Source organism: Furipterus horrens, unplaced genomic scaffold (assembly GCF_987537825.1).
Source record: "Furipterus horrens unplaced genomic scaffold, mFurHor1.1.pri manual_scaffold_6, whole genome shotgun sequence".
Classification (NCBI taxonomy): Eukaryota; Metazoa; Chordata; class Mammalia; order Chiroptera; family Furipteridae; genus Furipterus; species Furipterus horrens.
The window spans coordinates 102,243,476-102,315,564 of record NW_028327176.1 but is presented as its reverse complement, the minus strand read 5'-3'; the positions used below and the strand labels follow the sequence as shown (position 1 = coordinate 102,315,564).

At 38.3% G+C, this 72,089-nt stretch overlaps 2 protein-coding genes and 1 pseudogene across 2 annotated transcripts; 1 reads left to right on the top strand and 2 right to left on the bottom strand.

Annotated features, from left to right (window-relative positions):
• Positions 1-5,321: 5,321 nt before the first annotated feature.
• Positions 5,322-6,575, top strand: PGK2 (phosphoglycerate kinase 2). The gene has a single exon (XM_090280468.1). It carries the CDS (start codon positions 5,322-5,324, stop codon positions 6,573-6,575), a length of 1,254 nt encoding a protein of 417 aa, XP_090136594.1.
• Positions 6,576-24,921: 18,346 nt separating this feature from the next.
• On the bottom strand, positions 24,922-25,698 carry LOC150007130 (solute carrier family 35 member E1 pseudogene; annotated as a pseudogene).
• A 2,983-nt stretch (positions 25,699-28,681) lies between these two features.
• Positions 28,682-53,538, bottom strand: RHAG (Rh associated glycoprotein). Its single transcript, XM_090282568.1, has 10 exons — positions 53,282-53,538; positions 40,974-41,157; positions 40,246-40,396; positions 38,552-38,699; positions 36,843-37,009; positions 34,750-34,887; positions 34,068-34,189; positions 30,085-30,158; positions 29,755-29,828; positions 28,682-29,058 (listed from the first exon to the last, which is right to left on the bottom strand). The coding sequence occupies exons 1-10, from the start codon at positions 53,436-53,438 to the stop codon at positions 28,984-28,986; spliced, it is 1,290 nt and encodes a 429-aa protein (XP_090138694.1). The 5' UTR covers positions 53,439-53,538; the 3' UTR covers positions 28,682-28,983.
• Positions 53,539-72,089: the final 18,551 nt, after the last annotated feature.

Genomic DNA, 72,089 nt, shown 5'->3' with positions numbered 1-72,089 from the left:
ACCTAGGTTTCAAGTTTGACCCCCAGTCAGGGCGTGGTGCATACTGAAGGCAATTAGTTGATATTTCTCTCTCTCTCTTTCTCTTCCTCCCTTCTTCACTCTCTAAAAATATCATCAGGTGAGGATTAAAAAAGAAGGAAGGAAGGAAGGAAGGAAGGAAGGAAGGAAGGAAGGAAGGAAGAGGGAGGGAGAACAAAGAAAGAATGATTAATTAACAATTTTCTGGTAAAAGGGAAAAGTAGCCAGAATCCCATATAATACATTCTTCAGCTAATCACCTACTGTCCAAAAAGAAATTGCTACCTTACATAACATTGTCAAGAAAAAAACTATTTCATCAGTAAGCAACATGCTGAAAATGGTAAGATTAATTAAGCAGCAACAACATTGATGAAAATAATAGCAATGATATTCACTGAATTTTGACTAAGTTCCATTCACTTTCAATATACTAAAAATTTGGTCTTCATATGCAAACCTATGGCATAGCAGCGGAAGAAGTAAAAGCCCAGAGGAGGTAAGAAAATTTCCCAAACTCAAGCAATTAGTAAATGACACAGCAACAACAGCTCCAACTCAGACAGGCTGACTTCATTCACAGTGGGCCCAGGACAGTGCTTCTGAAGCCTGAGTGTATTTAAGAATCACCTGAAGAACTGGATGTAGCACAGATTTCTGGAGCCCACTCTCTGAGATCTTGATTTGGAAAGTCTGGGATGAAGACCAAGCCAAGCTCCTGCTGATGTTGATGCGGCCAGTCAGCATCCTCAGTATAGCAAACTGTTTAACAAGTTATTGAGGTGTTTTATAGCCATATTCATTGGGTAACAGCCCAGAGGCTGAGACATTCTTCTGAGAATAAAGATGTCCAGATTCTAAGCCAGGAAAACAAATACTGACAAATCTATTTTCCAATTCTCTTATATCCCATAAAAGGGGAGAGAAATTGTCTTTCCATTATAAACCTGGTGTGTGAACAGACTAGTTTCTGTAAAAGAAAGTGCTAAGATGCAAATGTGTGAGAAACAAGATGACAGAATAAGTGTACTGGTAAAGTAAGTAACATTTCAGGGGGATATGGGAGCTGGGCTCTCTCCTAAAGAAGTGCACAGGACATGTGTGAGAAGCAACTGACAGTATGAACAGTAACACATTTAAGGAACAGGAATAGGACTGAAGAGACACGTAACTGCCAGGCAAAGGATTCCTCCAAAAAAAAACCTGATGAAAGAAAATCATTTGTTCAAGCCAGAATTCATAGGTTTGATGCAAAACCTTTGAATAATTATTTGTGATTTTTATCAGGGATGAACCACAAAACGTAGGAGTGTCTCTTCAACATTAGTCAGGGATAATGTCCTAGAGATCCTCCTCAAAGGGGCCTGAACTGCAAACTGAATATGAGAGTTGCAGGTAGATAAGCAGACTCAGAGATGGAGATTCCCATGTATGACGGTTATTGGAGTAAATCTCCAGATTTACACCAACCTGTGGAGACAGGGAAAGAAGCAGAAGTGGGCTCATGCAGAAGTTGGGTTGTAATGTAGTCACAACAGAGGCCCCAGCTAAACCAATGGAAGCTATCAAATTGGGATGGTTATTCTAAGTTGTCAAGGTGGAGAGAAGTAGCCTGGCATTTACGGTTCCTACCTCCGTTTACCAGTTCTTGTATGCAGGCTGCCACAGAGAAGGGAGTGTTCTCTTGGACAAGGGCACCTTTTAGAGAGTGCTGCTAGCAGAGCTGTCCACGAGAGGACTTTGGCTGCAGAGGAAGGTTTACAGTGCAGAAAAAGACCACATCACATCATCTACTGCAAGCAACTGTCTGTGAGTGAGGAAATCAAGTCCCAGTCCTAATCATTTGGTAACCTGGTCACAATAGGCAAGATTTCTTTCCTAATGAGTGCAATGATATTCTCACATCTGGCAGATCTTATACCCTGACATAATGTGTTCTGTAATATCTATCCATCCAATTAGAAGAAGTCATAAAAATCGTGCCTTTACTTGTATAAATAAATGAAATTCCGGAAATCATGTTCATACCTGTTGCCAGGCTAATGAGGTAACTAATCCCTTGGTTCAGTAAATTTATGAACATGAAAGGTAATTCTAGGAACCAACCAAAAGATGGCAGCATATACACATGGTGTTGTATTTCTTTTGCTGCCAGAGAAAACACAAAATCTAAGCTAGTTTGTATTCCAAATATTATTCTAAAGAACAGCTAAATGATTCTTCATAAAAGCCTATCTTAAAAACAAATTTCACTTCTTGTTGGCAACGTGTTGCACACAGATACAGTGGCAGTTAGTTCTTCAAGTGAATGAACACAATGAGTGCATGAAAGCCTGTTTGGGGGGTTATTTGGTAAAGAGGCTCAGCCTTTCATCTTACTTGTAAGACAGCTGTTGCTGTCATCGTCCTGATAACATATCTGTGCCTCAGTTTTCCCATTTGCAAGTGAAGATAATTATAGTACCTCCCTCATAGGGTTTCCAAGAGCATAAAATAAAAACATAGGCACAATTTGTAACAGTTCCTGGTATAGATTGAGTTTGCTATTAATTTTTATTGTTCACCATTTTCAATTGAGATGCCTGGCACTATACTTGCTTCTAATCAAAGCTGTCACATAATTGTACACTTAATACAAGACTTAGCATTCAAAGTTGTATTGCATGGGGTATCCCATTAAATCTTTAGACAAACTTGGGGTATAAATAATAGGTCACACTTATAAATGCAGAAACAGAGATACAAAAAGATTAAATAATATGTCCTAGATAAAACTGCTAATAAATGGCTGGGATGGACTTCTAACCCTGATCTTATTTACTGCCAGCATTTCATTAGAACTCATTACAACATCTGAAAGAGCAGCCACATCTGGATGTTTTTACAAAATTTTGGTTTCTTGTTCTATTTTTTTCCTCTTCCAATGAGAATATTTAAGAATCACCTCATCATTTTAGTTTTTAGCCCAAACAATTGAGAATATTGCTAACCTTGGAGTTAAAAAAAATAAACTAGCCCTGGCTGCTGTGGCTCAGTGGATTGAGCATCTGCCTGCGAGCCAAGTGTCTCTGGTTTGATTGCCAGTCAGGGCACATGACTAGGTTGCACATCAGGTTCCCACTTGGGGGCATGAGTGAGAGGTAACCACACAGTGTTGTTTCTCTCCCTCTCTTTCTCCTTTCCCTTCTCTCTAAAAATAAATAAATAAGTAAACAAACAAATAACTAAATAAATTTAAAAAATAAATAAATAAACTAGAATTTTATCATGGAAACTTTATCATGTGCTGGGTTTTTGCTCTTTCACTGCAGAATTGAAGGCGCTACACAGAATGCCAGAATGTTGTCAAAGAAGTATGAACTCACAGGAGACAATGCAAAGGAGTAGCAAATTACAAGTAGGTGTATGTCTATGTGGTGCAACTTTGGGCTCAACGCTAGGGAAAATACTGAACCATTTATTTCAAGCTTGGTAAGCACTCAACCATCAAAATTCGCAAAATACTGTAAACTACTTTCAACTGCTACCCTATTAACCCATCCTGATTGCATCCAAGACCCTGATCTCTGCAAAACACATGGGGGAGAGAAAAAGATCAGCAAACATCCTGTACAGCAACCTAGCCTTTCTCCTGGGACTCTGGACTTCTACTAAAGGCCACTTATTTCTGCTGCCCAGAAGATGCAAGAACTTATTTATATTAAGGTCATATAAATATCATACAGGCCTTAGTAGTTACTAAAAGGACCTCTACTTCTCTGTCTCACTGCTGGCATCTCCAGAGCTAGATGATGACAGAGAATTGGCATCTATTGCTTAGGACTCCTCCATATTAAAAAAAAAACCAGTGATATCTCACCATTTGTAAGAGATTATATATATACCCTTAAAGGATATTCGTATTAAGCTTATCAGAATTAAATATCCTTGTCTTCTGTAATGAATTCATGTAATAACTCTCTTCAATTTCCCTAGTTAATTCTGCAAGTACGAAGTCATATATCCTCACTCTTTGCTTTTCCTTTCCCTAGACCTAATATAGATTACAACCCTCTCCCCTCCCCTACCTGTACCCTTTCTGTATGGCAGTGTTATCTTCAACATGCTGTAATAGATTAAACCACATGATATGTTTTCTAAAGGGGCTGCACCATTTGACATTCCTGCCATCAATAAAAGAGGGTTCCATTTTCTCCACATCCTTGTCAACACTAGCTATTGTCTGTCTTTTTTATTATTATCATAGCTATCCTAGTAAGTAAGTTCTTCAAATAATTTTTGACAATGTCTTTATGCTACATATTTAGTTCATTCAACATAAGGAAACTGCCATTTTAATTAATAGCAAAGCCAGTTTCCATTACTAAATCAGTCAGCCTTAAGTACTCTCTCCAAAAGTAAAATCTCTCACTCTTTTCCAGTTCAACAGACATATTCAACCTCATGAAAAGCATTCCTCTTTTCTGCTCAATTTCTAAATATACAGATAGTAAAACAAAGAGGAGGGAAAAAGTCAAGGGCTTCATTATAACTTTGCAGCCTGAAAAAATGTTCTCATCATCCTTGGTGCTTCACAGTCACTCTCTTTGCTGTGATCTTATGGGCTTTTCCTGAAGAAGCCACCAAGCATTCTCTCACTGTAGCCTGAGAATGGAAGCAGCAAGACAATGAAAATATATTCCCAACACCCTCCCTATAATGTACCTAAAGCCAAAGACTAACACCAACTTATGCTCTTAACAGAAATATTTATCAAGACAAGGAAAAACACAAGCGTACTATGTTACCTTGAATAAACAAGATTTCATAGACTCATTATTTTAAACATTCTTTATTTAGGTTCTGTATAATTTTTTATACCTCAATGTAATTAGTATTAAAAATTGGTCAGGAATATGTTTTTGTTTTTGTTTTAAATAAGCACAATTATAAAAGGGGGATGTGGAAAAGAGAACCAGCGGGAGGCCTGCACTTCAAGACCTTCCTTATCCCAGGATTTCTTCCCTTCCTCAACGGTCTGTGTCACCCAAGCCAGGGACCAATACTCCAGACTCACCCTCAGCTGTGACGGTTGAGCGGCTCGAGTCTGCGCCAAGCAACATACTCTAAATCCAGATTGACAGGACCATTGACCAATCACAGAACGAGGTTTCCTTTCCCCAGTCCAATGATAACTGCTGTTTGGGAGACTTAGTGCTGTGAATAAAGAGGCGGGCCAAGGGGAAGGGCATTAGAAACATCACGGACTCACGCCTTCCCGCAGCAGTGAAGTGGTTCTTCAGCATCGTGTTTGTATTGTCAAGATGTCTCTTTCGAAGAAGTTAACTTTGGACAAACTGGATGTTAAAAATAAACGAGTCATTATGAGAGTAGACTTCAATGTTCCCATGAAGAACAACCATATTACAAACAACCAGAGAATCAAGGCTTCAATCCCAAGCATCAAGTTCTGCTTGGATAACGGAGCCAAGTCGGTCGTTCTTATGAGTCATCTGGGTCGACCTGACGGTGTTCCCATGCCTGATAAATACTCCTTGGAGCCTGTTGCTACTGAGCTCAAATCCTTGCTGGGTAAGGATGTTCTGTTCCTGAAGGACTGTGTGGGCCCAGAAGTAGAAAAAGCCTGTGCAAACCCAGCAATTGGTTCAGTCATCTTGCTGGAGAATTTACGCTTTCATGTGGAGGAAGAAGGGAAGGGCCAAGATCCTTCTGGAAATAAGCTTAAAGCTGAGCCACAAAAAATAAAAGACTTCCAAGAATCACTGTCAAAGCTAGGGGATGTCTATGTCAATGACGCCTTTGGCACTGCTCACCGGGCCCACAGTTCCATGGTGGGAGTGAATCTGCCTCAGAAGGCATCTGGATTCCTGATGAAGAAGGAACTGGATTACTTTGCCAAAGCCTTGGAAAACCCAGAGAGACCCTTTCTGGCTATACTTGGCGGAGCCAAAGTGGCAGACAAGATCCAACTCATCAAAAATATGCTGGACAAGGTCAATCAGATGATTATTGGTGGTGGAATGGCTTATACCTTCCTTAAGGTACTCAACAACATGGAGATTGGTGCTTCCCTGTTTGATAAAGAGGGAGCCAAGATCGTGAAGGAGATCATGGCCAAAGCTGATAAGAATGGTGTGAACATTACCTTTCCTATTGACTTTGTCACTGCTGACAAGTTTGAGGAGAATGCTAACGTTGGCAAGGCCACAATAGCATCAGGCATACCCACTGGCTGGATGGCTTTGGACTGTGGTCCTGAGACCAACAAGAAGTATGCTCAAGTTGTGGCTCAAGCCAAGCTAATTGTGTGGAATGGACCTGTAGGGGTATTTGAATGGGATGCCTTTGCTAAGGGAACTAAAGCCCTTATGGATGAAATTGTGAAAGCCACTTCCAGGGGATGTATCACCATTATAGGAGGTGGAGACACTGCTACTTGCTGTGTCAAATGGAACACTGAAGATAAAGTCAGCCATATGAGCACTGGAGGAGGGGCCAGTCTAGAGCTTCTGGAGGGTAAAGTTCTCCCTGGAGTGGATGCCCTCAGCAACCTGTAGTTGACCAAGTGTGCCTTCCTACTGCTTCCTGTCCACAACCCTTAAGTCGACTTAGTGCTTTTACTTCTCAATTGGTGTTAAAATATACCCTTGTATCAAGACCCAGGCAATGAACCATCAGCAACTCTTAACATCAGCACAACAATGCAATTCACTTTACTTCTGTCCTGAGTTTACCTACTTTCTTTAAGATCTCATTTGAACTTCACCATTGTGATTTGTAGGAAGTGGGTTGCTATTAAAGTGAGGTAAATAAGTTGAATGTCTCCTCCTTTTATTTTAGTCCAGCTTTATTATTGTTCCACCACCTGAAACATAGAAATAAGACAAACCCCTAAGTTTTGTGGAAGGGTGGGTTAGAAATTGACAAACTATTAAACAATAAAAATGTGGAAATAAACTGAGAAAGAAAATTACATTTAAGAACTCATGAGGACCATTGAAGTTCTGCTAAGAGGAAATATCTTACTAAATAAGGAAGATGAGAAATAAAAGATTCTTAATAAACCCGTGAAGTAAAAAAGAAAAAAGGCATTAAACCCAAGGAAGGTATGTCTGTGTATATAGATGCACAAGAGTACACACATGTCTGTCAGAATGAGAGCTACAAATCAAAGCCAGGTCTAATTTTTTTTTCTTTTTAATTCAGATATTGTTTAATAAATAGATAATGTAACTGCTAAATCTAAAAACTGTATTTTTAAGATGTGTAGGAAATATATATAAAGGTAGTTTGGGAAAATAGAGATACAAAAACTTCTCTATATTAGAAAACAGAATAAGATAATACTACAAAATCTAAACAAAGTGAAAAATACCTACTGGAGAATATTTTGCCCAGTCATGTAGACAGAGTTGGTTGAGAGCAATGTTGGAATCAAATTAAGAGTAAAAATGCAGAGTAAATTCTCCCAGCAATCATGACTTTTGTCTCATAGGTCCAGATCAATTCTATATATTCAACATCCTGGATAATTGAAGTTAATATATAATCTTAAAATACCTAAAACTTCAACTTATTTCTAAGAATAATATTAATAATATCATTGTAATCACAAAGAAGATGTAAGAGTTAAGATACAGACCTAAAAACAAATTTAAAAAAAGTCAATATTACAGTAGCTGAAACAACATTATAGCATATTATTGCCTTGAGTATAAGACTAGCGCACATAGATGGGCTCTTCATCATGAAGTCACCTAGAAAACCAAACTAGTGGCACAAACCTGTCACTCTCAGTAAGTGAGTTCCATCTCTCTGTCTGAGGTGTCTGAGCTTTTACTACTTGATAACGAGCCCAAAGGTGGAGTTAAAGAAAAGCAATACATTTTTAAAAAAATACGTGACCCAAAAAGTTCAGAGATTTTTTTTTTCACTTACTCTATTGGCTGTTAGTTGTATGATAAGGCCCATTTTGGAAGGGAGGCTTGGGAATGTATTCTCTTTAGTTGCGTACCTCGTATTCAACTAAAAAGTAATAGATTCTATTACTAAAATAAAGTAGAGGTGAATAAATACTGGAGTAAAATTCATGGTTTCTTTTTAAATCAGACTGTCAAAGACATTAAAAAAAAAAAAAAAATCACCCAGAGACACCCAATATGGGAAACTAGAAAGTATAGTCATTTATTTTTTTTATAACTCCAACAACTCTCTCTATACACACCCAATATAGAAGGGCAGAAAAGAAATAGGAAAGTGCAATAAAAATCTTCACATAAAAAGACATTGGTTCATTATAATTATAAATAAGTTATGCTGGATCAAAGTTTCAAGAACTTGAGCTGGTAGTGGAAGCATTTCCTTGGTTAGACTCTGGCTTTGTTCTCTGGAAGGACGTCTCCTACTCATTTTACTTTTTAGCCCCAAATTTTGTCATGTGGGAAATTTTCCTTTTTTCCTAATCTTTCTAAAGGCAATGTCGGAGACATGGACCATGATAGGCAACAGCAAAGCTTTTCCAGCTTTCTCCTTGTTGGTGCAGTTTCAAGAAAGCAATGATTTCTTATTCTGGCACACAACTTCTCAAGAATCAAGATTCCTGGTCTATATAATTACATGTGAAAGAACCTCACTCCAAAATTTCTTCCAGTTATAGTTCTTGCTTTTAACTAATTGGTCTATTTGCTGGATCTACTGTCTTGTTCTTCATCTTAAGAGTAGTTAACTTGTGGCCCTCTGAAAAAGTAAACAGGGATGGGAAAGATGCACCTATAATTTGACTTTTGCCCATGGTATCCTTATATTTTTGGCTGAAATGCCCCAAAATTTGAGAAAATGGTATCATTCTTTTTATTGCTGTTTGTGGTATTGGGACAGATTGTTCAACTCAGAACTCACTTTCCTGATCTATTAGCCAATTTAGGTTGCAGGCAATAAGCAGATTGTCCAATATTTCCTGGCTGTGCTCATTTTTTAAAAAATATTTGTCATTTTTAGAGAGAGGGAAAGGGAAGGAGAAAAAAGGGAGAGAAACATTGATGTCAAAGAGAAATATCAATCAGTTGCTTCTCGTTCACACCCCAGCCAGGGACTGAACCCGCAACCCAGGCGTGTGCCCGGACTGGGAATCAAACTGGTAACCTTTCGCTTGGCAGGATGACATCCAACTGACTGAGCCACCCGAGTCAGGGCTTTAATCTTTATTTCATTTAGTGTTAGTATTACTGTATTTCACTGATGAAATAGTAATATATTTAGTTTTAAAGTTCCACCCCTCCTGGAATGGGTAATATAGGACATACACAATAAAATATCATTCTAAAATATAAAAGGGTTAGGGATTACATAACATCTCTGGCTGCAAGGGTTTTGAATAAGAATAAGGGATTGTGAAGCCATATATCTTCTTACCTTCTTATGTGCACATGTGGACACACACACAAACATACACATAGGTGAAGGGGATTTAAGAAGTACAAGCTTCCAGTTGTAAAATAAATAAGCTCATTTTTGTTTTATATTGCTTAAAACAGCATTTAACAACAAAAACAGATATTCTGGCTTTTACTAAATACTTTCCCTGTAACTTTGGGCCCTAGAGGCACATGTTATTCCTATTCTGATACCATAGGCAACAAATGCCACAGCAGGAAGTAATCACCACCTTCCCACCTTCTATTTCTCTTCCTGACCCCTAATGAATGCCATATTTTATCCATTTATTAAGGCAGTATCTCACTTACCAGTAGCAATTGCTACTTTAGTCTGTAGTCTAGTGTTTCTCAACCAGGGACAGTTTTTCCTTGTAGGGCACATTTGCCAAATGGGCAGTTTTGTTTGTCACAAATGGGACAGAGGGGAGGGGCTGTAGTCATCTAGCATTTGCCACCAAAGCTATTACTAAATGCCCTACAGTAAACAAGACAGCTCTCACAACAAAGAACTATACAGCCCAAGATGTCAGCATAGAAATTTATTTCATTCTCATATGACACTTCAGGGTGGTTATGAGTAAGTAGACACTCTTGTTGAGCTCGTCCAAGGACCCAGGCAAGCAAAATGTCTTTACTATCACCTGTGGCTTCCATCTCTACGAGCATGAAGATCAATTGAATTTTGAAATTTTCCAGCCAACTGGGCAGGGAAAGAGTTCAGAGCAAGCATCCTATTATTAAGGAAGAAAATTGGGAGTCACAAATATTAATTTTGCTTGCATTCTTTTGGCCAGAACTTAGTAATATGATCACATCTAGATAATAGGAAACAGAGCGATGTGTTTTCTGGCTGGGTGATCATGGGCTCCATTAAAACTATTACTAAATGTAAGAATAATAAAAGGTGAATTTAAGACATCTAGCTTGCGTGTGGCGACGGTGGCGGAGCGTAGGCACCAGTGGTGAGGGCGCTGGTCCCGGACACCGAGGAGCGGAAGTTCGCAACTGTGGCCCTAAAAACCCCAGCGTGGTGTGATCCCAGATAAGTTCCGAAAGTAAAAGCAGAGCAGGGTGCCCTCCATGTACCCCGGGATCCAACCCACAACCTAGAAAATAACACTGCGTGCTTGCCTGGTTAAGAATGGGCCGTCTTCCCTTTTAATACGCAATCATATATTTGGTAGTGGCCATTATGACATTTCACATTCAGTGTTAAGAAAATGAAAGATCTGGCTGGTGTGGCTCAGTGGATTGAATGTGGGCCTGCGAACCAAGTGTTGCTGGTTCGCTTCCCTATCAGGGCACATAACTGGGATGCATGTCAGGTCCCCAGCTGGAGGCGCGAGTGAGAGGCAACCACACAGTGATGTTTCTTTCCCTCTCTTTCTCCTTTCTCCTCTCTCTAAAAATAAATAAACAAACAAATAAATAAATAATTTAAAGAAAAAGAACATGAAAGAATAATAAATTAGTTCTAAATACAGAATCGAAATTATGCCCTTTGGTCGACCTATGAAAGGAAACTGGTTTAGCTCTTTTCTTCCTTCATTAAACAGGAATTTAGCATATAATTTTATATTAAAAGACTTAAAGCATACCTTAAATGGTTTTTTTATTTTGTAAGTTAAAAAAGAACTCGTATCTTACTGCAGGACAAGTTTACCCTGATATGACTTCTGATAATTCAATAAGGCACATTTGGAACTAAGAAATTCGCTATGTAAAATCTCATCAACCTGTCAGAAACTGTAAACGACCCGTTGAACTACGCGAGGTAAGTGTGGAGCAGGGTTGACCTCCTACACCAGCAGCAGGAAGGCCATGGGACAGACGCCCACCAAGAAAACATTCCGCAGTAATTTTGCCAGCAATGGAAAATAAACATCTTTAGGTAAAATTGAATTTCGTCTGGAAAGCAGGTGTTCTAAGGAAGTCTGCAAAACTGACATTGTGACATCATGAAGAAGAACCAATTACCAGAAGACTTAAACATGACAATTCGGTTTTTAAAAATCACCACCAGAACTCATAAAAAATGATCATCAGCAAAGATCCGTCTCTATAAACTGTCCATTCACAAACTCATGGGAAAAAAATACCACATTGAAACTGTTGTACATTATTCATGAATAAGTAGATATTTATCAATGAAAAAAAAAGACATCGAAAAGAGAACTGTATTAAAACTTATATAATACACTGGAACCATGAAGATCATGCTTTTCTATGTAATTAACCCTAAGATAAAAATGAACAAGTACAATTCATGGAAAAAATTATGAAAACAGTTTATATGAGTTAAGAAGACAGTAATATAAGATTAAAAATAGGCTAGAAAAAGGTATAAAAAGATACAACAAATTCCAGTGTTTCTAGTATAAAATATTAAATGAGGTTACAGCAAGTAAGTGAAAGAATTGAAACTACAAAAAATCAGTGACTTGAATTAGAATATGGGGGGAAAATAGAATTTCAGGTAGACATAGAAAGTGAAGTATATATAGTATTGTTACATATAAATATAGCCCTGGCTGGTTTAGCTCAGTGGATTGAGCGTCGGCCTGCGAGCTAAGTGTCGCTGGTTCGATCTTCCAGTCAGGGTACATCAGAGAAGGAAAACTCTGACTCCAAAAAACCTCCGCTGCCTTGCAGCATACCTCTTCAGGGGAAAGGCTAAGGGAGTAAACCCCGACAGAAAATCCGGAGCCGGAGTCCCTAAGGCGGTTTGACATTGTAGTCAACACCAGCAACTCCTGCGGCGCACCTGAAGCCAAGCTGTATTGACTCCGTCTTTCCCTTGGATCCTTCAGCTGCGAAGAGAGGGGGGGTCTGCTGCATGGGCAACAGCAGACCCTCCATATCACCCTGCCCAGGCTCTGTAGCTTCAGCTTCACTGGAGAGGACACTCCAGCGTCATCGCAAGATGTCGATTCAACACGGGAGGAGACAGATACCGTGTCACTCCCGAGTCGGACTGCACAGCCATTCTCGGCGGTGCAGATAGACTCTTAAGAAGCTACACCATCGTCTCTCGAGACGGACGGCTGCCGACGACGACATATAAATATATATCACACATACATATACATGTATATGTTTATAATATTTTATATAGTCATAACTAAAATTTTAGTTACATGTTATAATTGAATACATAAAAATTGCTTCATTTTCTTCTTGTAAAAAACATTTAAAAGGTAAACCTTAAACTTAGAGTGTTAACATAAGATGGTAGGATTGCCTTGGGCTTTGATATAAGCAAAAACAGTGGGGCTTATTTGTTCGTCCAAGGTTGCAATTTCAGTTATTTACTCACATACTTAGACATTACTATTCATTTATTTTCTGTGCATTTTTGACCCAAAATATTCTGTATTAAAATAACTTATTTATTAATATTAGTTGATAAATCTATGATAAAATAATTTTTAAAAGTAGGTGCATCAGGTCCCCAGTTGGGAGCGTGAGTGAGAGGCAACCACACAGTGATGTTTCTCTCTCTCTCTTTCTCCTTTCCCCTCTCTCTAAAAATAAATAAATAAAAGTAAACAAATAAATTATTTTTAAAAAATAAGTAATGACAGAACCCCCCCCCCAAAAAAAGAAGAGACATCACTGGTCTCTCATTTATACAAATGTACTATGTATATAATAACAAAGCACAAAGAGTAACAGTTTTCCCCCTAAAGATTAAAAACTATTGATGTATTGAGTTAAATGCATCCTATAAATAATAACCTTATCCTGAAGGTGGGTTAATGTACTCACTTGTACATTCAAGTATTCATTCCACATCATTTCTAGACCCAGTTGCTACTCCCTGCTATTAAAACATGATAGTTAATTCTCCCGAGTTCACAGACCTATAAGTAAGAGAGAAAATAAGCAAATGCTTTTATTTCATTATGGTAAGTACTACATGATATAGATGAAGTGTATCATTTGAGGTGCCAAGTAATGTGCTGATGATGTATGACCCTCCCTTCTTTATGGGAAAGTGTGTATAATATGATTTCCAAGAGAGCTTGTTAGGTTTTATGTTAACAGACTCACACTTTGCTATTTTAATCTCCCAAGATTTATGTAAGTTTTCTAATAGAGGAAATTTCCATAATCAAGGTACTTCTTACTCATGTCATATGTATTGTTTACAAAGTATTTTATTTAACAACAGGTATAAAGACATGCTCCAAACATACATAAACTGTTTACTTCTGCATAGTTTCTGCTCTGAATCCTCAGACTCTTTCCCACTGCAGATAAACTGAGCTTGTAACCCAGATGGAAAGCTGAAGGCAGGGTCGGGTTCCTGGCCCCGTGATTTGTGCGGTCAGTTGCACAGACTCCCTCTCAGTGGAGCCCTGTTTGTTTTAATGCTCTACCACCTTGTCATTCCTAATAATGTTGAATACAGGTCCCAGAATTATTTTTTTTTTTTTGTATTTGACTGCACATAAATTAGGTAGCCAAACCTGCTGAAGACTGCTCCACTGAGCCCAAAGATGAGAAGAAAGAAGTAGAGTCTTCATTTTTCTCTCTTTAGATGTCCCCAGTGTCAGAACATGAGGGTAGCTGGACTGCCCACCTGGACTTTTGACGTATGCAAATGAACCATATGCAAATTAACCTGGACCTAACCCCTCCCATAGGAAATGAAAATGGACTTTGCTCGTTCCCAGAAGAAATATTGATGGACCTCGCCCAATGTGTTGACTGGTCTGGTAGGGGGAAAGCAGGGAAATGTAAATGACCTGCTGAATGTGTTAATGGGTAAATTCACCCTAACAGAAATGTGTGTTTGGCAAAGTGTGGAGACAGCACCTACAGACACACAAGCAGGTGATTTCTATGTGTCCAAGTGAGGGACTGGGAATTTTCACTTCCCCTTTTCCCATTTCCTCTCCTCCCTCCACCTTCCACTTCCCCCTTGTTCCAATGTGCCCGCAAGGTGGATTGGTAGTCATCTTTTCCCTCGCTTTTCACGGGCCCTTGAGTTGGTCCAGAAGTTTCCTCTTCCCACCCACTCTTCCTTCAATAAACCCATTTTTTAGTCCTAGAACCGTCTCTGGGTCATTTCTGAGAGCAAGGCTACCTGACACCTAGGTGTTTTTAACTCTTCAGAATCACGTAGAAGACTTTCTGAGGATCTAAGGCTCATGAAATGCTTGAGAAGATGAACCCTCCCTCTGCTTCCCCCAAATAAACCTCATTTAGAAACAAATCTCTTCTGTTCTAAAATGGCTTTTTGTGGTTCTTCTCTATCTTTACCAGACAAGGAAGAAAAGAGAGATTAAAGAGAACATGATGCTCTTTGATGCCAAATGCTAATACTGAGATAAGGTACTATACTGTCTCATAATTCCTCATTTTCTATGAGTAACCTCTAGTCTCTGTGTAGGGGAGCAAAACAGATAGTTGAGAATATTTCTGTCAACAACCCTAGTTAAATTCTGTCTAAATGTTAGGGTTTTTTAAAATCTGAAAACATACATAATTGCTTTTATAGAAAACAATTGACATAAGTTAATGTGTTATTTATAGTGGTTGATCAGAAAATCGCAGTTTTAGAAAAACAAAATGACCTAATGATGTTTAAAAAAATTTTTTTTAAATAAGACACTTAACATTTATTCCAAGCATTTAATTTTTGTTTTCTTATTATATTCATAAAACCTTGGAATTAAACACTATGATTTCTTTAGAAGATGAATGATTTTAGTCAGTTTGTGTCTGTGAAATAGGAGAAAAAAAAAGTATGATCATTGCGGGTTAGAGTATACTTCTGGTAGGACAACCTGAACTCCAGGACTGAAAGAGGGAAGGAAAGGAAGATGGACAAGATTAGAAATTGTGACAATAATTTACAGACCTTGTCTAGTTGCAAAGAGATGCTTAAGTAAGCATGAAAGGTGATGGAGAATAATTTGATGATAAAGGGTGATATGATAAATGTATTTTAGTATTCACTGCTTTAAGTGGCATGCATGCATTAACTCAAGATTTAAATTACATTAATAACTAATTGATCAGAAAATCTTTAGGTCTCAGACCAATTCATTAGCAAATAAAGCCTTTAGGTGCACTGCAGAGAGATGTGTCTTGCCAGGAAGAAAAGGTAATATAGACTTGCCCCGGGAGAAATGCCTAGTAGTAAATTTTCAGAAGCTTGGAATTAAGAAGATTTAACACCCAACACCTCAAAGTGATGCTGCAGAACGAAGCTCTCAATGTGTTCTTTCCAGGCCAGCAACACCTAGAAACTCATTAATGCAGATTATTGGGCTATGCAGGAGACCTACTGAATCACAGTTCTGGGAGTGGATCCAGGAATCTGTATTTTAACCAGCTCTCAAAGGTTTCTTTATCTTTTTTTTTTTTTCTCTCAATCCCTCACCACCCCCTCCCCACGTCCCAGTGTTTCTATTTCAGCTAAATTTAATAATCACTTGTATAGAATAACCACTTTTAAAGGAAATAGGAATTAGTTCTAGCAACAGTCATGTCAATATCTAGTTTTTTTAACTGATGCAAATTATTTCACTCTGGCCTCTTTTATCTGAAAAATGATATATTATCTACATATTTTCTGGGGTTCCTTTTGTTTGTGAATTATATGGGTCTGAAACCCTGACTGGTATACTTGAGACCATTGGCTACCCTTTTTACCTACTCTTGAAAAATAAGAAAAAATGGCCCAGGAGCTAATAGACACGTGACATGGAGGTCTAAATTTTAGAGACATTAAAAAAAAATCATAACTTTGGCTCTCCAACTATAAATTCTTTTGCAATTTGACTCTTAATTCCTATATATGAAAGCAAATTCTCCCAAAACTATAAAGTCTGAGAACTTAAAAAATAGAATATAATATAGTGAAATGGATTCAATTATTCTTTACCTTATAAAAAGTAGGTGAGTCCAAAGTTCATGTCTAAAGAAGAAATTCATAGTTCATAAAAATACCTGTACATTTAAGTGTTTGTTTTGTTTTTGTTTGCTTGTTTATTTGTTTTTGGTTGTTTAAAGCCTTGATTTGGTTGCTTATGCAGATAGCAAAAAATTCTCATGAGAAAGAGGCTTATTTTTCACTGTACACTCTCTTATAGAGTTTAAATTGGTGCTCTGATTGTCTTTTCAGTTAGGAAAAAAATATCTACAATCAAAAAGAAAATGGACTGAACTGGATAGGCTCAGATATTACCCATGAAAGAAGCCTTGCCTCCACTTTCCCTTGTCCAACACACACATTCAGATAAATGAATCAGACCTCTGGGGTATTTTCTTCTTTATGCAAGCCTCTTATTTTACTCTTTAACATTACTGGAATTTTCATTTGTTTGCATACCCATCTCCTCCAGCTACTGAAGGTCAAAGATTACTTCTTTTCTATGTTCCAGGAGGGCATAGCACAGTATTTAGTACATGCTGATATACATGATGATGGGGTGCTGCTGTGTTTTATACATTGAGAGTATAAGGTACAGGATACTCAAAGACAAGTGGTAAAACAGAAGCTGCACACTCAGAGCAGAAATATAGCAATATCAACTGGGATACTTAACAAGAACTGCATCCTCATAATCAGGAAGTTTCTTTGGTGTTAGTTGCACCCTGGGAGCAGAAAGGTAAAAATGTCCAGGAGGCTACAAAAGAGGAACTTCATTCTCACAATCAATTACGTTTCTTTTCTTGGCAAAAGAAATAGAATATTCCATTTAATATAGTATGCTTCAGAAAAGAAAGCCAGCCAGCCAAGATACAGGATAATCAATTATTAGAGAAAAAAGGAATGTGGAATTCCTATTTAATCAGTAAGAAGTCATTATTGAAAGTCACAAGATACTGATAATAAATATTTTTCATATTTTACCAGATGGAAGACATATAAGTTCTTAATGTCTTGTGTAAAAAGTGGAAATGCTATGAAGATATATTAGGGTTGTGTGTGAAAACTTATGAGACAGTCTTTCAAACGAACGTGTTCACCACAGTGGCAGAAAGTTCTAACTATGTAAGCACTTACATTATCAATAGTAGGAGAATGGTTTACGTACACTACCACTCTTAGGATTACGAACATTTTCACAAGAATAGAATTCCTTGGAGAAAAAGAAGTATTTTAGGAAACCACATATATTAAACAAATTCAGGTGGGTGCCATAGAATGGATGAAGTCTTCTGTTCACCTGCAGTAACTTTGCAACACCCTTAGCAATATTTGAGTTGGATCTGTTCTGAAATACACTGAAGCATACTCTCTTGAGCTCTGGTCATTCTCTCAGTGTTTAAAACCTGCTTGGATTATTAAAATTTTACTGCATTCTGTTTCTTAGTCATGAAACAGACCAAAGTATCACTACTGATGTTTTGGCATACACATTTTTTCTATCGTCTTTTACATGGTGTGCCAGGCCTCCTCATTCCCAGGTGCCCAACGTGGAAGCCCTCCCCCCAACACCTCGGTGTTGCCTAGCAACAGGTCCTGCATACGATGCTTTAGCCCCGCCCACGCAGCAATTCCTGGACAGCTGGCACTATTGCCCACCGTCACTTCACGTTTTTGGCAGAGTGCACCAGGTCAGTCCTATGAACCCAGAGATGGCCTCCTGATTTGGTGGCCTTGGTTCTGGCTTGCGGCAAGTGTGCAGCAATGTGGCTTCCTTCACAGTACACATCTCCCACTTCACAAAAGAGCTGCTGATGAAGGAGTCTGAAAAAGAAGAAGAGATGCCTGACTTGGAGAGGAAGGAGGTGGAAGCCACTCTGGCAATATTGAGAGCAGAGAATGAGACTTAAAACTCTTTGTAGTGATCTAAACAGAAGTATGAAACATCAGTTTCAAATGAAGCAGCAAATTGCTGCTTACTGACACCAGCTAAAATAGACTTAGAAATCAAATTCTTAAAAAAAAAGACTGCTAAACAATAAGTTGCAAAAGCAGCAAAATGACTTTTACATTTTAAAAAATGCTTAATGAGAGAAATGGCAGAATTTAAGTAAAGTTTGTTCATATTACTTTTTCTGTTTTTTTTTTTTTTTTTTTTTTTCTATTCCATTTCGCTACTGGATGCTCTTGCCATAAGTTTCACAGAGCTTTCTTTTAAAACTATCTCCAAATCCAATTCCTCTAATTTTCTTTGGCTGCGTAACTGATCCAGGTGCACTTTCATTCCCATTTTCCAGAGAGGGGAAAGATAAGGCAGACCAGTCCAAACAGTTCCTGAAAGAATAATTCGTTTTTGAAGAATGACACTTGGCATCTTAAATATCTTGATACTCCCCTTTCAAAGTGTTTACATATTATACCACCTAATAAAAAATGGTGAATAAAAGTAATAAATTAAATGATGAGTACTAACATATCCAAAGAGTAAGACGCATTTTATACTGATTTTTAAAAAATATTGCCTAAATAAAACAATAACAATATATTTGTTTTTAATTACTAAAATGCTAAGAAATCCAGGAAATCATTATACAGGGTCCTTATAACACATCAGATTTATAACTTTGGACAAAGATGACATGGAAAGTGAGAATGAAGCATTAAAGAGACAAAGTTAATCATTTTTAAAAGTTGGATGATTCCATCTGACCAAAATTAGGGTGAATTTCCAAATGTAAAACCAGGTAATATTAGCACATTTTTATTTAACTCATGGATGAAGTAACCTAAGTCTAAATTTGCAGCAATCATGGAAATTTTAAATTATAATGATAAAATTTATTTTTAAAAGTTGAACATTATCTGGGTAAGAGAGTTGTTTCAACGTTCCTGTTCAGTAGCAAATGTTCTTATTTAGAGAACTCAGTGAATCTGTGAATAACCCTATGGAGAAGTGTGTAGGTTATTTTTTCAGGTCATTAATAGATTCTTCAGATCTTAATAGATTCTCTTAGGGCCTTATAATCTATAAAAATTAAGTTATTGAGTATATAATCTAAGAAAATTCCAGAAACATTTCAGTATGAGGGTGAGGAATGAGAGAAAAAATACATAATATCAGTTCCTTGAATTGAGAGTCCGATGAAGTTTAACAGTAAGAATAACACGGAGTAATAAATAGTAACAGCTCTCCCAGGGGCCGAAGTGGCAGCGCAGGCTCGGGGTGCCTGGGCGGCTCCCGCTGAGGTCGCTGCAGCCCCAGGCCCGCGCAGAGCAGTGGGTGCGGGTCCGCTGTGTGGGTCCCCGGCCGCACACCGCGGCACTGCCGCTGGAGTGGTCATTTGAGACCGATGACAACACACACTTCTGGAAGGGGGCTCGCTGCTCCGGGAAAAGTAGGGCAACACGTGTCCTTGTCATAGCGGCAGCTCAGTGACGAGGAGCTGGGTTGACTTGGGGATGTGGCCGCCCCGAATGGCCTGTCCTGTGTCCGAGTCCATGGAGGCCTGGGGCCCCTGATGGCCCCGAAGCTACTGGGGGCTAAGTCTCCTAGTCCCAGTACGACCCTGTCCCAGTACTGCCATGGTACACAGTACAAGACGGACACCACCTCATCATTTTTTTGATTCCCACCCTCCCCACCCTGACCTCTTTGGCAACCATCAGCTCTTCATTTAGATTTGAGTTCAAACGTCACCTCCTCAGAGAGCATTCCCTGATTTGGCAGCCACCATTTACTAACCCAAGTTCACCCTGTCTTCTTTGTTGCCAAAAATCTAAATTAGACCACATATAATGATTTTGCATCAACTGTGGCCACTTCTCTGGTCACAGAATTAGATGTAGACAAGTGACCTTTTGTGTTCAACGAGTTTTAAAGAGAAGTTGGCTGAGAAAACACTGAGCTTGTAGGAAGGATTTTTTCCTGATAAAATGAGGAGAGACGCTAGGAAAAAGGTTATCTTGCCCCATCTTCCCTACCTCTTTCTCCCTTCCAGCTTTCAAACCTGGAAGTGAAGGTAATGTCTGTGGCTATGGCAACAGTCTTGCCACCATGGAGCAACAAGCCTGAGAAAATGCCGAAATGTTGCGGGGGTGGGGAAGAGAAGGATGGAAAAGGCCTGGTCCTTGATCAAGCCACTAAACCCACTCTGGGATCAATAACCTCTGGGCTTTCAGAATAAAAATGAATGCTCCTAAGACTTGTGCCACTGTTAGGTCTTTTACTACTGTGGCCAAAGTAGCTTCATTGATACTCCTAACACCCTGTCTAAAGCAGCACCCCAATTATTCTCTCTCATAGTCCACTTATTTTTATCAATGTAACTCATCAAAATGACCATGCTTGGGCATGTTATTTGTATTTTTATTTCCCAAGGATTATGGAAGGAAGAATCTAGTCAATTTTATTAGTGCTATATTTCCAGTACTTAGAACAGGGCCGGACACTTTGTTCCTACAGATACGTGCTACACAAGTGCTGAGAGGAATGAATGTCTCTGGTGACAACTCTCTGTTTCTTGTCTGTCTCATTACAGATTGTGAGCTCCTGTAGGTCAGAGACCCTGGTTTTATTTTTATTTCTCCCAACCTAACAGACTGCCTGGCTTGGCATATAGTAGTAGGTAAATAATATTTTATGAATGGATACATATGCTCTCTGGATCCTTTCTTCAGTAATCACCTCTCTCCTTAAGATACTATTTCTTAGCATCCAATATTGGATGCCTTCACAAAGGAATTCTGAACTGTTGTTTCACAAGAGATGAACTTACAAGAAAATATGACAGATTCTTAAACTGGCAAAAGATCTTAGAGACTAGCCTTGTAGACCAAAGTCCCAGATGAAACACTTCCAGTAATGTAGAGCTGATCATCTCAGGAGACAGGGCTTATAATGAGGCAATGGGCTCAAATAGGCCTCTTTGTGATAGATAGCTACTGTCAAGATGCTATCTATTCATCTTGTCTTGCCTTAGCTCTGACTAAGTACATTCCCTGAGGCAAGTGGGCAGCAGTGTGACTTCCTTCACAGGGTATGTCTCCAACTTCACAAAAGAGACACTGATGAAGAAATCTAAAAAATAGAAATAGACATCTGACTTCGAGAGGAAGGAGGTGTAATCCACTCAGGCAATTTTAAGATCAGAGAATGAAAGACTTGAAACTCTTTTTAGTGATCTAGGATAAAAGTATGAAATGTCAGAGCTTCATATGAAGCAGCAAACTGCTGCTTACTAACATCCAGTAAAACAAAAGACTGAGAAATGAAACTTCTGAAAGGAAGGTACATCATGCTAAAGCATAAGTGGCAAAAGCTGTAGTCAGCCACTCAGGAAATTCTGGAGCTGGCTTTGTACCATCAACCCCTGTATCACCTTCACTGGGTTATGACATGAACCCTGACACTTTTGGGCTCACAACATCAACTACAACAGAAAGAAGTCAGATTTCTGAAAGGGAGACAGATAGTGCTAAAGCGTAAGGTGCAGAAGCTGCAGTCAGCCACTCAGTCAGGAAATTCTAGAGCTTGCCTTGTACAAAGTATAGCTGCGAAAGAAGCAATGAGAGTTCAACAAGCACTGTCTGATGCTGAAAATAAAATAATGAGAGGGAGAAGCTTATAGCATGATAAGCTATTTCTTTGACAACAATCAGAATTTGGGGAAGGAATCAGCACAAATTCAACTTAGCATAGGACAGCTTTGCAAGGCCAATAATGCTCTTCTAGGTCACTTTGAGCTATGTCACCACAGCCCTCCACTGGATCAATGACCTCAGAATGCACAGTCTCTCTGAAGGTAATGAAATCTGATGAACTCAATGAGTCTTCTAAATTGTTCCAAGAAGAGCTCCAAGAGCTGAGAAAAATCAATGCATGGAAAAAAGGCAACAATTGGAACCCTTGAGAAAGATCACCAGAGAACGCCAGATTAAATTGCTGCCACCTCTGAACCAGAAGGAAAACAACATGAACAAACACATACAGAAATCAGGCAACTAAAGGAGAAACAAGATATTTTACAGAACCTACTTAAGGAAAAAGAGCTCTTAATCAAAGCAAAAAGTGATGAGTCCCTTTCTTTAAGTGAAAGCTTCACTTATAAAGTGAGTGAAATGGACTTCTGAGGCAGGCAGTAACCAACCTGAAAGAGAGAGTATTGAATTTTGAAGCTGACACATGGAAACTAAAACAGGAAAATGACAAATTCATAGAAACATTGAGGGAAGAGGAGACAAAATATCAAGCACTACTAGAGACAAATCTGTGACTTTCTATGATGAGGAAAGAGAAAGAAATACAATTTCCAGTGACAAAAAGAGCGCTTGCTGTACAGCAACTATTAAAAAATAATAAAAGTAACTGTGCAAGATGGGGGGGGATTAAATATAGAGTCCTATCCTATAAAAATTCTGTAGAAGATTCCAGGCATCAGTATATTTTTTAGACAGCCAGGATTAAAAACAATTATGCTAAGCTACCTTTCTAGCTTAGTTTCTCAAGATTCGTCCAAGGTGCCTATAGCCATTTCCTGAATATGTTATGGTTTCTCTCATTTTTTTCATACTCTCTTTCTGTGAAATGACTTTTGCTTTTCTAATCAACACATTCTGTTCATTTTCTAAGTCTCTGAATAATACCAGGTTATTATTATGCATATTAGCTATTCATTTGGTAACTGTCAAAATATAATTTTGAAAAACAAAAAATACATAATCTTCCTAATAACTAGCAGAAGCCAGTTGTCTGATATATACATAGTGATTAATTGTATGTTGTTGCATGTTTAACATTTGGTTAAGTGTGTTTCTGGTGTCATTATAAATGAAGGATATAGTTTACTAATTTTTAAGAGGTCAAAATTATCTTTAGATTCAAACTGGAATGGAATATTACAAATATCAAAATGTTCTTTGTAGAACATTAAAGATATTTTTTCCTTTTTGGTAAGCACATTAATATAAAATTCAATAAAGTCCTGCTACATCTCTTATCTCAGGTCCTAATTTGTTATTCACGAGTGAGAAAAACTCATTGTAGTTTTGTCTGCCTCTGTTGAGGGCACTCAGCCTGCTCCTGTCACTCATGACACCCTTCAGGTTAGCCATTTCAGCTTTCACACAGCAATCTTGAAACTTGGGGCCAAAGTAATCAGAGGGCAAGAGAACAACAGATGACAAACAGGGACTCCTGAGGCTGGTGGTTTGTATACTGACAGGCTGGAAGGCATCTGAGACCTCTCCATGTGCATCCCTCCCAGAGCTGTGCTCTTGGTTGGAGAGGACTCCCTTCCCCACTAGAGTAGAGGACGACTTTCAATCAAGGGTATACGAGTAGCTGTGCTCCCCTGCCAGAACTGCCAAACAAGCTCTCAAGGTCCAATATGAAAACCACAAGAACAGGCCATGGCATCAAAGCACTGTGCTCTTGTCTGGCATAAACCACGGAGATGATATTCTTGATTCATTCCACTTTTCGTGATTGTGGTTTTGGGGAAGGTGCTTTTCAATCCATTCTTTCCTACCAAATGCTGAAATGTGATAAGACAGGCATCACCAGCAGGAACATTTCTTGTTTTGAAATATTGAAAAACAAAATGGCTTTTAGTCTATAAGCCAGTTTTCATGCATTCGCTCCTGGAGACCAATGCATAAATACACACAACTACAAAATATTTCCTTAAAAAATGAGAGAGCCTCATAAAATCAACAGCTCTCTAAGTCATCCCAGCAGTGAAGACTCACCAGAAAAGATAAAAAAGGACAGAAATACAACTTGAAACACTGAAATTTCCTAATGATCCCTCTCCCTGCCCTGCAGTCACCTCCTACTTACTGCTCCCAGAGGAGCACAGACCCGCTCCTCCCTGCCCTCTGAATCTGCACACAGGACTCTGACTTGCAGGTCAGAAAATCAGCCTCCAAGAATTCTATGCTACTTGCAATAACTGTTCGCCTGGGAGCACTTGCCAGTAACTGCAAAAGGCCATGAGGCTGATGGGGAAACTGAGTCTATTTCTTCTAGCCCACTCCAAGGTCTATATCCCCAGCAATCCAGCCTTTCCCAAGGGTTATCTGGAAATGCTATTTGGGAAGCAGAACAGAAACTTTGAAATACATAGCAGGGGGAATAAGTCCTCACAGAAAGGTAAAACGTGGCCAAGCTCTATAGGCGCTGCCCTCAGATGGCAGGCTGCAGGAAGGAAGGGCAGGAAACACTGGAGCTCCAGGGGGTAGGTCCTCACTGCAGGGAGGGCCTCCTCCTGTCTTGGCACCAAGAACCCCAGGGTCCTTTGATGGCTGTGTACTGACCCCTAAACTGGGCTTACAACTCGCTGGTTGTCAGAAGTTTCAGGTCCTGCTGAGGGTCGGGGAAGAGTCACAGAAGACCCTCCCAACGCCCCATCATCTAGGCCCTACAAGTCAGAGTGCTTCAATTGTTTGAGTTTGGGGAGTTCTGTGGGCTGTGCTGGAAGTGGTCTGTTAAGATGTTGTTGTGGACACTTGGATAGTCTCCCTGCTGGGGGAAGAGGACGCTGTGGTGGGGATTCTCCAGGGGACTCGGACGGTGCTCCTGACTGCTCATGTTTCCTGTCCTGATGGGGAGGAGGTGCTCACAGCCAGCGGCAGGAGTGTCCAGGGCCACTGGGACACGTAGGTAAGGTCACTGCTGACCAGGAAAGCCCAGAAAGTCCACAAAGACCCACGTGGGGATCATAAAGAAGATTGTGTGGCAGCCCAAGATGCTCAGCAGCTGGGGATGTTGGATCCACAACTCTCTCAATACCTTTATGGAGAAAATATTCTGAAGCGAGAGGCACAGTGTGGCTGCCAGAGCACTGACGAGCCCCTACATCCAAATTACAACTCAGAAACAGTGGCCAGCGGGGCTGCTGATGGGTTGAATGACAAGTACACCTTGGTGCTCTGCTTCTCCTTCATGGTGATCCGGGACAGGAGGACCACCCAGGTGGGCATGGTATCCTAGACAATGTGCGCGGGGTACTGGCACCGTCCAGATGCTGTGGTGCACTGACAGGGGCGCCAAGTACTTTCCAAAGGCAGCTAGTACCACAGGGGCACCGCGGCAGCAATGGGCAGGCAATGGTGCAGGCAACGGGTGCGGCCGGTGGGTGCCCCGGACAGGCGGCGCGGGGGTCGGCGCGTGGGGGGACGCGGGGCACGCGCCAGGCGCCAAGCAGCGGTGGCGGCGCAGAGTCAGGGTCACTGGGAACATAGGTGGTGCCCAGGATCACCCTGTTGACAACGTTGCCGCCGGCGATGAGCACTTAACCACTCCAGGCACAGCAACGCCACCTGGCGCGCGCTCATGGCACTGCCGCTTCCACCCGCCGCCATCCACCCTCCACCCCTCTTCCAGCCGTTTGCCATCAATGGATTTTGATTTTTTCTCTTTTCCTACAGTGACGTGAACTGTATAACAACAATGTTTGAGAGCTTTACAGTGGTGTCTTATTCCTTTTCTGTGATTCAGGTCTTACAGCAGATTTCTAGAAAGCCCGGACTCAGTCTGTGGCATATTTTCAACAAGAATTCGTACATAGGCCGTGATGTTTTCCTGACTCTGCTCTGTCTTCCGTATTTACCAGAACCTCCAGTTTTAAGTTAAAAAAACCCAACAAGTTATGAGCATGTTTATGCTTAAGAAACCAAGTAATGGATGGGCAGTTGGGGTGCAGGGATGATTTGTAATCAGTTTTAAAACCCTTGTGGATTGTTTTCAGCTCTTCACGCTTTAGTAAGTTGGTTCTTTCAAATTAGCTTTTTCCAGATTGTCAGAACAGAAGAACAAAACTGCGGAGAGCTCCCATGCTGAGATTAGCTCTTTGTGTTTTAAGTTTTTAAATTTCAGTCTCTAAATGACTTTGGGAAAAATACTTTCTCTTCTGACAGTCACTGGGTGGCTGGGGAGGTAGAATTTATACGACGGTAGCAGCGCCGTTGTGAATATAATACAAATGAATGGGGTGTCTCCCCCAAAGAAAGGAAGTAGGAGGCCTCTTTTCTCTTAATCATATACATCACTGCAAAATGCTTTCGGGAAGAGGAAAAGAGTAGCTTATATTTTTTTAAAAATCTGCTCCATGCCAAGGACTCTACGAGGTACTTTATATAAATCATTTCAAATTCCCCCAATATTCCTGCGATGTGGAAAATATCTCATAGTTCTCTGTGAAAAAACAGACACAAATGTTTAGTAAACATCACACGGGTCTAGAACTTTTAATGATTTCATTTTACTATTTGCACTGTTTCTTTTATTTACAAAACTGAGAGAAATATAAAATGATTTTCATTGTACTCCGCAATAAGCATATGCTGAAGTTGAAAAATAACCAATAGAGGCTGACACGACTGGCAATAGTATTCCTTATTATTAATTTTTCTTTCTGAAGCAGAAGCATCTTTTTTTTATAGCACTTGTAAACAAGTCAGTGAGTTTTGACTTTTTGAATATATATATAAAATTTGCCCACCCACCCTGGAATGTTAGCATACCACAACACCAACTGCATTACATTGTAATTACTAAAGACAGGTCAGGTGAAAACAAGGGTAAAATTTTATGGCTAAAAATATTCATAGCAGCAACTTTTAAAAGATGATTTTATTAAATCAAGTCGAACTTGGTCATTTTATTGCTATAGCAAAATAAGGCCATTAAGTTTGTAAGATTTCTTATTTCTGGTTTTAATTGATTGTCTCATTCTGTTCATACATTTCAAGTTTAAACGCTAGCCTAAAATGTTTAGCAACAAGTCTAGAGAGAGCACTTTGGTTTCTTTTTCAGTAATCACAGTAAGAACCAAAAAAGAACCATCAGTTATTCCTGGCCTATTTTTTCTTCCTATCTTCAGCCTTAAATTTTTTAAGGACTTTTCAGAGTTAAATTTTGTAAAGAAGCTTTGCGGTCACCTCCGCCACTACACACACACCATTGCTAATACCAAAATACAATTAGGAAGATTAGTAATGCTGTGTGTTTTAAAAATAACAAACCTGAGCAATACATTCATGAATAATTTGGCAATGACATATTCTGTGCTATTCACCTGTGGTCTGTCACTTATGCTTACTCATAACAAATAATAATGATTTAACACCCAAGGAAAGGTTATTATTACACACCAGTTTATGTTATAAACTTTATGAACAGGAATTAATAAAATTCCCATATCAAGAACAAATACTGTTAAAATGCTAGATTGAACTAATCAGTTTTCCCTTTGAGTATGAGCCTGTTTACTTTTCTTTAGTTTTTGGTCAAATGCAGAAAAATAGAACAGTACTTTAATTATTTTTCTATTCTGACTGAGAAAGTTTATAAGTAAATACTTTAAATGCATTTCTGGATGCATGCCCATCTTAATTTTATGTACTACTGAGAAAATAACTGACAGTCACTTTAAGAACAGCCTGAAGTCTTCTGGAAACTTCTCCCACCCCATTATTAGGGGGAGGAGGAGTCACTTAATAGATTTTGCCAGACAGAGAGCTGGAGGATAATTTCTAGGGTACCTTGTTTTTATTTCTAACCTCCAAAGAAAGGAGAGCCAAAGACTAATGCTTTATTTTATAATAACATTTAATCTATTAGGATTTTATACAAAATAGACTTTAGTCAGACAGCATTTGAGCTGATTTTGCAAATAGCATACATATAAAAGAAATTAATCATAAAAATATTCATGCAAAGACATAACATTACTAATTCGACCATTTTTAAAATCAAGAAAGCACTACCAAAAATAATACTATTACTTTATATACATATATTTTATAAATATATATGTTTTTGAACCTGTACTATGTACAGGTACAGTGATCAATACATTGTATGTATTGACATATGTGCATGTATATGCATGCTTCTCTGGAGATTTGAGGGAGAGAGCTAGAGAGAACTAATTAGGTTGATATGTAAGTCCTAACTTAGAAAGTAAAGTAGATGGAGCTTCTTCCAGTCTTTTTTGTTTGTTTTTTTAAGTACAAGCATTGATACTTTATTGTTTTTATGTTATTTTATTTTTTTATGAAGGCAAATTTTATTCAATTAAATGATTATCTTTTATTCTGAATCTATGTCCTTTCCATTTTTGTGACATTAAACTAACTTTTTCCCTTAAGGTGAAGTAATGACAGTAGGTAGTTTTTCTTTTATTGGTGTCCTTTCTTGATGAGATAAAAACATTGACAGCTAAAGCTAATTTCTCTATTCATAGTTCTCATATAGATTCATATATTGTTTCATTGACTTCGGTTTTATAATTTTTGGAACTGAAGACATAGTAACTACATTTAAGAAGCTGATTAGTAGAAAGTGTAGATTCTATGTAAATTTACCTCCATGGGGAAAAATTTTATGATTATACATCAAATGTTCACCCTGTACCTACTCACTGGTCAAGATTAGTCTTGACCAACTGTTTTACGAGTCATATCCCCTCAACTAAACAATCAGTGACTATCAAGAGACAATACCAGATTATGTAAAAACATTTTTACACTGAATTTGGAGCTCAGTCTCTTCCATTCTGATCCATATTCTCATTGGATGATTTTATTTATTTAAACTTGATTCTCTTGTAGATAAAGGGCGAGGAAGCTGAGGCAGAAGAATGGTTAGAGTTCAGGTTTCAACTGGTTGTAGTTGCCATGTTCATATAAATAATTGTCATGTTCTCTCCACCTAGGGACCTTGAAAGAAAACAAGATTAGGGCACTTTGTAATTTCTTTTACGGGGCTGGTCAGAGATAAGTACTGAAACAAAGGCATTTTCTGTAATTATTATCCATGCTTAGAAAGAACAAGGAATAAAAATTGTTTGAGTTGGTGAAAAAAGAAAGGAGCAAAAATATTTACCGCACTCAATATGACTACAGTTCTTTTCCCCAAACCTATTATCCCTGAAAAACTCATCGAACACACCCAAGCATCTCTCTTCAGCTCTGCAGGAAATAATTTGGGAGAAAACAGCAATGGACTAAAGAGGTAGAAACTGGAGTATAAAAAGAGGTTCATGTTTTGTTATTCACAGAACCTCTTGCTGTGTACTCACTGAGATTCATCCACCTGCCATGTTTCACCAGTGTTCGCCTACTTTTCTATATGGTATTAAATTTCATGCTCAGGATCCCTTTATTTTTTATGAATAGATTTTTAATTAACACTCAGAGGAGTGAAAGGGCACTTGCTTCAGTCTTTTCTTCATCTAAAACCTACTTTGAAAAATACCATACCTTCTGATTTTATCTGTGTGGACACATTGTCTTAATTTCTCTCTGTAAATAGGGATTTCATCCAATTTCATCACACATATCTAGGCTTGAGGTGAGCAAAACCTTCACTAGTGGAGTCATCATTACATCCTTATTTAGAACAGTGCACAGTACCTCCCAAAAAACGGAATCATCATAGCAGTTCTGGTCAGGTGGCTGTCCCAAGATAGGTAACTTTAGAATTAAACCTGTAAAGGTGGGGAGATGATAAGTCAGGTTATGATGCTGAAGAAGAAAACTTTCTTGCATAAATAATTAAATAATGTCTTTCTTAAAAAAAAACAAACTTTCAATTAAAGTACTTGCTGTTAAAAAACCATCCCCTTGAGCTTACATGATTATCGTAAGAAGATTAGCACATTTTCAAATTTAACAATCAATGTTTATGGATAATTATTATGCTGAGAGCATGTAGTACAAAGAAGTATTTACTTGTATTCTGACCTGTGATCAGCCCTCCAACAACTGCCATTCCGATGGAAGAACCTAGAGCGGCTGCTTGCATGGCCGGGGTAGACCTAGTAAGCAAAAATGAAATAATCTTGTTTTTGTTTCAAAAACATCAGCAAACAAATCTCATTTCTTGAGGGCGTGCATGCCTGCCATCTTCAGGTCACAGCGCGGCATTACACATTAGGAAACTTGGTGTTTCTTTTGTATCACATATTTAGTTTCTTTGAAACTCTTAACGTAAAAAAAATATTATAAGCACTTAAAATAGAACTACTCTTTTCTTCAGAATGATTAAAAGATCTTCTTTAGAAAAGGTTTGGTATTTCCTGAAAATGTGATGGCAGGTTTGATCCGTGGTCTGATTCATTAGACAAATATTTACTGAGCACCTGGGCCAGCTTCTTTTCTAGGCACCGAGGATAGAGTAACGTACAAAACAAACATGAGTTTCTGTCTGTCTCTCCTTACCCAATCCCAAAAGGAGCAATTGTAATGAAATTCAAAAATCAGTAAGGTCAGAAAAGCTCATTTTAGCATATATTGTAGAGACAACTCATTGAAGATACTGAAATATACCACTATGTGTCATCTTAGAAGTAGTTATCTTAAAATGAAATGAGTAAAACATGCCTCAATTTTCCAAATGGAAGAATGTAATAATAAGTTATTGAAATGCATGAGGATGTTGCATGAGTGACAGATGCACTAGGAATGTATGAGACTCCTTAGCATGCCTCCCCCTTAGCAGACAATTAATAAACAGCTACAGAAAGACTGAAGGACTGATTACAGAATAGAAAACAACTGGACAAATGAGTGTGTGGGTGTTTCATCCTCATCATTCAAGGGAAAGAATGCATTAAATTCAGATTTCTTTTTTTCTCTTTACTTAAAAAAACTTAATTTTTTTCTACTATATAAAAAATTATAGAAGTAACACATGATTATTGTAAAGACCACTAATTTAAAGAAAGGAAGATATTTAATTTTCCTCAAATCCTATCAGTAAAAAATGTAAAATATAAAACAAGTACTTTTATAACAATGAAATTGTATTATGATACTAATGTTCCCATTAATTTTTAATGTTTTTTTATGTCAATAAATGTAGGTCTGGATCATAATTTTAGTTGCTACAGAGTATTACACTATACAAATGTACTGTAATTAATCATCCAACTCGTCGGCAGCCGTCCGTCTCGAAAGACAATGGTGTAGCTTCTTAAGAGTCTATCTGCACCGCCGAGAATGGTTGTGCAGTCCGACTCGGGAGTGACACGGTATCTGTCTCCTCCCGTGTTGAATCGACATCTTGCGATGACGCTGGAGTGTCCTCTCCAGTGAAGCTGAAGCTACAGAGCCTGGGCAGGGTGATATGGAGGGTCTGCTGTTGCCCATGCAGCAGACCCCCCCTCTCTTCGCAGCTGAAGGGTCCAAGGGAAAGACGGAGTCAATACAGCTTGGCTTCAGGTGCGCCGCAGGAGTTGCCGGTGTTGACTACAACGTCAAACCGCCTTAGGGACTCCGGCTCCGTATTTTCTGTCGGGGTTTACTCCCTTAGCCTTTCCCCTGAAGAGGTATGCCGCAAGGCAGCGGAGGTTTTTTGGAATCAGAGTTTTCCTTCTCTAATTATCCAACTACAGGTTGGATATTTAGGTTGTTTCCAATGTTTTATATTTTTAAAAATGATGTGAGAATACATCCTCATATGAACATTGTGAACTTACCCGATATTTTCTCTAAAGTGAAACCTATCTAGAAATGAGACTATTGGTTAAAGGTAATAAACCACTAAGGGATGTTCCAAACTGAAAATGTAAAACTTATATGTCCATTTCCCTACTTTAGCTACCATTCGGTATTATCATTCATTTAATCTTTATCAATTTAATAACTGAAGAACTGGTAACTTGTTTTCATTTGCATTTCTTTAATTACTAGTGAGGTTTAATATTTAATGTACACATATTTGTTTGATTTTCTTCTATCGTAAACTTACTGTTAATTTTACCAGAATTTACGAAGATGTTTTATAAGGCATTAAAACATATTTTTGATGAAAAGTGTTTCATGATGAAATAGACTTGAAAAACACTTGTTTAAACAAAATTAACATTATTAAAGTCAGGCTGCATTATATGCAAAAATATATATATATGTATATATATTCCTTAAGAACACTAACTTCTCAAGCCCTGGCTGCTGTGGCTCAGTGGATTAAGCGTTGGCCTGTGAACCAAGTGTCGCTGGTTTGATTCCAAGTCAGGACACATGACTTGGTTGCACATCAGGTCCCCAGTTGGGGGCGTGAGTGAGAGTCAACTACACAATGATGTTTCTCTCCCTCTCTTTCTCCTTTCCCCTCCCTCTAAAAACAAACAAGCAAATAAGTAAATTATTTTTAAAAAAAGAATACTAACTTCTCATTGTTTTATGCTTACCAAGAAACCTGATTTACATTTAGTATTCTGAATAGACACATGTGAGTTAATAGTCTTGGCTCTTGGATTAGGTATATTGTCTGGTGCATGGAATGTGTGAATTTTACACACTTGGATGGGCCTTCCAAGACTTTCCCCCAACTCCAACTCCCCCTGAGTAAATTGAGATGATTTTTCTAAACCCAGACCCAAGGACTGGACTCTCAACCATGAAACCTACCCCAAATCTGGTTGCCCAGTCAGACCCAGCCTGCAAGCCAGATAAACTTGTTTTATTGCATCTGTGAAACTAGTCTAGGAATGATTCTCAAGAGTTCCTCTATTCCTAATCATGAAGTACCTCTTTAGAGTGTTTGCAGTCTTTATACACTATAATACTTAAGAGTTGATGTCATTGACACATGCTTTTATCACATTTGATTTGCATTAAAACACTTTAGTGTTTGGTTTCAACATTCTGTTAGGTGTAGAGATAACTGAAAGAAAATGTGACTATTTTTGGAGTTGTCATCCAAACTTGCATAAGGAGTAAAAAAATAAAACACGCAGAAAAATTGGTCAACTATATATATGAAAGAAGCAAAATTCCTATTCAGTAAAAAATGTGATTAAGCAAGTTTTTCAAATATTTATCATTACCTGTCTCAATAGGGTTAAATTTTAATTGGCTAAAATTGAAAAGATTTTTCTCTTCAAATTATGCAACTCTAGCTACTGGTCATCTTGAGGCATTTTCAAACACACATTCATCTTCATGCTTTCAATTGACTTTAGAAATTGAGCGTTTTGCTTCCTCCTTACTTACTATGATCTTTCAAGCTGTTTTTCATGGATGACTCTCATATCAAATTGCTTCAATCATGTTGCCTAGAAGTGACAACTGGTGGTTTATGACATCACTTCCATTCTCCAGGATTTGATTGATAGCCATTTTTCCTCTGGCCATTTAAATAACTCTTACACCCCTTTGGAAAGGATCTAAGTCTGCTAGGGGTTTTAAAGAATAAATAGTACAATTCTCTCATTTTACAGAAGAGGACATAGAACCAGAGATGTTGAGTGACTTGTCAGGAGCCACATAACTAGTTAGTAGTAAAGTTGGAGCCATAAGCCAGTCTTTCTGATTCTCCAGATTCAGCTGCTTTCCATGTTATGTTCTCATTCTTCTTTGTGTGGATTGGATGAAAATGACCACTCAGCTCACCACATATGCCCTGTATGCCCCATTCTGTGGGGATCAAGTAAAAGAGAAAGCCTACTATAATCTGATTATGATGATCAAATTGTCCTATTTGTTAGGAGACAGGTGCCTATGGTAGAGAAATTTAACGCTGTTAATTTACACAAAAAATTAATAATATTAGTTAAGACACATCTTCCAATCAATTCTATTCTCTTCATTAAGGACAATACTTACAAACTTTGGCCTGGACTGCTAAAGGAAAAGATCTCTCATCTCTGGATTCATGGAGTGAGAGAAAACGTTATTGGACAGAGGTAAGGGGAAGCAGGAGGACCCATTCTTTCACTCACCCATTAGATGCTCCCAAGGCCGCTGCCGCAATGCCTGCAAGGCCTCCTATCACACCAGGTAAGCCATGCAGGTTATGTACTCCACATGTGTCTTGGATCCTCAGTTTAGTAGCAAAAAGTGGCTAAAATTGTAAAAAAGAGGAAGGTTTGTTGTTTTGTTAGTTGTATAGGAATCAATAACTGAAGTAAAAGATCATGCAGGAAACATTTTATCTATAGTCCACTTTTCCATCCACAGCTAAAACCCACTTAAAGTCAAAGAACCTGAATCCATTGGTGGCGAAACTGTTCTTTTTAGTCTTTAATAGATGGTTTTGAAAGCAAGTGATTCCAACTCCTACTCCTTCTTACCTGCTGATGATATCCTAAAGTCCCCTTAAAAGGGCACAGAGTTTTTAATGATACAAAACAAACAAACATCAACAAAAACTTTAATGAAACTGCCTCGAGGAATCGTAGTAGGTTATAAACAACCGATATTGGATACTTTCGTGCTACAGAAAAGAAGTCAGAAAAGAGCAGAAACATTGCACATTGAAATGTGATTGTACCTGTGAAGGCAAAAGACCTCCAAACAAAGAGAGGTTTTTATGAAAGAAATTTTCATAGCTTTTCTCTTCTGGTGGGATGTGAGAAGATGACAGTGCACTTCTAAGACTGACTCAGCATCTGTCATACTTACAGTCAGAAACTTAAATCCAAGCACGGAGACCATTCCTGCAACGCCCCCAATGATCATAGAAATGTACGGTTGGATCATCATGTCTGCACAGGTGCCCACGGCGACTCCACCCGCGAGGGTTGCGTTTTGAATGTGCACCTGTGTGGAGCACAGAAACAGAGTGAAGTGCCCTGAACAGGCCAAGTTCAGAAGGACTGAAGGAATCCAGGATTCATGGACCCCATGGAGCATTCTTCATTTGAAAAACCTACTAATTATTTTTAGAAAGGGTGTTCTATGTTATTACAGAAAGCCTTTATTCCCAGCAGTTGAGTTATACTGTCTTTCTTGCCAGTCTATGAGTTTCTTGCTAGTGTGTGAGTGATCAGGCTGTGAGACCAGGGGTGGAGAGGAATGTGAGGAAGTAAAAGCAGCTGTAGTGGAAGGATTGGAGAATGTAGATCAATCTTTCTGGCAGCATTTTTCCTGTTGATGTTGTCTGGGAACACATTTGTGGGAATGGAGAGACATTGAAAAGCATACATTACACATGAAAGAGGACAGCTTTCACCACTGTCACTATACTGAGAACATTTGAGGTCGGAAGAGGGTCACCCATTTGCCTTTACCAGAATTCCTCAGAAAAATCATATTCTGGCTGCTCTGGCTGAGGAGGAAAGGTCATCGATACGTTTAAAAGAGAACCACTGAGTTGTACGCATGTGTTTTTCCTTCTCATTTTTTTTCAATTTTTTTTAATGAATCAAGTTGCTGAGAATTGAAATGCGTGTCCCTAGCTATGCTTGATAAAATGACAACATTCTTTTCCTTCCTCAGATTAGAAGAAGAGTGTCTGCTCTGAGGATGTTGCCTTCACTGCCATTTCTCTAGTTCAGAGGCAAGACACGCAAAGGACCAACTTGGGGGATTTAAAAATTGTTTCCTTTTGGAATAATTTTAGACTATGTAAAACTGTGAAAGTACTTCAGAGAGTTTCCATATATCCCTCACCCAGTTTCCCCAATGTTAATATCTTACATAATCATAGCACTAGAAAATTAGCATTGATATAATACTCTTAAAGGTTTTATTTGAATTTCACTAGTTTTCCCACTAAAGCTCTTTTTCTTTTCTGGAATTTTATTCAGGATCTCACATTGCATTTAATCATTATTTCTTTGAAAGGAGTATTTATGGTTAGAAAATAGGATCAACTATTATTCTACACTCTCTTTTTCTACTCTTGACATGTCCTGTTTCAGATTTTCTAAGAACTTGGAGACAACTTTATTATTAAAGAAACATTTCTCATATCTTTGATTTTTGCATGATTATATTTTTTAATAGACTGTTTCTTGATTATACTGTTTAATTTTCTAGGGTACACATTTGATGAAGAAAGGAATTGATAATGTTCTCTTCAAAATATTCTTCAAGGTCTGCAGTGTTGTGATTTGTTCTGGCACCTCAGCAAAGATGCCAAAATGATCTACTTATCTGAGCAACCATTGGTGTTACTCAGTGAAGCTTCCATGGGGGTAACGGAGAGCAGATTGCCATCCCAAAATATACTTTATTTTGGAATATTTATTATTTTAAGTTGGCTTATTTTAAGAAACAAAAGGCTCTGAAAGAACCTTTATTCTTCCCTCCAACTACCTAAAGAATTTAGATAGAGATTCTGCTCCAGGAAGAAAACTATGATCATAGATAACTACATTTTAATATGAGTGAATTGTTATAGACATGGAGAAACCTATCAAGGCTCTTTTGATCAAAGTCCTTTCTGTGTCCTCTTGTTAAAGATAACCCAACAGACATTTGTTTACCAAGCATTGCTTCTCTATCTCCATGTGAATTGTGTTCTTCCCTTTTGAAGACCCCCCACCCTTTTCCTCTTAGTTCAGGATGACTATGTATAAGCTTCAACTGTCCCATTCATCCTCAGGTCCCGTATTTTTATGGATCCCTGTATATATATACATAATAAACTTTAGTTATTTTCCCCTGTTATCCTTTTTCATGTCAACTGAATTTGTAGGTCAGCCAGAAGAACTAAGAGGGGGCGGAAGAAAAAGTTTCCCTTCCCCCACAGGGGTCACTTTGGCACTTACCATGTCCAGTTTGCCTCGATGCTCCACGAGGCTGGAGAAGGCATAGGCTGTGAGCACGCAGGCAGCAAGGGAGAAGTATGTGTTGACAATGGCCTTGTACTGCTTTTCTCCAGCATCAGCAATGGCTGAATTAAAGCTGGGCCAAAATATCCATAGGAAAAGAGTCCCTACAATAAACCACAAAAACAGATGTTAGTTCTTAATATGAAAGACAGTCCAGGACAGGCTGCTTGCCTTGGGCACTGACAATGTATCTACTTTTAGGCTTAGTTATCTGAGAGGGAGAAACCAGCATAAACAGAAGTATTTGGTGGCCAAAAATTTCATTTTTTTTCCCCCATAAGATGGCTCTAGGAGCACTTAGTTGTCTTTAACTTCACTCAAAGCAATTTTGTTGGATTGTATTGTGACAGCTATCATATCAGTGTGCACTTAAAATAAACTTATCAAAATTAGTGAAATTTTGTGTAGACATTGTAATATTGAAGATGGAAGAAAATAAGCAACATTTTTGGCATATTATGCTTTATTATTTCAAGAAGGTAAAAATGCAACTGAAATGCAAAAAAAGAATCTGTGCAGTGTATGGAGAAGGTGCTGTAACTGATCAAACATGTTAAAAGCGTTTGTGAAAATTTGTGTTGAGATTTCTCACTGGACAATGCTCCACAGTCAGATAGACCAGTATAAATTGATAGCAATCAAATAGAGACATTACTTGAGAACAATCAACATTATACCATGTGGGAGATAGCTGACATACTCAAAATAGCTAAATAAATCATTGAAAATTATCTTCCGCAGCTTAGTTATGTTAATCACTTTGATGTTTGGGTTCCACATAAGCTAAGCGGGAAAAAAAACTTTCTTGACCTATTCCCACATGCAATTCTCTACTTAAGGTAAGTAACAAAAATGTTCTGTTTTAAAGACAAAGTGTAACAGGCAATGAAAAGTGGATACTTTACATTAATGTGGAAGGAAGATCCTGGGGCAAGCAAAATGAACCACCACCAACCATACCAAATGTTAGTCTTTATCCAAAGAAGGTGATGTTGTGTATGTGGTGGGATGGGAAGGGAATCCTCTATTATGAGATCCTTCTGGAAAAGCAAACGATTCATTCCAACAACTACTGTTCCCAAATAGACCAACTGAAAGCAGCACTCAATGAAAAGTGCCCAAAATTAGACAACAGAAAACGCATAATCTTCCATTAGGATAATGCAAGACCACATGTTTCTTTGATGATCAGGCAAAAACTGTTACAGCTTGGCTGGGAAGTTCTAATTCTTCCACCGTATTCATCAGATGCTGCACCTTTGGATTTCTTTAGTTCCAAATTCCATTAAGAAAAATTCCAAATTCTCTTAATGGAAAAAATTTAAATTCCCTGGAAGACAGCAAAAGGCACCAGGAACAGGTCTTTGCTCCAAAAAGTGAACAGTTTTGGGAAGATGGAATTATTAAGTTGCCTGAAAGATGTCAGGAGGTAGTGGAACAAAATGGTGAATATGTTGTTTAATAAAGTTATTGGTGAAAATGAAAAACATGTCTTTTATTGTCATTTTAAAGCCGAACAAACTTATTAGCCAACCCAATAGTATTCCCAGGTTGTTCCTTGAAGATCTTGACTGTTATGCTGGAGATAACCTTCCCTCGTGCCTGACCAAACAGACAAGGATTGGATGAGTTTCATCCCTACTCACCAATCATTGCAAACAAGTCCGAGTGGTACACAGACTCCTCGTTCTCATGCCCCTTTCTCAGGCCTCGTCGATACAGGACCCCTGCTACAGCCAGGCCAAAGTAGGCCCCAAAGGCATGAATCGTCATTGATGCTCCAATGTCGGAAGCCTGACAGGGCAAAACGTTCATGTATAAGAGGTGAAACTGAATCTCACTACAGGAGAAAAGTCTACAAAAGGGCTGTTTTATTGATTTAGCACTTCAAGAAAGTAGATTGAGAGAGAAAGGATGTGTCAGACAAAGGGGGATAAAACAAGATAGCCACGCAGAACTGACTTTCAATCTTAGGTACTTCTTTCTGATGTAAGTTTAGACAAATTAGGATACTTCTCTGAATCTCAAATTCTGTAAAATGGGAAAATATTATCCAGCTAGCATAAATGAAACCATGTTTGTAAAGTGCTATGGCCTTATTGGGCACTCCATATATTTTAGGTTACATCTCCAGCTTAGGGACGGTCTCTGTGAAATACTGTTCTTGTACTTGGTATAAAACAAAGATAATTTTTGCATTTACCTGACATTGCAGTAAAAGCTCACTTAATTGCAACTCAAAGATGTGAAGCTTCAAAAAGCCTTGGTCTTTCCCATATTTATTCACTCTGCTGTGTGATGACAGGAAAACCAGCCCAAGGCCCAAGATTGATTTGAAGAGATATATGTTAAGTCCCTCTTTAGGATATTTTATGGATTTGATCAATTTTCTACATTTCCTGCCTCTAGAGGGAAAGTTCAGAGTGCCAAACCAGACTTATACAACTTCATTAATTTATTTAAGGTTTTCATACTCAATAAACTCCTATGTACCTTTTAGGTCCAGCTTAACAGTCATTTCCTCAGAAAGACCTTCCTTGTTTTCACAATCTAAATTATATCTTTCAATTATATTCTCTCATAACTCCCTCTACTTATTTTTCATAGTATGTATTATAATTTATAGTAATATTTGTGTATGTGTGTGCTCACAAACATATGTGCATATGCCTATGGGTGGGTAGGAGAATGTATGACTATTTGTTTGATGCCTGTCTCCCCCACTAGATTATAAATTTCATAATGGTAAGGACCTTAACTACGTTGTTTGTCACTGAATCACCAACACGTGACATCTAGAAAGTTATCAAAGTAATTGCTATTGGATTAAATGTTTAATAGAAGCACACGCAACATATTGGAGCGTGCCTAAAAATATTTGCTTTATAATTCTTGGGGTACTCAATGAGATTTTCATGAAGGAGAAGAAATTTGACCTAGGCTTTAACAAAAGCCTTAGAAAAGGTTGTTCACCTAGTAGTTGAAATAGAAATAGGAATTGATCATCAATAGGAAATATAATAATAAGAGATTTGGAGCTAGAAAAATTTGAGGTTGAATCCAGATTCCAGGTAATCATTTAGCAACTCTGGTCATCAGGGTTTTTTGTTTGTTTTTTCGTATAAATAGCAACAACAATAACATCTACCTTACAACATTGTGATGATGAAATGAGGCAGTGTTTATAAACCTCCTGGTTGACAGTAGGCACTCAAATAAATGAGGACTATTAATATTATTTGCTGTGGTATCACTCTTGCCTGTACAGAGGACTTCCATTACATGTTGTGACCACAACTGATATCCATAGTTAGGTAAGTACAAATCCTCTAACACTTACCATAAACACTTCAGCAACCATATGTTCATTGACAGCAAAGACAGCAATTTCTATGATTGTCATGATCAGCATTTGGATTGGGCTTGTTTTTCCCAGGACAGCTCCAAAAGAAATCAAAACTGTGGCTGTACTGAAGTCTGCATTTATCATGCTGAGAGTAAAAGAAAGAATGCATTAAAGAAAATGCAAACCCCAAAAAGAACTGTGACTTGTAATAAACCATAGCATCACCTTACCCAGAGTGTAAGGCCCTTACCCCTGCCAGTCCCCATCAGTGGCTTGTCCCAGGCCTGCTTTTGTCCTTTCCCACTTCTTTCCCCCTCCATTCATTATACACCTTTTAGTTGCCCTAACATTTTCTTTATTTTAACTTAGCTGTCTCTTATATCTTTTAGGGTTTTAATTTATTTTTTTTTTTGTGGATCTGATAAATGACATTTTCTTGACTGTTCACATTTCAAAAATAATCTTAGAAAAATGACTAATGATATATTTGTAGCTGAGATAGAAAAGATAATAATTTTATGCAGCGAGATTTCTTACAACCTTAAAGTCAAATCAGAGAGGACACAGACATTCAGGTATGATCCAGCTCAGCATCCAGGTATCCCAGCAATCTTCTATTGCTTAAGGGGGGATATTTGCCAGCTAATTCAGAGACTGACAAGAGACTAAGCAGAGAAACAATTGCTCTGAAAACACAATGGTTGAACGTAAGAGATGCTCACTTTTTGATTCCAATGGGAATTTTCTTTCCATGGCTGTGCAGGATCCCCTGTACAAGGGTGCCCCATTGCAGGCCCAGAGCAGCAATTAGTAGGTTGAAACCCACACTACTGAAGCCATATTTCTTCAGGAAGGTCATGAGGAAACCAAACCCAACAAATATCATAACATGCACATCTTGGAACACTGCAAAAGAACAAAGGGGAAAATATCTGCATTTAGGGAACACTAAGAGAGATATATCATAGTGTATCCCTTTTGTTAAGTCCTAAAGCCTTTGCATAGGACACTGCAAAGGGACAGCATTAACTGGGCACCCAAAGGCTGAGTTCCAATGTCAGCTTGGCTACTGACCAGCCATGAGTTGGTGGGCAAGTTATCCAATATTTGGACCTTTTCTTGGAACACTGCGTACTCTCATACCAGTGTGTCTTTCATCCTCTTCCTGAAGAATTGTCCTTTATTTTCCACTTTGAGGAAGTCTTTACAAAGCACAGTGCAGGCTTCACGCCCTCTTGTGGACTTTCCCAACATTTCAGGGGAAAGTAATGTTTTCTCTTGCCTTTCATACAGCTTTCTGTATCTCAACTTTAGCATCTATCACATTGTATTGGCATTTGTTTAGCGTGCATCACATTGTAACAGTTAGTTTATGAGGTGTTCTTCTTCTACACTAGGCAATGAGTTTCCTTATTGGAGAGATTTGGACATATGTATCCATTGTTCAGCAGAATTAGGCATAAAAGCCTGCATATAATAAAAGAGGCAAGAATGACTAAATGAATGAGCTGCAGTCTCCATTTATCAAAGGTATATAAATAATAGTACGAGTCCTGGAAATTTCCCCAAATTATTATTCAAGTCCAATGGGACAATGTCTTTACTAGCAGTTTCTAAACCAACATAAGGAAGGCTGTATTTTTTCGGGGAGCAAATACTTGACTTGGCATTTGGAGGTATAGGCTCAGGTCTCCCTGTTGTATCATGTGACTGTGTGAGCTTGGGCAAGCCACTTATTTTCTGTGTGCTTTAGTGTTCTCGTCTGCAATACTGAAAAGACCTTATTTCACAGAGTGACTCTGAATGGGATAACTTTCTGTGGGAGGGAGTATCAGTAATGCACTGTATAAATAAAACACATTACCAAGTGGGAGATTTTGAAAGCACAGGCCTTTCCATCAAGAAATTTACAGCTTAGTTGGTGAGACAGATATCTGATAGAACCATATGAAACTGATATTTTTGCATTGTAATTGCCAATGGAAATGGTTCAACAGTTGGCAATTTCTTATAGTTCAACCTAATACACAAAACAAATTAAGACCAAATTGGGAACAAATATATTGATAAAATATATAAAATGTAAATGTTGTATTAATATTAACCACTGTGGCAAGATATTTAAGTGGAAATAGGCATGAGGGAGGATATCCCTAGAAGATATATCTCAGAGGAAACTGATGTTAGAATCTAACTAATTTATCCAAAGGATGGAGTCAGGATTTGAAATCAGGCCTGATGGCACCAATTCCTCCCTGCATGGAGCACTGTAGGTATATAAAAATAACCAAGGCAGAGTTGTCCTCCAGGAGCTCAGAAGCACGCTACTACCCCTTGGCTCTCTCTACCTCTCTTCTACCATCAGGTTCAGCTGACAGTGGGTATAGGGTGGAAGATGATGTGATTTGGTTTGTCTCCCACAGGGGAGGCTCTAATGCACTGCCCCAACCTCCCCTTCCCCTTCCCCACCCTCGCTTTCAGAACTGAAGGATTTATTTCATTATTTTCCCTGGCTGTAGAGAGTGCTACTAGATGACAGCCATAAGCTCTCAATTCTCTTGGGAAATGCTCTTGTCTTGTCAATGTCATAGCCCTTCCCTAGGTTAACCTCTGCTCAATGACTAATTCACATGAGCATTCCCTCATCTCAGGAAAGGACCACCTGCTATTAGATAATTCTAATATCAGAGTTTCTTTTGTGCTCAGCGGAAGTCACCTCTCTCTGCCCAAACCCTTCTGCTACAGGTGTGGATCCTTGAGGTACACCCTGATAAAACTTTTTCAAGCTCATGTCTGTCTGAGAGTTTGTTTATTGAGAAACCCAACCTACAACATTTTCCCGACGGGTTTCACCCCACCCCCTGCAGAACTTTCTCTGACACAGCTTACATAACACATTTATTTGAAACTTTGCAAATTAAAGCTGATTAACAAATATGTAGCATTGATCACACCAAGATATGGATGAAGAGCCTGGCTTTCCAAAGGCTCCCAGTATTTGAAAATGGCCTCTTGGAGGCCTAGACACTTAATGTTAAGTATTGCTCTATGACAAATAACAAAATAGACATCATGGATTAAGTCACCAGGTCCTTTGGTGGTCTAGCAGCCAGTTTAACTTCTGTGTGAGTGCAGCAAAAATAAACATAAAGCGAATGAGAAAACCAGGCCCATCTTTCATGACTCAGGCACACATTAGTGTCATTCACTCTTTCCACCCTATCCATACAGTAAGCCTTTGGGCTATTTCATTGTTCCTTGGAGCCTCCTTTCTAGACAGACAGTATGAGGAGAGTAAGGACATGATAGATCTCTGGAAATTGTTTCTGGTCATCAGCTTTGAGGGAAGTCTCAGAGCAGAATGCTGTACTAACACCAACCTGTTTGATTTTTGAAATAGACGTGACCATATATACTCACCTTTATTTACAAGTTGTTTTTCTGCCATTTAATTTGTATATGTGAACATTTAATATAAGATAAATCATAAACTAAGTGGAGTAGAATTTAGAGAATATGTATAGTTTACTATCTGGCAGTGGTTTTACTAAATCTCTAAACATTTCTTGGACAATTTTTCCTTCTTAAAGGAAAGTTTGGATTCCATGAAGTCCAAAGTCTGTTTCAGCTCCATAATTTGCAGCTACGGAAGTAGAATAAAAATAAAGGACCCAGTTCTACTGACTTCAGTGTTTTTTTCATTATACCAAGTTATTTTCCTGAACCCTCTTTTATTTTTTAGAGTACTTTTGTTCCTCCTGTAATCTACTAATTTTAAAGCAATCAGTAACTAAGTAATTATATATATATATATATATATATATATATATATATAATTTTGTAATGGCTCACATTGGTAGTAATAATTCTTCATATTCTGTCTCCATCCCCCTTTGACAGAAAATGAGACCTTTTCTATGGAGGGAGGAGTTTTCTGTATTAACTGTGCTCTAATGATTTTTCCCCCTCTGATCTAATTCTTGTTACTGTTTTCCGCTATGGGGGTGCTTAAGAATCTGCTCTATTAAAATTTGTTAAAGATTGTTTACTAAGTTGTGAAAGCTCTTAACAGGTAATGATTCTGTATACAATATAGGGACTAAAGGTTTATAAACAGTTAGGATTATGTATTATCTTTAAATCTGTTCTAAGAATTTGTGGGTGGGGACTAGGGATAGGGCCACAAGTTTAGATTTGTGGTGCAAGACTTCCATTAGAGGAAAAGTGATTTCCTTATTGGTTTGAATTTTTGTGAAGCCGTCTGACAGGTTTTAAGGACTGCCAAGACTTGTCGACATCAGATATTCTTAATATGGGGTGATTTTAGCCTCCAGAATATATTTGGCAATGTCTGGCATTTCTGTTCTATTTTACTTCCACATTTATTTTGCAATAGGATATCTTGCAAGCCTAGATTCCTTGACATGTTTAAAACCAACTGATTATTCCAGCTCACTTCTACCATCATTGAGAGACAAGCAAAATGAAACAGAACCCTTCTTTTCCTCTATTTTCTATGCATGCCTGCTTCTTCTCCATCCCTCACCCAACCTTTTACCGTAGATTCTCTACATGGTGTTATCAGACACAGCTGTAACATTGTGCATGTCCCTCTTGTTTTATGTCATTTGTTTCTGTGTTTATGCTCACTCATCATTTATGTAAATAGGCCACTAAGTGAACACTCCAGTTAGAAACTCTTTTAGAATAAGGTCAATACACATCTGAGGGTCAAAATCATATGGTGGCTTGTCCATCATAGACCCTAGGAGGAAGTCTGGCACTTGTAGCTTTTCAAAAAATACCTCAGTTATGCATGAATAAATGGATCACTGGTGAGGGTCACTGAGAATTCATCTAATTGGGACTATAGCGCTTTTATTGAGAAGTATTGTTTTTCTGGATCATGTTTAAAATTGTCTAGCTCATTCATTCTCTAGAGATTTGTTGGCTTTATTGTTTTATTTATTTTTTAATGGTTGAGAGTCAGCAAGGTATTTGTCATGAATATAGCATTCTGCTCTGAGTGGGTTCCAGTCTTCTGAGCAATTGGGATTGTATTCTGAACTCTTTTCTTGAAGAATAGTATCCTGAAGGTGGAATCTTTTCTTCTCCATCTTCCAAATTTTTTTTTTTTTTTTTTTACTGTGTGGTTGCCTCTCACTCGTGCCCCCAACTGGGGACCTGACGTGCAACCTAGTAATGTACCCTGACTGAGAATCGAACCAGCGACACTTGGCTCACAGGCCGATGCTCAATCCACTGAGCTAGCAGCCAGGGCTTTCCAAATATTTTAATTTCACATTTAAATTGTTTAGAAAAATAATACAATGAACAGTATAATATTCACCTAGATTTATCAGTTGTAAATATTTTTGACATTTACTCTCTCTTCAACTATATATGTGTGTATTCTTCTAAGTCATTTGAAAGGAGATAACATTTTGCCCCAAACAACTAGAGTAAATCTCTTAAGCAAAAGGACATTCTCCCAAATCACAATGTCATCCTTTTATCCAAGAAATACAATATTGATACACTATATTACCCAGTAGAGGATCTTTATTTAAATTTCTTCAGCTGTTCCCAAAATTTCCTTTTATAGAATTTTTTGACCTATTATCTATCCAAATTTCATACATTTCCTTTGTGAAGTATCTTTAGACTCTTAATTTAGAGCAAGTTCTCCCACATAATTTTTATTGGTCATGGTGTTTTGTCTTTTATGTAGAATGCCCCACAACTTTCATTTGTTTAATTGTTTTATAAGAATGTTATACAAGTGGTGTTGTGTACTTCCCACTTCATCATACCAGGTGACACATAATTCTTTTGTCTTGTTATTGGTAATAGTACGTTTGATCACTTGGTTAAGATTGTTCTGCTATATGTTTTCTTTATAAGTGTACTTTTGCCCTATAATCTATAAGTAATTTCTGGGGTGATTTTCTTACCATGCAAAATGGGGCTTCGCTGCTTGGAACCTTCACATATGACCCAACAATCAGTGTGGAAGGAAAGCTTTTACTAATAGGGTTCCAACCTTGGGGGCTGAGAGCAGTCCTGCTCAGAACCCTCCTCTCCTGCAAGACACAGAACTTCCCTTGCTCCCCAAAAGGCTATAAGCCAAAACCCTCCAAAAGTTCCCCATATCCTTATCTGTCCATTGGCCAGACACACAAACAGATCTCTATTCTTTTTGGAACATGCCCCCTGGCTATGTCACAAGTCACTGCACATTCTCAAGAGTCACATATACAATTTGTCCTGGGCACCTGCCTTCTTCCCTTGAGGAAGGCATGGCTGATAACTTGCTTTTGTTATCCCATGTGTCTTAAATGCTATACTTTCCACTCTGTGGAAAGCCCTCTTGTTCCCAATCCTACCTGAAGGCAGGATCGTGGAGGTGGTTTCCCTACTTTCAAGAGACCCATGCTCTGTACCCTATTACAATTTTTTCAGATCATGTGTTCTCCAATAACTTTTCAATTAATGGTTTGAGCATACATTAATAAACTTTGTTGGAATCAATTATTACATTTTTATATCAAATTATAATTTTCTATATCTATTATTTATTTTATGCTAATTAGTTGGCATTCTTTTCTAAAGGAAAGCTTCCTCCTACTCCCCTTGCTTCCCTTTAAGGAATACGTCTATCAGTGCATTGATTCCTTTTTTGTTTATTTCATTGTGTCATATTCTATTACCTTCATGTCATTGTTATTTTTAATGCTCTGTTTTTTCTGAATTAGTTTATTTGGTGGTCCTTCAGGCAGGGTCTTGTTTTCTTTTGACATCTCCCCATCCCATTAGCTTTTATGCACTTGGTTTACTTTGTGCTTTCTTTGCCCTGATCTGGAAACTGCAATTTCTCCAATGAGCCCCTGAGTCGGGGAATGGTCTTTAGACACCAAGATTTGGGTTCTTTTTGTGCCTATCACTTCCAATTTTTTTTAATAGACAAAACTATTCAATTCAAAGGCAATACACAGGGTTCTACTGGAGGCTGGTATCTTATTGTGAGGTCGTAAACTACAGACAGCATGTTAATTCAGGCATTATAACAATTCTAGGTAACAGAATAGCAGCAAGCAATTTCCTAGGAATTATTTGCACTGCACAAATGAGTTGCTCTTTGCCTGTAACATATATCTAGACTAGCTAAATAGTTTAATAATAAACGAATTGAATGATATCTGAAAAAATATAGGAACAAATTCTTAACTATAGATTTAAAAAAATAAATCATTGTACTTAATCCATTGCTAATATTAAAATTCACAAAATAATTTCTATTGTTATCTACATCCTTCACCAGTTTAACTATAATTAAAATGGTTCCCAAAATGTAACTTGCAGATATCTGGGGGTCTTGGAAACACTTTTATGGAGTCTGAGAGGTTAAAATTATTTCACGGTAATTCTCTGAGATGTTATTTGCCTTTTTTAGTATGTTGATATTTCCACAGATGGTGAAAAATAATGGTATGTAAAGCTACTAACATTTTAGCATGAGTGAAAGAATTGACAACAAATTGTACAACTAGTCATGGTATTTTACACCAGCACACCCTCTTAAAAAAGAACTCAGTTATTCTTAAAAATTTCTTAATAAAGCAATAAATTGTTAGTTTTAATTATTGACTCTCTCATGCATGTCTTTTAAATATTATATATGAATCAGTATGCTGAGGTGTAGTTACACACAAAGCACTACTGAAACACGATGGTTTTCTTGGAAAAAAAAAGATGTTTTTGTTATTGTTGTAGTTGCAAACTGAATGAACATTTTTTCATGGACTCCTCTTTTACTTGGAACAAAGATTGACATAAACTATGATTTTTCAGATAGGTATTGACATTTCCTGAAAAAAAAATGAATGAATTAATGCTATTGTTTCAATTTAGAAAACTGATGGTATTTGTTGCCAGATATACTTTGGAAAGTTTGTGTCTGCCACTAGAAGCTTATCAACTTGCTAAAACTTCTCAAGGGTTTCTTGGTGATATTGTTGGAAATATTATCATGTATCTTTTTAAAAATATTATATGATGAAATATGTTAATGTTTGGGATACCTACATAGCTGTGAATTAATATTTTGCATATGAACAACATACAATATCAGAAGATTATGCATGGTCAAAAGAGCTACTCCAAGTGCAAGATAGACTAGTGGATTTTAATGTAATGGAGTACAAAAAGATCATTAATGTAGTTTTAAGGTCTCACAGATATTAAAGACCTTGTGTTTGTAGAATCTCTAATAAAATGTTAATGGTTCTAATAGGGCTTTCTTTTTAAACTTTACTTTTCTCTGGTCTGTCTACATGTTAGCAAGGATTAGCTGACAGTCATGGTGAGGCTTTATTCCTTGTCCAGTTATTTGCCTCAGCAGAGTGACCAACACTTTGCTAGGTGCCACGGCAGCTATGACATTTAGGTGTGCCTCACACTTCCACAGTTGTGCCCTGGGATGGGTACATGGGCGCTAATCCCAGGGCTGTGTAAGTAATAGCATTTTTTATTCAAAAAAAAAAAAAAAAGCAATATTCAAGAAAATGAGAGGGATTAATTAATTTATATCTGATTGAATTTGTTTGAAATACAAATTAATACACTAGTTATTTGTGAAAAACTCTTAACTTCCACTACACTACAATTGAGAACTCTTATAACACACTGTGAGCTTCTTAGGCAGGGCTGAGCCTTCTCTAAGCTTGAATCCCTGCACATGGCACAGTTTATGGCACTAGGAAGGCACCCCAAAAATGTCTGTAGACTTGAACATTGCTTTTTAATAAATTAATATTTCATAATATTCCCTCCAATTAATATGCTGTTTTATAAGTTTTATGCAGACCAACTGTTTGAAATGTAGGAAAAAATGTACATGTATAACCATAATCATGTAGTTTCTAGGGCTATTCCACAAAATGTTTTAACCAGAGATCAATATTATCCATAATTTTAGGTTATCTCCCGGAATGGAGAATTTTTAATTGTGTATGGACTGGGTTATGGGCAGTATTTTGAATGAATGAAGACCGCTTTGAATGTGAAATTTCACTCTGTGTTCTGCTTAATCCCTTTCAGGGTCCCCGGGGGCCCCTATTGATTGAAGTCTCCTTCCCTTCCCCTACCCCCTTGCCTATGTCCTGGCCTGACTGTCCTCATAGGTGGTGTGTGTGTGTGGGGGGGGGGGTTGGCTGTCTATAAAAAACTCTTTTTGGTTTCATGTACAGTACACATTGATAATCATCATGGTTATTAGCAACTGTAATTTGATGTTTTCTTTACAAAGTAGAAAAGAATCTTGCCTTTGATATCCTGTTTGATTCCTCTCTCTTCTTCGTTTTCATCTTTTTCATGTTTGACACAGCCGATATATCAGAAAATCCTGTTAGTTACACTTTCAGTTACAGCCAGCATTTGACCACTCACTTCTCAGTACTTCCTCCGCTACTACCTTCGTGCATCCTGCTATCATTTCTCTGCTGGATGAATGCATTATCTTCCTGGTATGTCTTTCTACTCATCCCCTTCATCCTCTACAACATGTTCTCTACTTAACAACCAGAAGAGTGCTTTTAAAACCTAAGTCACATCCATTCCTCCTCTCAAAGTCCTCTAGTGGCTTCCCAACTCACTCAGAACAAAAACAAGGTGCTCAGAGTGGTCTGCAAGTCCTGTAGCATGCCGGCTCTCACCTCTCTGACTTGATTCTCTCCTCTGTGTGCTACATATATTTGCACTTGTTATTCCTTCCACATAAAATGTTCTTGTCCCATTATCTATATGATATCTTGCTTCTTTTAGTTTCACTTACTGTCATAATTTTATGCCAGAAAGAATTATCTAGACCAATGATTTTCAACCTTACTCATCTCATGGCACACATAAACTAATTACTAAAATTCTGTGGCACACCAAAAACATATTTTTTGCCAGTCTGACAAAAAATAGGTATAATTTTGATTAAGTTACAAAAATAATAATAATTACATACTCTTTTTGTTCCAAAGTAACTTTTTAAAAAAACAGGTGTCTATACTTGTATAATACAATAAGGATTTCTCGTACCAAGAATTACCCAATCAGATGCAACTTTATTATGCAACATAAACAATAAAATGCAACTCTATTATATGACCTATATATTTATGGTTCAAGTCAGGGCATTCACACTAGACAGTTATTGTTATGTTGTCTGTTGTCTTTTTTTTTTTTTTTTTTTACAATCTAAGGGAAAAGAGGTCAGTGCCCCTGACTAAATAGGCATTGCATGTTTTAAAAATCCTTGTGGCGCGCTGGTTGAAAAACACTGATCTAGACTATACATTAACTGCCTATCTCAACCAGATCTCTCATTTAAACCACACAGCAATAAAACAATTTAAGTGACTATTTTATAACTCTCTCAAAGACAATACAGCATTGGTTGTATTCTAGCATACAATAGAAATTAATTAATTTCATGCAGTGAATATCTTGAGCTATTAAGACTTACTTCTTTCACACTACCCTGGTTGCAAAAGACTGAAAAGACAGCCTCTCTTGTCCAGATGTATCTATTTCCTTAATATCATTTCATTTATTGCTGTAGCATTTTATTGCCATCTATTGTATGTGTGTACATATATAAATTAAATATAATTATTTTTATAAATAAAAATGTTAAAATATATATACATATATGTCTGTATGTTTATAGTCTATCTTCCTCACTGGAATGTAAACTTCATAAGGGTATGGATTTTGCCTGCTTTTTTTCTGTTTTGTTTTCTTCACTGCCAAGAGCCTAGGGCCTTGAAGATCACGTAATAAGAATTGGAAGCTTAGTAAATATTCTCTTAATGAATCATGAAATGAATGAACTTTCATGTTTTTTTTTGCAAGAAGAGTGTAAAGGTAATATGATTGCTTGGCAATTGAAAAAAATGACCATGTATAGTAATTCTTCTCTCCAGCTTTTTCCCCCCTCTCTAGTTCTGAATCAAAGCTTTAGCTAGAAAATTTGAAGCTGGAACTTTGAGAATTCAGCTTGAATTATGCAAATTTTGAAGCTCTTAAGATAACTTTATTTTAATAACATTTACATTAGACAATATTTTAGCATTTTGTTTCTTATGTTGTGTTGTAGCTCTTTGTTTACATGTGGACCAGACTCTAGAGTCTTAGAATAAAAAGGTCATATTTCTCTTATCTTTGAAAAAGTTTGTTGCAGCACATCCTTTGTACAGAATGAAAATATTTATTATATGGATAAATAAAATGTACTGAAGCATCCTGTTCTGTTTTGTTTTTTTCTAGCTTGAAAATTATAAAATTATTTAATCAAGAACCTTCTTGGACACCTAAGTAGTGTAAAGAGAACTAGACTTGGATTCTGACTCTCTGACTTACATTTCTAACTCTTAACTTGTAATCGTGCATTTCAGCTGAGTCATTTAGCTCTAGATCATATCTACAAGTGAATACTCTCCACTTTATAAACTCCCTCAAAATGTATAGGAATGAGGAATGACTGTCAAATGGTTTTTAACAGCTTACACATTTGTTATAAAACTATAATAGATATTGTTATCATTTTAAATAATTTTAACCATTTAAAACTATGTAAGCCTCATTTAAAAATAAAAAAATCTATATAATAGAAATATAGTGTAGGCCTGCGAACCAAGTGTCGCTGGTTAGATTCCCAGCCAGGGCACACGATTAGGTTGCACATCAGGTCCCCAGTTGGAGGCGCGAGTGAGAGGCAACCACACAGTGATGTTTCTCTCCCTCTCTTTCTCCTTTTCCCTCTCTCTAAAAATAAATAAATAAATAAACACACAAATTTTTTTTAAAAAAGAAAGAAATATACTACCACCTTCCTTCATGGTTAATGAGGTTAGAAACATGCCTGCTTCTTCATTGGCAATTGAGCGTGTATGGTAGTAATTATTGTTATATTAACTATTGCATAGCTCGCTCTTCTAAGCTTAAAACTAAATTTCTTCTTTCCTCTGTCACAATTCTCAGGGAAGAATTTTACTTTTAAAATGTTAGGTGCGGGGCTTTCTGGCTCCCAGGTTGGCTCTCTCTAGTTTTGGGCTCTTCCCCAAGGATTCCTGGATGATAGTGCTGCAGCTGCCTTCATTTCCTAATGCCAAAGACCTGCAATCAATCAAGATGGTATCTGAGCCATTGTACTCCAAGGTGAGACACCCACCACTCAAGACACACATAAAGAATCACTGATCAACAGATGAAAGAATGCTGCAGCTTTTTATCTGATTAAACTTTCCCCTGAATTCCAGATCCCTTAGCTACACTTCTCTCCTTATAAAAAGGGTTGGTTTGAAATGGAATTTAAGAGGTCTGTTAGGGTACATCTCTCTCTCCATCTTCTCAGATCGCTGGCCTTCTGAATAAAGATTCAAAATAAAATAAAATAAAGTGTTAGGTGCTCATAGTTCTCATCTCAAAGGAACAAACTACCTTTCTTTCAGAATATTACAAAACCATGAACACATTGTTTTTGATTAAAACTCTATTTATATTCTATATCACCCTCAATATTCCTTATTAAATTTTAGGACTCTCACATGAAGTCTTGGCTCCTCTTCTAAATATTACATTTTGTTTCTACTCTCTCTCTCCCCCAAAGTTACAGTTGTATGTTTGGCTTTTTTTAATGTGTGTATAGGAAGTGATATTTTTACATATTGGAGAACTAATGAATAATTCAAGGTAAAAATAAGGTCATTTAACAGTAGGTAGGCAACATAAAAAGAAAAGATCAATTATTTTAGTTTTTGGCTTCTTCTGATATTTTAATAAATGCATATTCTATCCAAACACATTAATTATAGACACCAGACGCCACAGCATAAACTTATAATACCCTTAGTACTCATAACTATCACATAATTCTAAAAGAAGCTCCAATGTGGAGCTCCAGTAGTTATAGTATTTGAAGATTTCACATTCTGAGAACCTGAAAAACCTAAAATATATAAAAAATAGATTGCCTACTCACGAGGGTATAACTCAAGGAATCTGTTCATATCTGGTGACTTGGTGCTGTTGGTCTGCTGGTGAACCTTCGGATCCATTTCATAATCAACAAATAGTCCAAATAAAACAATCATGGCAATCTCCAGGCCAATGGCTATGAGAGGGAATCTGAACTTCATGTTTGTGGCAAAGGCCGGAGGCACACTGAGGACTTCACAGGCTGTGGAAGGTTGATAAAAATGGAGGGACTGCTCTGCGTGTGGAGTTAGGCTGCATGTTACAGACACTCCAATGATACTGCAAGAAAAAAAGTGGGCGAGACTGGTTAAAATGTCCAACCCATTGGGGAGAATTACACTCTGTAATCAAATTGCTCTAAATGCTGGTTTGAAGTGTTTTCAGGTTAAATGCGAAGAAGCCAGGGGATGGAAATAATCGATTGCACAAAAGTGTCTTGAATCTTATTAAACTTAATTTAAGAGACACTTCTTTTTTAATTTTAATTTTTAATTTTCAGTTATAGTTCACTTTCAATATTATTTTGTATTGGTTTCAGTTTTATAGCATAGAAGTTAGGCAATCATATACTTTATAAAGTGTTCCTCTCAATATTTTCAGTACCCACTCAGCACAGAACATAGTTATCACAATATTATTCAGTATATTTCCTAAGCTATACTTTACATCCCCAAGACTATTTTGCAATTACCAATTTGTACTTCTTAGTCCTGTCACTTCTTTCATACAGTCCCCCAACTTCCCTCTCCTCTGGCAACCACCAGTCCACTCTCTGTACCTATGAGTGTGTTTAAATTTTGTTCATTTATTCTGTTCTTTAGATTCAACTTATCAGTGAAATCAAATGGTATTTGTCTTTCTCTGACTGTCTTATTTCACTGAGTATAATGCCCTCTAAGTCCATATATGCACCACAAATGGTAAGATTTTATTCTTTTATATGGCCAAGAATATTCCATTGTATATATGTATCCCTACTTTCTTTATCCACTCATCTATTGTTGACACTTAGATTGCTTCTGTAGCTAGGCTATTGTAAATAACATTGCAACGAACATAGGAGTGCATACATTCTTTCAAATTAGTGTTCTGGATTTCTTCAGATATATTTCCAGAAATGGATTTACTGGGTCATAAGGCAGTTCCATTTAATTTTTTGAAGAGCTTCCATACTGTTTTCCATAGTGGTTGTACCAGTCTACATTCTCACCAACAGTGCACAAGGGTCCCCTTTCTCCACATTCTAGCCACTACTTGTCATTTGTGGATTTATTGGTGGTAGCCATTCCGAGAGGGGTGAGGTGGCATCTCATTGTGGCTGTAATTTTTAGTTCTCTGACAATTAGTGATGTTGAACATCTTTTTATATGTCTATTGGCCATCTAACAGACACTTCTTGAGTGCTTCTTATATGACAGGCACAACTAGGCTTTATAGGAGACAAAAACTAAAAAAATATAGAATGTGTCTATAATTAGTTTTCTTGAGAAAGTTAATCCAGTTAGGAAGACAAAAAATATAAGTAAATTATTGTGTGAAACAGGTAAGTAATATAATAATAGTTCCAGAAGTGTCAAGGAACATAAATAAAGCAGCAGTTTACTTTATCCTGGGCCAAGGACACTGCATATAAAATGATATGGATGGGGCATTAATACATAAAACAGACTGACAAATCTCAGAGGGGAGGACTAGATAAAAGAAAGTGAAGGGCTTAGCTAAAGAACTTATGTGCATAGCCCATGGACACAGACAGTAGTTTGGTGAAGGCCAAGGGAGGGATGGGTGGGGACTGGGTAGAGGTGGGCAAGCAGGAGGAATATGGGGGACACATGTAATAATGTCAACTATAAAAAATAAATATTAAAAAAAGGGTTTTCCCTGGCCAGATAGTTCAGTTGGTTTGAGCACCATCCTCATATGCCAAGGTTGTGGATTTGATCTCCAGTCAAGGCACATAAAAGAAGCAACCAATAAATGAATAAGTGGAACAACAGACCAATCTCTCTCTCTCTCTCTCTCTCTCTCTCTCTCTCTCTCTCTCTCTGTCTCTCTCTCAAATCAAGAAATACAATTCTCTTTCATTTAAATTTTTAAAAAATTTTTGTTCTATTACAGTTGTGCCATTTCCCCACCTTGCTCTTCCCTGTGCCGCCTACCTCTCTCCTCTCCCACAGTCAATCCCCACCCTGTTGTCCATGTCCATGGGTCATTTATATTAGTTCCTTGACTAGACCCTTCCCTTTCTTTCCCCCTTCCCCCACCCCACCTAACTGTGGTCACTGTCAGTTTGTTCCTTGTTTCCATGCCTCTGGTTCTATTTTGCTCATTTGTTTGTTTTGTTCATACAATTTTAAAATTGTACCACTGAAACACATAGAGAGAACAGCATAAGGCTTAGTAAACATAGAATGTTTGAGGAATAGCAATTAGTTAAATAAAGTTGGATTACAGGAGAGAGGGGAAGAAAGCTTTGATTATGGCTGGACTGGCTTGTAAAGGGCCTATGGGCAATGGGGGAATTTAAAGCACTTTAAAAAGTGGTTTTGCTTATTTAGGATAATTTTTTATCTTGAATCCTTACTCTCTTTACACAAATGTAAATATAGGCTTACACAAATATATTTTTTAGATTTAAAAAACAAGAGAGTGAATTTAAAAGTGGTCATGGCTAATCCTTTTTCTTCACAAACAGTCAAGTGTAAGTAAGATGTTAAATGGTTCAAAACCACTATGATGATTTTGCCTCCATCCTGGAATTGCTCTCACAGCAGAATAGACCTATGATTGACAAGTCATAGCTAACAGTTAAATAACATTCTTATCACTAAACTATTTTCACAAGATTCTATTCAGAACATAAAGGAGGGAGAAAGTAGAAATGACTGCTGGATCAAATTCTACATCAAAACAAATGTTTATAAAAGAAAACAGCAAGTTTGTTTCATTTTATCTTTCTGGTACATTTTTCCACAAGAGAACGTAAGGCTTTAGGACTAAATTATCTCTGATATCTTATAAATCAACCACTCAAGTACTTTAAAAATGGCTATTTCCATTGTTCTTTACAGAATGACCCAAAATAAATGGGTTTCCGTGCTAATTGTGGGAATACACATGTATAGTCCTCACTTCGATATCTGGTCTTAGTCCTCCTGAGACTGCCAACAAATCATAAACACAAAGTATATCAATAACTATACACTAAGGTTGTAAAAAATAAGTAACAAATTATACATTGAGAGAAATTCTAAACAATAGTATAATTAAATATGCTTCGTACTATTGAACATAATGATAAAGTACATTATATATATTGGAGTACTAGACTTGTTGAGTAGTACAGACTTCTTGCTCTTGTTTTAAGCAGAAACCTTTGTATTGAAATAAGCTGAGTCATATACGCTCTGGGAAAATAATAATTTCTCTCTTTTAGCTCTTCACTCAAGCATTCTTTCCACACATTCCCTGCTCAACACCCCTTCCCCACCATCCTTCAGTTCTCAAGTAAAAGGTTTCTTCCTCAACAAAGTCTTCCTTGGCCTCCCATTTTAACCCAGCTTCTCACTATTATCTCTCATTTAATAATCTCCTTTTCATTCATACCACTTCCCATAGTTGGTTGTATTTTATGTGGTGTTTGTTATTTATATGACATTTTAAAAATGGCTGTTTTCCTCACTGGCTGCTTGCTCTCTGAAGACAGAGCCTTTGTCTCTTTTGCATACTATTAAATTTCTTTTTCAATTACAGGTGACATATTCAATATTATATTAATTCAGGTATACAGCACAATGTTAGACTTTTATATAATTTATGAAGTGATCCCCTGGTAAGTCTTGCACCCATCTGACACCATACATAGTTATTACAATATTGTTGACTATATTTCCTAAGCTGTACTTTACATCCCTTTGACTATTCTGTAACTACCAGTTTGTACTCTTAATCCGTTCACCACTTTCAATGTTACATTATTTGTTTTCTTGAGTCAATACCATGCCTAGCACATGGTGAACAATTGGTAAACATTATTTGAGTGAGTTAAATTAAGGGCAGTGTGAAAGAAGAAAGAAAAGCTCAGAAAGCAGTCCAAATCCTGTCATACAGTGAAGTAGGGACAGCCTTGTTGTGACAAATTGCATTTACATTATAAATATGTAGAATGCCAATAGTAACTTTAATATTTCTGTTCACACTCTCATTTCAGTCAGGAGTGGCTTATCATCATCAGGATCTCTTGGGTTTGAGCAACACTGAGGATCAAGCTTAAATGATAAACTTTGGAAGCAAAGATCTGGCACAGGCAAACAATACGTGATCCTGAAAGTTCTAAGGGTCTTTAAAGAAACCTCTCTCCTGACAGTTCTTAGCCACAGAAGGAACAGGCTGAAGGGCAGGGTAGTTCTAATGTATAAAGGATCAGAGACATCTCTCTTCTCGTGCCTTCACAGACTTTCAATAGGTGAGGTAAATCTTAAATTACCATGAATGACTAGGCCATGTTCTCATCCTTCATTGATCCTTAACTTGCTGCGTGGCTTTAGAAAACTGACATAATTTCTTTACCTCAATTTCTGAATATATGTAAAGTTAGATAACAGTCATTATCAGAAACTTTTATTGGAGTTGCTTATTTTGTTACCAATGACTGATTGAAATATGACTACTACTTTTAAATAGTCTCTTTCTCAAAGGGAACCCTCGTGCACTGTTGGTGGGAGTGCAAATTGGAACAGCCACTATGTAAAACACTATGAAAGCTCCTTAAAAAATTAAAAGTAAAACTGCCTTATGTTCCAGGGATTCGACTCCTGGAAATATATCCAAAGAAATCCAGAACACTAATTTGAAGAAATGTATGCACCCTTCTGTTCACTGCAACGTTATTTATAGTAGCCACGATACAGAAGCAACCTAAGTGCCCTCCAATAGATGATTGAGTAAAGAAGTGGCACAATGGAATATTACTTGGCCTTAAAAATGAACGAAATCTTACCATTTGCAACAACATGGATGAACCTAGAGGGTATTATGCTAAGGAAGTGAGACAGGGAAAGAAATTTACCCTACGAGGGCTGCCAGGTGGAAAGGAGGTTAGGGGCTGGGTGAAAAAGGTGAAGGGACTAAGAAGTACAAATTGGGACTTGTAAAATAGTCATAGGGATGTAAAGCATAGCATAGGGAATGTAGTTAATCATATTCTAATAACTATGTATAGTGCCAGGTGGTTACTAGAATTATTAGGTGTATCACTTTGTTAATTATACATATAATTTACATATACGTGTATATATACATACATAATTATATATAATTTACGTATATAATTTGTAATTATATATAATTATAAAAATATAATTGTCCAACCACCATGCTGTGCACCTGAAACTAATACAATCAATATTAAATGTCGACTATAAAATATTTCACTCCACAGTCCTTCAAAGAAACGATATGACCCAAATATGTTTCCCTTGCTTCACTAATAATAAAAATATATGCAGTAGCTGCTATTCACTATACATAATTAAATAAAGAACAAAAGAGGCAGAGGAGGACAGCAGGGGCAGAAACTGGCATCTCCTTTCCAGAGAGATCCCGCCGGATTAGTGTAGTGGCCGTTGCACCCGGGGAGTGTACAGCTTAAATGAAAGGGAAGTCACATAAGCCCGGCAAGCTGCTTTTCAAAGATAAGATTGGAACTGAGGTCTCCTCATAAAATATGATAGATCTTAATGTTTTTTCTTTCCAGAACTTGGCCTCTTTCCCCACCACATTTTATCACTGTGCCTCAGCTTGCTGAGCCTTAGGCATGAATGTGTCTGTAGGGTATTTGGTGGACTTTTAGCATCCCTGAGCACCTGATATCAGACAAGCTCTTCACACATGCTAATTATAGTCCTTAAAAAGCACAGCAAGGGAGTTTCAAATGGAAAAAAACAAGAAACTGAAAGACTTCCAAAGTCTAATACCATTTAGAAAATTTCAGGACCCAACATAAAATGAAAATCTATCTGATTCTGAAAGTGTTGGTTTTTTTTATATGGCTAATTGGTTTTGGTGTTTTTCAACTAAATTGTTCAGGTATTGCTCACTCCCTAGAAAAAGTACTCCCATTCATAGGAATAACAACAATTGTGTATGTATATATACACATGTACGCATATTTATACTTACTTTCAGTTTTTAAATTATGAAAATTATAAATAAATTTGTCCTTTTCAGATGATTCACAGCATAAGAAGTTTTCTATTCATTCACTCCCACTCCCATATCAATAGTTTGGTATTCATCTTTCTGGTCTCTCTCTATTTATATATAAATATGTCCTTATAAATGCATATATCTTACTTTTTAAATAACAATAATATAAAATTATGATACCCCTTTATTAAAAATATAATCATATATCATATTTATTTATTTATTTATCTGACTTTTAAATATTTTTTTTATTTTTCAATTACATTTTAACCATATGTCTTGAAATATCAGTTTTACCTCTTGATTATTAAAGATGGTAAAATGTAATGTCCTGGCCACGTGGTTCACTTGGTCAGAGTATAGTTCTGTACATCAAATGGTTTCAGGGTAGATTCCTGGTCAGGGCACATATCTAGGTTGTGGTCAATTCCCAGTCAGGAGACATAGGAGAGGTAACTGATCAATGTTTATCCTCGGTGAGAATTATAAAAAAAAATAAATAAATAAAACTGTGGTTCATCTATAGTATGAAATATTTTACTATCTTTATTTCTTTTTTAATTCTCACTTGAGGATACGTTTACTGATTTTAGAGAGAGAGAGAGGGAAAAAAAAACATTGATGATGAGAGAGAGACATTGATCAGTTAGTTGTTTCCACTATGCACCCTGTCCCATGGGATAAAACCCATAATCTAGGTATGTGCTCCTACTGGGAATTAAACCTATAATGCTTTGGTGCATAGGATGATGCTCCAATCACCTGAGCCACCAATATGGTTGCAGAGTGCACTCTCCTGTATGGAAACCTTGAGAAGTTCCTGAGACCCGAGGACCATAGAGATGGTTATGGGAGGTGCAGTGTGAAAGTGAAGGCCATGTGGCTTTTACTGAGTATTGGGCAACTGCTTCCCCCAAATAAATATACTGTCTATGTGTTCCCCATTCCTGAGTATATCTTGGGCATTGATGTGTCTCAAAGGTTGTAGCTGCAAACTGCAGTGGGGGAGTTTTGCCTGCGAGTGCAGGTGTTGAAAGCAGTTCTGCGGGGACATGCTGAGCAACGCCCTGTGCAGTGGCTGCTGATCCGGAGGTGGGTGAAGGCAACAAAGCACTACCGATTGTCTGGAAGGCATGAGGAAATCACTGCCACTATACGGAAGCTAGAAAAGGTGGGAATTGTTAGAATAGCCCACAGCCCCTTTAGCTCTCTTCTATGACCCGTGTGTAAGCCTGATGGCACATAGGGAATGACAGTGGATTATCTGGAGCTGAAAGAAGTTATTCCTCCAATACAGGCAGCAGTCCCTTCAGTGATGGTCTTGATGGACTGGCTAACTAATGAGTTGGGGACATACCATTTAGTGGCTGACTTGGGAAATGCTTTTTTCTCCATTGACATTGCTCCAGAAAGCTAAGGTCAGTTTGCCTTTACCTGGGAAGGCTGGCAATGGACCTTTGTAATGCTTCTGCAAGGGTATTTACACAGCCTAACTATTTACCAATGGGCTTGTGGCGAAGGACCTGGCCAAGTGGCAATGGCCTGCTGTGGTGCACCTCTTCCACTCTATTGGTGATATTCTGTTAACAAGAGATTTTCTTGCAGAGCTAGAGAGAGCAGTACCACAAGTGCTGTCACATCTGAAGACATGGCAGTCAACGAGGCAAGTCTCAGGGGCTTGGATTGTCTGTCAAATTCTTGAGGGTTGTCTGGTTGGGTAACAACAGTTATCTCTGATGCAGTGATAGACAAAATTCAGGCGCACCCTATCCCTACCATGGTGAAACAACTCCAGACATCTCTGGGTTAGCTTGGGTACTGGAGAGTGTTCATATCACATCTGGCTCAGACAGTTCACCCCTATATATTCTGGTAATGAAACAGATGAGGTAGAACTGGACCCCAGCTGCAGAGCAAGCCTTCTAGGGAGCTAAATGTGTCATTAAATATGCTCAGTCTTTGCATACTCTAGATCCTACTAGGCCCTGTGAATTAGGTGTGCATGTGACATAGGAGGGCTTTGGATGGGGCTTTTGGCAGCATTTGGAGCAGCTTTGGCAGTGCTTGCAGTTTTGGTCCCAGATGTGGAAAGGAGCCAAGGTCTAGTACTTCTTAACTGAGAAACAGCTAGTGGTAGTATATGCTGCTCTGATAGCCACTGAGGCTATAACAGGAACTGCCCCTGTGACAGTAAAGACCACTTATCCCATTGCAGAATGGGTTCGAGACTGGATAGATAAGCCATGCAGTGGGACAGCCCAGGCTCCCACACTTACCAAGTGGGGGGCTTATCTGCAGCAAAAGAGCACTCTCTCCATTAGCCCTTTGTGGGCTGAGTTGCAGGAGGTATTAGGCCCTGTTACCTATGCAGCTGAAAATCTACTGCTCCTGCCACAATAGGAGAAATGGAACCTAGTCCTTTCCATGAAGAGAAAGCACTCATCCTTGCAGATGCTTGGTACATGGATGGGTCCAGCAGAAGCCAGCCCACCACAGGGACTGCTGTGACAATCCCGCTAGAGATGGACACTATTTGGTTTGACACTGGAGTTGGCCAGAGTAGCCAATGGGCAGAGCTGAGAGCCATGTGGCTCATGGTTTCGAATGAGGCACCGCCCTTGACTACTCGCACAGATAGTCGGGCACTGTTCCGAGGCTTAACTCTGTGGACCTCTACGTGGCATGCTAATCAACGGATGGTTATGTACAGGCCTTTGCAAGGGCAGGCCTTATGGCAAGACCTGGGAATTAGGTCATCAGAAACAGATTACTGTGTGCCATGTGACTGGGCATGCGTCCCTAGCTTCCCCAAGGAATAATGAAGCCAATACTCCAGCCAAGGTGCGGTGGTTAGAAACAGTGCCTAGCGGCCCATCCCAGAGAAAAGTTTCCCAATGGCTGCACCAATGCCTTTTTCATGCTGGGCAAAATACCACGTGGCCAACTGTGAAATCCTGGGGGTTACCTGTCACCTTAGCAGAGGTGCAGGAGGCTTGTGAGACTTATGTTGTTTGTTCATGAGAACATCCCCAAAGGCATGCAGGAACTACTGGGCAAGTGGTGGAGGTTGAGTGCTGCTGACTTGGTGGCAGATTGATGTGATTGTACCCTTACCCAGCTCGGAAGGGTATAAGTATGCAATCATATGTATAAACATGGCCATCAGACTACTGGCTGGATACCCTGCATGCCATCCAGATCAGAAAGTGGTAATTGCTGCACTTGAGTGCTTATGCACTACTTATGGGAGACCCCTGATTATTGAGAGTGATCATGGACTGCATTTCACTGGGGCCCTAGTGCAACAGTGGGCCTGTGACATACAGATAGACTGGAAGTTTCATGTGGCTTATCACCCCTAGGTTACAGGAATGACTGAATAGTATTATGACCTATTATTAAAGCAGGGCGTAGGGGTCATGGCTGCCACCCCTACATTAAGGGACTGGACAAAATGTTTGTGGACTGTTTTCTAAACTCTAAATGAGAAAAGTAGGGGAGGTCTGGTGGAAGCATTGCTTCACCGGACTGCTGCTCTTATTCCAAATGCGGGTGCAGACCAAGGACGCTCTCCTGAAACCAGGCACAGGAGGACAAGGAAATATCCTGTTGCCTGCACCAGAGGGCCTGGAGCAGGGGAAAGCAGCTACTCGGTTATGGCCTTGGGAGATAGAAGCTCCCCACATGTGTTGGCTAGCAGCCCTTGTCACCCCTTGGAGCAAGGGGTAAAGAGAAACCTGGGCGATTGGACAATGGCCCCCAGTGTTACAGGTAACATATCCAGGTCCAGAAGACCATGGAACACTCCTCCATGGTTCCTTTGTTATTTCTCTATGGCCTATTATGAGTTCTCCCCTCCTGCTGCAGGTAGATGCAGAGCCCCTGGTTGAGGCATGAAAGGTGCGGTACTCACACCCTGGAATGTTCCCTCTGCTTGCCACTGTGTTATCCACTGACCAAAACTTGCATGTATATTACCTGAAGGGAGGGTTCCAGTAACTGCTTTGTCTTTTTGCCCCTAGGGTGCAGACTAACACATTAGTTGAATGGGTATATACTTACGTTGCAGTGGCTAACCAGTCAGCCTGTTGAACCTGCACTGAAATTCCTCTCAGAGTGTTTGCTGGCCTCCCCTGGTGCATATCTCCAGCTACTGCAGCCAATTTGACTTGGCTACAAAGCCAACGGAAAGAGTACACACTCATAGTGGAATGTAACCTGGGCTGACATCTATGCTGGGGCAGAGCAACGGTACAACCGGTCCCAACCGGCAGTTGGCTATGCCATATGGGATGGGTTGAGGTGGTTCATGACTGAAGCTGTGGAGCTGGCTGGACCAACTCCCTGTGTATTGAAAACCTTAAAGGGAAAGCCCAAGAGGGATGGATTCCTATAGGTTTGTGTCAAACCCATACGGCTGAGCATCATTGGAAAGCACGAGATAATGCATGGGCTGCAATGCTCACTGGAGCCCTTTGGATATGCGGCTCACATGGATGGCCTTACTTGTCTGGGAACTGGGCTGGCCATTGTACTTGGGGCTGCCCTTATCTGCCTGCCTGAGTCCAGAAAACTCAGCCAGCCAATTGGGAAGTGTTTAAGGCATGACACCAGGTAAAACACATCCCCTGGTGGTACTATCCATTAGCTATCCCCCTCCCCGCAAGCTGCATCCATAGTAACAGAAGCCAAGGTAACTGCATTAGCACTGCACACCACCTGGGCAATGAATGCAACACATGATGCCTTAAACTTCTGGAACGAGGAAGTGTATCAATTATGAAAAGTAGCTTTGCAGAATTGCATGGCCCTAGACATGCTTACTGCTCTCCCCGCCCCCAGGGTGAAGTATGTGCCCTGGTCAGAGCTGAATGCTGTGTATATATTCCTGATGTCCACCAGAATGTTAGACAAGCTTTGCAAGTGTTAACATCTGAAACGCATGCCATTGAATGCCTGACCAGCGACCCATTGCAAGAATGGTGGGCATCCTTGGCCTCTTAACGGTGATGAGCCTTTGCTGTGTTAGGAGGCAGTGCCTGTCTGTGAGTTGCTAGTTGCTCTAGTCTCTATTGCTGTTGTTGTTTATGGGTGCAGGCTTGGCCCTTCTGGTCAAGGGATTGTTGCTGAAGACAGACTTCACATAGATTGTACAGCGAGGAACTCTGAAGGGGCGTAGTGTGGGGAAAATGGAGTCAGTCAGGCTCCCTTACTCAAATGTTTGGGCATAAAAGGCTCAGCAGCACTAGGTAGAAATCGGCATGCACAGAGCTTACTGTTATATAACCAATGATATCATACTGTGGCACGCAGCCGGCTTTGTCTATGCTTAGTGTGTAGGGGAACAGGACTTTCCACCGGTGCGGATTGCCCCAGTATCAGAATGAAGTCATGTCAGACATCCCCATGGCTCCATGTATTTTCTTCCATTCACCTGAATCCCAACTGAACCTACCAGGCCTCAAACATTTGCAGAACACAAACATTTTAAAACTAAGCCATGAGCTTTTAATCACAGCTTGGGGGTATGATTATTTAACTAGAAATGAGAACTAATATGTGTTGATTTTCCCCAAAATATCTTGCATTTGCAGCAGTCTTCATATATATCAATATATTGCCAGATGTTACAGTAAGGAATGACTTATCATTTTAAGCATATTGCTGGCACTGGGATTTGCCATCCTTCTGAAGTCATTGTGCTTATTAATAATCTCCATTTGGATTGATAGATGTTGGGTCAATACAGAGAGAACTGAGGATTTGACTTTAAAATGAAGCAAACAGGAAGGACAATGTTACAATATTGAAAATAAGCTGATGTATTTCAGTATGGTAGTTAATTAAAATGTTTAGTTTTGTGTTTTTCAACTTTAACATCAAACTCACCCACAGTACTTGTTAGCATATAGATTACTGGGCTCTGCTCCTCAGAGTTATTGATTCAGGAAGATTATATGGGGCCAGAAAATTTGCATTTCCAACAAGTTCTCAGAGACCATGCTTTGAGAACCCGCAGTCTAAGTCACAGAATTGTTGTGGGCAACTTGGGCATGTCCTTCTGTATATCACCATTTTTTTCACCTTTAACAATGGATTAATTTGATCCATAAGACTTGCTGACACATGATCTTATCTGATTACATTAAAAAATTTAAACCCACATTAGCTGCCTAATTAGTACCAGAAAGTTCCAATAGAGCAAAAAATAGTACCTGGAATTCTGCAAAAACAGAATTTGAGATATATGATATCCAGCAAAAATAGTTACTAAAACTATAGAAATTTTTACATGTGGTATATATACTGTAGTATATCCAGATATTTAGATAAAAAAATATGCAGGGTATCTGCCAACTATGTTCAGTATCATATAGAGATTATAAATTGTGTGCATCTTATGTTTAAGCCAACCTCAAAATTATCCTTTTCAGTCTTAATGAGAACATAATTAGAAATTACTGTATTTTTAAATGGAAAAATTATTCATGAAAGAATTATGCTAAAAGAAACCTCAGAAATATTTTACTAAATGTTATGCTGGTTCTTCTCTCTTTGCTATACCACTGACCCATGCACTGTCCACCCTTCTCTGCCCACCTCTGTCCTGGAGCTGAACTTTCTGGTCTGCACTACCTGGGCTTCTTTTCTTGTGCTTTCTGGGTGGAATGAGCCAAAGAGAGGCACTGGTAGAACAGAGGGTGGGAGAGAGTAGAGGTCACAAAATTTCCAGCCCACTCCCTCCCTGCTGCCATACTCTATCTCTGGGAGAAGATATCTCTATTTTGATCTCACTATTATTTCTTCCTTTAGTCCTATAGTCTTAGTAGCTGAAAGGCTTTTCATGGCTATTAGTCACTATTTTGTTCCTTTAACCCTGAGCCTTCAACAAAATTCTTTTAAAAATCTTTAAAGAAAAAATCAGCAAATACTTTTGGTGTAGCCATACCAGTCCAGTTTTGTATAATACTTGTATTGTTAAACTTAAACTAATATTTATAAAACACCAATTTCATGAACAATTTTTATGATCTCTCAGCATTCATGTTAACCTTCCTTCTTCCCAACAGTCCTCTTTTCTATTAGTGGTTTCCTGGGGTTCCAGACGTATGACTCCACACCTGACTCCTGACAAGGGAGGAAGAACAGGTGATTTCAGCTAAGCTAATTAAGCCATCTCATTCCATCATGATTGATACAAGTATGTGACTGAAGCAGGTCCAGTTCAAATGAACTTCAAGAATGTTTACATGCCAATATAAAGATCCTACTTTACTCTCCTTTGGATATTGTGTAATCTGGATGTGTAGCTGGAATATCTATGGGTATGGTTGCCATGGTTATATTCACACTCTTCAATTCTTTCTTGAACTGCCTTTAATCAAACCTTTGCCCTCGTGATTCCATGAAAACTGCCTTTCTTAATGACATCAGTGACCTCAATTCTCTTTCATTTGATGTATTGGCATCTTATCCATTATCCTTAAAACATTTTGTGACTTCTGGCCAAGATGGATGCATAGACAGATGCTGCATCTATCTCCACAACTAAGAAGGAATACAACTACCTCAAAACTATAAACAACCAGAAGTTCCAGAAAATCAAACTACATGGAAGTCCAGCAAACAAAGATATAAAGAAGAAATGCTCATCCAGACAGGTAGGAGGGGCAGAGCTGGGGTGGAGAGGACACTGTGTGGTGGCAGCAGTAGCAGCAAAAGTAGGTCAGCAGAAAGCTCAGTCACACATTTTAAAGTCAGGAGTGACACCTGGGGAGTGTTCTCAGCTCTTTACCGGACCTCGAAGCCCATGGTCCCACCACCGGAGAAAATGAAGCCTCATAGCTTCTGATTGTGCCGACCAGTGGGGTTTCGGGTGGAGGCAGAAACTGCTGGTCTTAGGAGAGTCTGCTTCTTTAAAGGGCCCTCACAAGCCTAGAATGTCTGCAGACCCACCCAATCTGGGAACGACAGCCAGGGCAGCAGCTAGAGGGGCACCAGTCTGGTGCGGAAGTGGGAGAGGTGCCTGAAAAAGGGGAAAGTGCTGGGCAGGCAGTATTGTTACCCCTCAGACCCTTCCCCCACATACAGTACCACAACGTGGTGAAACAGGTCACCCTGTACTGATGAATCCCTAAGGTTCTGCTCCTTACAATGTAACAGGAGTGGCAGCTCTACCTGAAACATGGAGACAAACAAACAACAGCAGCCTGTCAGAATGCAGAGACAGAAAAGTATGGCCCAAAGGGAAAACAGATCAATGTTCCAGTGGGAGAACTAAGTGACGAGGAGATAGCCAACCTAACAGATGAGAAGATAGACAACCTAACAAATGCAGAATTCAAAACACTGGTGATAAAGATGCTCACAGGCTTGAGTATGGCAAATGCATAAGAGAAAAAGTGAAGGCTATGCTAAGTGAAATGAAGGAAAATTCACACCAAACCAATGGCGAAGGGAAGGAAACTGGGGTTCGAATCAATGACTTGGTACATAAGGAAAAAAAACATAGTCAACCAGTGCAGAATGAAGAAGCAAGAATTGAAAAAAAAAATGAGGGAAATCTTCCCAAATTTTGAAAAGGAGATGGACATACAGGTCCAGGAACCATGGAGGGTCCCGGATGAGCTGGACCCAGAGGGGACCACACCAGGTTGCATCATGACTGAGATGCCAAAGGTGAAAGATAAAGACAGAATCCTAGGGGCAGCAAGAGAGAGGCGGAGCGTTGCCCACAGGAGGGTGCCTATAGGACTATCAGCTGATTTCTCAGAGGACACTTTGCAGGCAGGAAGGGACTGGCAAGCAGCATTCAATGTGATGAAAGGCAACCTGCAGCCAGGAGTACTCTATCCAGCAAGGTTATCATTTGGAATGGAAAGGCAGATGAAGTGCTTCCCAGACAAGGTGAAGCTAAAGGAGGTCATTATCACCAAGCCATTATTATATGAAATGTCAAAGGGACTTAGTTAAGAATAAGAAGATCAAAACATTAAAATGACAACAAACTCACAACTATCAACAACTAAATCTAAAAAATAAAAACAAAATCCAACTAAGGAAACCAGAATAGGAACAGAATCTTAGCTATGGGGATCATTTGGAAGGTTATCAGCTGGGGAAGGGAGGGTAGAAATGGGGAAATGATTCAGGGACTAGGAAGCATAATCGGTTGGTACAAAATAGATGGGAGGATGTTAAGAATAATATAGGAAAGGGTGAAACCAAAGAACTTATATGCATGACCGATGGACATGAACTAAGGTGGGTGGGATTGCTGGAGGGACGGGGCATACTGGGAAGAGGAGAGCAAAGGGGGAAAATTGGAACTACTCTAACAACACAATCAATAAAATATACTTAAAAAAAAACCCAAAAGCATTTTGTTTTCCCAAATGACTTCCAGTGCTGTAAAATTAACTCATAACTCAAAGGCTACTCTCTGGTTTCCTTCCCAAACTGTTTATGTTATAGTTCCCCATGGCTTATGTTTAGATATTTTCTCTTTCTCTTTACATTCACTCTGTAATCTCATCAAATCTCGTGTCTTTAAATACTTAATTTTATATGCTGACGATTCCCAACATTATATCCTTGTTCTGTCTGAATTCCAGGCTTAAATACCCAATTACCTACTCAACATCTCTACCTGGTTACATGAAAGACATACACAACTTATTCAAAACTAAACGCCTGATCTTTCCACCAAAACCTGATCATCATCTCCATCTCATAAAATAGCAATTTCCAAATTATAGTTGTTCAGTCCAAAAACCTCATATATATCCTAGATTCCATATTCTATTACATTCCACATCAGATCCATTAGCAAATTTTTATAAGTCTTTCATTTAACTTATATCCAGAATCTTATACTTTCTCATCCCTGCATAGCAACCACCTCGTCCTAGTTATCTTCATCTCTTATCTTTAATATTTACCATAGCTTTTTAACTTCCATACTTCAGTGCTTGCATTTCTTTTGTCTGATTTCAGATCACTAGAAAAATCTTATTAAAACATCAATCAAATTATGTTATTCCTCTGCTAAACTCTCCAATGTCTTCTCCAATAGTTCTTTCATCAGTTTCTCTCTCATTGAAAACAAACCTGGTTCATAAGAACCTACACGATTTGCCTCTCACCCTTTACTTCTCTGATCCATTTCCCACTATTGTCCACCTTGTTTACTCAACTCTGTGCTTATTACTATGAATCATATTATATATTTTTCTAATTTGTCCTATTAATTGTCTATCTCCCTCCACTAGAATGTAAGCTTCTCAAGGGAAAGGATTGTTGTATGTCCGTTTACCTATAAATTTTAGTACTGGTAACAGGGCCTGACACATTTTAAATAGTTAGTATTTGAATGAATGAAATTATGAAGGGTCCAAAGTAAAACAAACAAATCAAAAAACAAAACAAGAAATTCCTTGTGATTCTTGGCCTTGCTTATATGTAGAGCTTCAATAGAAAACACCTTCCCTTTGATCAACCAAAGTGTCCCCTCAGTTATTTAAAATGCTTAGGCCTCAAATTGAACAAAAATTGCCATACTCACTATAACAGAGCAATTATAATTTAGGATCAAGTGCTGTTTAAAATGTGATGTGATTCTTAAAATAATTTGGAAGAATTGATGGGTCACATGTTCAATGACAGCCTAGTTTACTAATGTCAAGTCATTCTTTGCAAGAGTTCTGATTATATAGAATCTGCCCTTAAAAGAAATTTCCCCATTGCTCCTTGGTTCCCATAGCTCCATTGTTTTCTTTCTTGTTACATCTGCTTATATCCATGGGTGAAACTTGTTTTTGTCTCTTGACTAGACAGAGAACCTCAGTTTTTCAAAACCAGTAGACTGTTGCAAACACTTACCAGTTCACCTAGCTCCTTGCCATCAGCCCTGTGCCCTGCCTGGAATGATGAGATGCTATATCCCTTCACTCTTCCTTGAGTTACAGAACTTATTCCTTGAAGTTTGGCCTAAGGAAGATGGGGGGGTGACATTAAATTTTACTTATTTATTTATTCATTATTGTGTAAAATTTCATTCACTGAGGATATAAATACCTTGCTCTTTGTTTCACATTTAAAGCTATAGATTGGTCTTTAATAAGATTACAACACAACCTACAGATAAAGCCAATATATGGTTGTGGGCAAATGGAGAGGGCTGCAGAGAAACAAATCTGGTCATTTGAAAACATTAAAAACCTTTTGCTCCAGTAGGCTGTCTACTTTTGTGTCTTTTTAGTCATATAAGTTAGAAAAAGTCATTGTATTGTTTGTCATTTTGGATTTGGTTATAATAATTCTTTTACTAAATGATATATTTATATAGCTAATTAAGGATATACATAAAAACAAATATTTTGAAATTGTACACTCTGATGAATAATATAAGAATCAAAATATATAGGCTTTTTACTATGTATCTTGCAATTGTACTAAATGGAAGTTATATTCTACATACTGGTGACATTGGCACCATAAAGAAGAAAATAAAGTATCACAACTTTCCTTTGAGAGATGAAGTAGAATAGCTTGGGGTACTACAGTAAGAGGAAATTCTACTTATTCTTACCATACTATCTTCTGGAATCAGTTGCATTATCCTACTATGGGAAGGGAAAAGGTTGGGCTTAGAGTTTATGGGTAATTTTAAATTAAATGCATTCATTTATAGAAAAAAAGAATCTGTTGGAATGTTTTTAAGTAGAAGGGAAACAACACATAGTTCATATGTTCGAGGAAGCATAGTTTGGAAGCAGTGTATGTGATGGATTTGATTTGATGAGATAAGACACTCATGGTTAATAGTCCAGGGAATGAAGTTTAATGATACTCAGATGTGGCTGTCGCATCCTGACAACTTCAATTATTTTCTTGTTGTTTCAACAATTTATAATAAGCTATGATGTTCAGGTACTTTTCCTTGAATCATCCTTTATTGAAGTTTCCTATATAGAATCATACATTAGAAAATAATGCTCATGTAGTCTGAGAATAATAACAATACTTACGTGTGTATAATGTTTTTATGTCATGAAATGTTCAGCAATACCATGCTGTGATATCATAAGACTAAAATAATTGGGCAAGAAGTTTTAGTTTGAAGCTTAGAAGAATGATAGCTCAGAGACATGAGTAATTTTATTGTATGTGATTTCAGAGAATGGGAGCAGGTGAATATCATCGTTCTCTAGAAATTCTTGGCTTTTTGGTTCTTCACATAGCTTTAAAGCAGGCAGACTGGGCTAACACCTACTTTATTTCACTAAGGGACATTGATATTTATTTAATTTTTCAGCTACCTCATCACCTTGATTCGGTGACTGGAAAGTATACTAAAATCAAAGTCCTTTTACTAAAAAAACAATATTTATATTTTAGAGAGAGGGATAGGGAGGGGAAAAGAGAAAGAGGGAAACATTGACTGATTTCCTCTCACATGCACCCAAAATAGGGAATCAAACTTCAATCCAGGCCTATGTCCTGATGGAGAATTGAACCAATGACTTTTTGCTTTACGGGATGACACTCAACGAACTAAGCTACACTGGTCAGGGGTTAAAGCCCTTTTGTCTGCTTTTCCATTC

Bases quoted from the DNA above. Each gene is read 5' to 3' on its own strand.
- PGK2 (XM_090280468.1), top strand. From the start codon at position 5,322: ATGTCTCTTTCGAAGAAGTTAACTTTGGACAAACTGGATGTTAAAAAT.
- RHAG (XM_090282568.1), bottom strand. From the start codon at position 53,438: ATGAAGTTCAGATTCCCTCTCATAGCCATTGGCCTGGAGATTGCCATG. The intron at 34,190-34,749 runs GTAAGTATGACA...TTACAATTTTAG, and splicing joins TTGGATTTAAGTTTCTGACT to CCACTTTTTGCTACTAAACT. The intron at 29,059-29,754 runs GTACTGTGCACT...TTTTCTTTCAAG, and splicing joins ATGATTCCGTTTTTTGGGAG to GTCCCTAGGTGGAGAGAACA.